Raw genomic sequence first — 57,126 nt, 5'->3', positions numbered from 1 at the left:
CACCTTTAAGACCAACAAAATTTTATTCAGGGTGCGAGCTTTCACACATCCTCAGACAAAACGGAATGGAAACAGAAAAAAAACCCCATATGGTAGCTATCCACGTTTTTCCTGTTATCTTTCATGAAACTTCATAACAAAGCAGGTTTGGGGAAGACTGAAGAAAAGTCAGGAAACCCAGGGGTGTACATGCATGCACCATAATGTGTGAGGAAGTGGGGGAACTGCTGCCCAACAGCACTGAACCCAGAGTAAGCAACCTGTATGGAAATGTCCAGCAACTCAGAACATGTTCTCACAAGTAAATCTAATGATGTAGAAGTATCAGCCTTCCATTTGTCTGCCCTAGTATCTCTGGTCTTTTTTTTTTTTTTGCTCTGTATATACTACAAACACAAAAACAGCAACACAGGAATGAACCTGGACAGCTAAGAGGCAAACAAGGAGCAAAATTTTAAAAAGTAATCTGACAAAATGCATTTCAGACTTGTTCTTCAGCATCAGTCAAAATAAACACGTCCCAATGCACTGTCCTAGTACCTCAGACAACAGTGAAACATAAATTGGCACCATGCAAAAGAATCACCAGTTCTTCCAATTCTGCTGGTGTTTAGATCTGTCTCACACAGACCAGATCGGTGTAGTGGTTAAGTGCATGGACTCTGGGAGATCTGGGTTTAAATCCCCGCTCCACCTGCTGAAGTGACCTTGAGTCAGTCATAACTCTCTCAAAGCTGTTCTGCTCAAGAGCAGTTCTTGGAGAACTCTCTCAGCCCCACCCACCTCACAGGGTGTCTGTTGTGAGGAGGGAAAGGGAAAGGAGATTGTAAGGTGCTCTGAGACTCCTTTGGGTGGTGAAGGGTGGGGTATAAATCCAATCTCCTTGCTGTCTTCTTATTCCCACTGATTAGAAATTAGGTGTACATAATTTTTCATAGCTTACTTTTACTATGGTACAGCCTCTCAGAGCCAGTGCAGACATTACTACAGCCAGCTAACCCCATCAGTAACAACTCACAAGCAGTAGAACATCTTGGACCCATGGAAGGAAGATCACGTTCCTACTTCCATGGCTGAAAATACCCCAAAATGTTTTTGCCATCAAGTCATACTCAATTTATGGTGAACCCGCAGGGTTTTCAAGGCAAGAGGCTGACGAGGTGGTTTGCCATTGCCTGTCTCTGCATAGTGACCTTGAACTTCCTTGCTGGTCTCCCATCCAAATGCTAAAACCTGGGCTGACCCTGCTTAACTTCCAATATCTGTGACACCTGGGTTCAAAAGTCCTGACTTATACATAAAATGTGTGGGCCAGTCATAATCTGTCCTCTTGGCCTACCTCACTGGACTGTTGTGAGGAGAAAAGAAAGGAAAACTCACATACACCAAATTGAGCTCCTTGAAGAAATGATACAAATGCAATTCTGCCTTCCTAGGCTTGTCTTGAGAAAACTTTCCATCTCTTTGTCGCTGTTGTAAGAATTATTTATTTGAACTTTTAGGAGCTCTGGGAAGAACCTGTTTTCATTAAGGCAAGATAACAAAGTAAGATAATAGACAAAAATTCCAATGGTTTACCATTGCTTGCTAGTTCCCAGTGCTGTTAGCTGTGTCCTGGATTGCTAGTCCATTCACTCATGTAAAGGTGCTTGCAACCTTATCTCTAGATAATCACAATGATGTTTGGAAGCATTTGCTCCCCTTCTCTGACCTCACGCAAGGGAGATACAGAGGCTGGTGTCTGCAGTTAAAAGGATCAGGCAATAGGGATATGAAAGATCTCTGCTTGAGACCCTGGAGAATCGCAGTCTGTCAGAATAGACAATACTGACCTTGATAGATCTATGGTCTAACTTAGGAGAAGGCAGCTGCTAGTCAAGTCATGCATACATGTTCAGGATGACAAACATACCATGTACCATTTCCCACTTTTCCACACAATTGTTAAGATATATTGTGGATTATATATAGAGCCCCATGGTGCAAAGTGGTAAAGCAGCAGTACTGCAGTCTCCTTTCCCTTTCCCTCCTCACAACAGACACCCTGTGAGGTGGGTGGGGCTCTGCTCACGACCTGAGTTCGATCCCGGTGGAAGCTGGGTTTTCAGGTAGCCAGCTCGAGGTTGACTCAGCCTTCCATCCTTCCGAGGTTGGTAAAACGAGTACCCAGCTTGCTGGAGGGGGGAGGGGAGTGTAGATGACTGGGGAAGGCAATGGCAAACCACCCCATATAAAGTCTGCCGTGAAAATGTTGTGAAAGCAACATCACCCCAGAGTCGGAAACGACTGGTGCTTGCACAGGGGACTACCTTTACATTTTTATTGTGGATTATAATTCTAAAAGCATGGAACCCACAAAGACTTGCAGGGAGGGAGGGGGTCACTTCATTTCCCCATAGACACCTATCCCACATTATTTCCTTTTTCTCTCCTCCTAGCAGCCCCTGTTTCCTTTCCCATTTCCTTGCTTCCTTTTGTCTTTCCCACTCAGCAACCAACCTTTTCTTTAAAGTCTTCAGCTTTATTTCTTGTTTACTTAAGTATACCCACTTTTCTCCCTCATGGGGACCTGAAGAGTTTACATCATTCTCCTTTCCTCCATTTCCTCCTCACAACAACCTTGTGAAGGAGATTAGGCTGAAGGTATGCAAGTGGCCAAAGGTTAGCTGACAAGCTTCCATGGCAGAGTGGGGATTTGAACTTGGGTGTCCCAGATCCAAGCCTGAAATTCTAACCAATGGCTTTTGTGAGGTGCAGGGCCTTTTTTGAGCAGGAACACACAAGAACGCAGTTCTGGCTGGCTTGGTGTCAGGTTGTGTGGCCTAATATGCTAATGAATTCCTGCTGGGCTTTTTCTACAAAAGGTCCTATGTGAAATAATGGTGACATCAGGGGGTGTGGCCTAATATGCAAATGAGTTCCTGCTGGGCTTTTTCTACCAAAAAAGCCCTGAGGTGGCTGCTGTTGAAGAGCAGAGAGCAACCAGGTCTGGGTGAGTCATGCAAGTCATGAGGTAGCAAGTTGCCCAGTGGTTGCTGCTGAGCCTGATGAGTCCTCCCTCAACAAAGACCAAAAGGTCCTGGAAGGAAAGAGCCCTCTCCTCCTGCCTTTTCCTGCCAAAAAACAAGGTCTGACGACTGCCAGTACAATAAGTGATCACAGTCATTGCAATGTGCCTATGTTTTATCTTGTTGATGGACCTTTATTATGTTTTGGAACTTGTTGTGACTCCATCCGCTCTCATGACTCTATGGAGAAAAGATGGAATAGATATATATTAAATAAATAAAAATAAAAATTAGCCTAAATCAAAATCCGACGGAAAGAAGATGGTCTGCACCTACCTTTTGAAGTCTTTTGAAGCTCATAAGGAATAGGGCCCACCTACATCCTGTGGAAGGGAGTTCCAAAGTCCCATTGCTGCCTAGGAGGCCCTATCCCATGCAGCCACCTGCTGAACCTCTGCTTGTAGTAGAACAAGCAACAGGGCCTCTGCATCTGACCTCAGTGTACAAATCATTACATGTGACAGTGAATGACTGGAGGGTTTGGACAGTGATGTTTAATTAGGGTTGCCAGCTTGAGGTTGGAAAATTCCTGTAGATTTAGGGGGTGAAGCCTGGGGGTGGCAGGGTTTGGGGAGGGGAGAGACTTCAGCAGGGTATAATGCCACACAGTCTCCTGTTCAAAACAGCCATTTTCTCCAAGGGAATTGGTGTCTGTAGCCTGGGAGATCTCCAGATACCACCTGGAGGCTGCAACCCTATATTTAATATGGGGCATACATATCCATGACATTGCTTTTATCGTTGCATTGGTGGAGGGTATGGGCACATATTTAATAAGGAAGCAAAAAGTGCCGATGATCAAGTCTGGATATGACAAAGGTTTGCTGTCCCACAGGCCACACTAAATAAAAAAAGTCAATTTGCAGTGCATGATTGATGGTGGGAATCCCCAAGACGTGGCTTGATAGTAACTGGCACTCCATAAACATGGCTGTAGGGGTAAAGGCGCTGATTGAAAAAGCAGCATGAATTAGCATTCACAGTTCCCTGGCTGTCATTGCCGCTGGCATTTAAAAGGCCACATGTCTTAATTACCTCTGTTCAGCCCCAGCATGTGACTTGCTTCCAGAAAATAGAGCTATTGAAATAGTTTTTGCTTTCCCCTCCCTGGCATGGAGCTACCCTCTAATCTCTCTGAGGGGAAAGCAGTCCTCCTCCTCCTCCTCCACTGAGCCAACAGCAGAGTAATAATTTACTTCCTGGAATAAGCCACTCCTTGAAAATATTCTTGTGACCTTCAGACTAATTCATAAAAAAAGGAAAACAACAGGAGCAAGGCAAAGAGGTTGCAACTAAGATGACAACGTGGAGGATGGCATTCGTCAGCTTTCAGAGAGACCTTGAGAACATGGCCTCCTAGAAGCTCTTCCATTAGCAGGTACATTCTGTATTTGCACACTTCATATGATGATAATATTTGAAGAAGCACATAAGAAGTGATGTATTGTGGAAAAAACTTGCCCCAAACCATCTAGCACCCAAGGCAATATCTTGGGATTGATCCACTGGGGTTATACTCTATATGTCTCTCCTGCAATCAGTGACTGTATTGTGACCACACTGGGTTGCAATTCAAGTAAAGTCTGTGGATCACTCACATTGCAATCCTATGCAGTTACTACAGTTTAATGCTGCATAAAGTTTCCGTACTTCAATAGCATAATATCCTTAAACAAAGATAAGGAGGCTGAAGTTGGTTCCTGATAAATCAGATGGATAAGTTCAGCTAAAATATAAAGAATCATAGTTTATTTTGCCTTGAGATTTTGTGGGTGACCATCTATATGGTCATATGAAAAACACTTATGAAATCTCATATGTGGATGCTGCAAGTTAACAGAACAACTCCTTCTAGAATCATTTTGCAGGGATCAAACTCTTATCTTGTTGGTAGGTGGGGAATAGGCATGAAACATATAGGAAAATCTGTTGCAGACAGATCCCTAGGGATTATTGTTCTATTATTCCTGGCAAGTAGTATTAGGGACAACGAAGCAGTAAGGCTGGGTTGCCAGATCTGTTTGTAATAGGATTGCACATATAATTTTTTATGAACAATGTTGAAGAATTGGACTGTGTAAAGCAGTTTTGGAGCTAGTAGCATTAAGGGACTTACAGCAAAGTAGAAGATCCCTAAAATGGCTCTGAAGTTGTAATTTAGAACTGAGAGGCAACTCCCAAGGCAATACTGAAATGTAATGGCTGAAAGAGCCCCTGATAACATATAGTTAACATAGGAATCATTTCTCTTCTTTAACGGAATAAATTTCTCTTTGCTTTGGAAAAAGAATATTTCTCTAGGATGCCTGGAAGGAAGGGACTCCACTTTGGAGTGAATAACATGTAAAACTGCAAATTAATAAATTAAGGAGACAGCTATTTATTTAATAACCCACAGCAGAATTAGATACTTTTTTAAAACTCTGAAAATAAAAGCACTGCATTTTTAGTTCCTGTGCAGGTCTTCCTTGCCCTGATTTCGATAGCCTAGGCTAACCCAATCTCATTATAGATCTTGAAAGCGAAGCAGTGTTGGCCTGCCAGTATTTGGATGGGAGACTACCAAGGAATGCTAGGGTTGTGGCACAAGCCCACCTCTAAATGTTTCTTACCTTGAAAACCCTATGGGGTTGAGAGCCAGTTTGGTGTAGTGGTTAAGTGTGTGGACTCTTATCTGGGAGAACCAGGTTTGATTCCCCACTCCTCCGCTTGCGGCTGCTGAAATGGCCTTGGGTCAGCCATAGCTCTCGTAGGAGTTGTCCTTGAAAGGACAGCTGCTGTAAGAGCCCTCTCAACTCCACCTACCTCAGGGCGTCTGTTGTGTCTGTGTGGTGGGGAGGTTAAGGAGATTGTGACAGCTCAGAGACTTTGAGATTCAGAGTATAGGGCGGGATATAAATCTAATATCATCATCATCAGTCAGCTGAGACTTGATGGCACTTTCCACCTCATAGTCTTCCCTGGCTCTTCTTGTCCTCATTCTGTTTCACAGCTTTAATCTTAGTATTTGTTTGTTTATTTAATACCTACATCTGAATAAGTGGATGGTGGTAACCCACCAAAGATTATGCTGGAATAATAAAATGTTGATAGTCCAATAAGATCCCATGAGACTCATGTCCCATTCAGTTTTGCAGCAACAGGCTAAACAGGCTACTACTTAGCCTTTCAAACAATTCCAGCATTTACCCCTCCAGAGCACACACTGGTATATGGATGTCATAAGTCATCTGGGGGCAGCAACACAAAGGGCAATGGCAGGTGACAGAGTGAGATCACATCTGAAGAAAACCCCAGAGGAAATGTGATACCTTCCTAGGAATCACCAGAAACTCGATGGCAAAACAACAGTAAAAACCATTGTCATTTCCAGTAAGAAATTCCAGTAAGTACATGAGGCTATATTTTTTAAAAAATTATCCTACAATACAGTGCCCCCCAACCCTCCCATCAGTTGACAGACACTGCCTGCCAAGCCCAGAGGTGGGGCAGATGCGATGGTGGTTGCTCTAGGAATTGCCAGAAACAAGATGGTTGAGCTACTGAGGTTGCTTCTGAGTTTTCCCTTGAAGTGATATCACGTTCGCAATGCCACCCCCCACCATCTCCCTGCCCCCAATCATCCCACCAGTTGCCAGGCTTGGCCAGCCTCGGCCTGGTAACCCTAGGGCCCCAAAGCCACCCAGACCATGACAGAGTGGTGATACAAGCTGGGGTTTCCTAGATCCTGGTCTGACACTCTAACCACCACACAACATTGCTAGCAATGTCTCTAAACCCAAACAGGCCCATAGCTGAGGTGTGGCAAAAAGGGGCAGTGCCCCATCAAACATTTGGTGTGCCCCTCCAACCAGCAATAGGGATCAGTGCGAAATCTGTCATGTGCCTTCAAGTGTACATTCTCTATGTAAAGGAAAAAGGAAGGAGCTGATGTAAAAAAAGTTGTGAATCCTGCCATAAATCTTCCAAATGTGAATTCTCTACATAGTTGGCTGGAACAAAATTAGCTTTAGTTTAATTACTTGACTTCAGTTTAATTAATTGGGTTCAGTTGAATTACTTAATCTTGTAAGAAAATAGAAAGTTCTGACCTGGGGACAGAAAACCACAACTTCACCTTGTTTACCCAAAAATAAAATAAGAAGGCCAAGCAGTTTTAGCTACAGATGGTATGATAGGCATTCTTGGTTTGAAAGCTCTCTTTTAGGTGACAGAGCTTTGTGTTTCCCTTGCAGAAAAGTTACTGAGAAAAGAAGGTTGTGTTTACAGTTTTATGTTTCAATAATTGGAAGAAAAGCTCCCACACATCAGCAGTTCTGTTTGTAGAGGACATTTTTATAAAGGTAATAGAGAACAGTAAAGAGCCCCATGGTGCAGAGTGGTAAAGCTGCAGTATTGCAGTCAGAACCCTCTGCTCACGACCTGAGTTCGATTCCAGAGGAAGCTGGTTTAGGTAGCCAGCTTGAGGCTGATTCAGCCTTTCATCCTTCCAAGGTTGGTAAAATGAGTACCCAGCTTGCTGGGGGGAAAGTGTAGATGACTGGGGAAGACAATGGCAAACCACCCCGTAAAAAGTCTGTCGTGAAAACATTGTGAAAGCAATGTCACCCCAGAGTCGAAAATGACTGATGCTTGCACAAGAGACTACCTTTACCTTTTTGATAGAGAAGAAGACTGTAGTCTATAGTATACCATGGTATATGCTATGTATTACCTATTTGTTTCCTAGTTTTTACTCATCTGCCCATCTCTTGTAACATTGGTTACCATCTGCTATGTGTTCATGCAGAGCAGACTCAGGAGTAGTTGTATTAGTTGGCACCATAAATGATTTTATAATTGGATTTCAACAGATGTTGATACCTGTTGATTATTTTATTGTCATTTATTATATTGTTGCAACCCGCCCTGAGCCTTGCTATGCAGGGGAGGGAAGGCTAGAGATTTAATAAATATATAAATATTTGTTATATCATGCTCTTACAGCTCCCCCCCCCCATTTTTTAAAATTCAGTTTTCTGCATCATATGACATAGCATTTCTGATTTTTTTGCACTTTTCTAAATTTTGTAATCTTAGTCATATTGCATTGTTTATTAGATCTGTAATGTTATTTGGCCACATTGCTTTATACCAGATAACCTACCTTGAGTCTCAAGTATAATATTGGTCTATAAATAAACGAAATAAATGATGGGGTGTCCACCACTGTACTCATTTGCCACCTCCCTAAAAATTTTCTGGCTACAGGCCTGAACCCAAACATTTCCATCCATGCATGATGACACTGACTGTTGAGAACAGTGTTGAGAACAGTGGCAAGCAAGGCAATGCATACGAAAGTGGTTGCTAACGAACAATGTCTTTGAGAACAGTGTGCAGCATTGCAAATGTTTTAACACATTTTCAGCATAAGAGCATTCCATATTTTACAAGGTTTGAGAATGTGCAGGCAGTCCCTTCATCTAATAGAGTGAGCAAAAGGTCAGCCTTTCAGCAAACTGTAATTCAGTCTCCTCCTTGGCTATTCCGACATTAAGGCTGCAGTTAAGGATACCATTTTCCCATTTCAAGTGGACACTCTCCCACCCTTGCTTTCTGACCAGCAGGATAAACAGTGGAGGTATAAATTATACGGTGTGATGTGTTCATGCAATGTCAATGCATCAGCTCATGCTATACAAACTCTACGGCAGGGGTGTCAAACATGTGGCCTGGGGGCTGAATCAGACATGAAAACTGCAACGGGTCTGGAATGTGGAAGCCCAACTACTGCCAGGGGCTAGCCACTGGGAACACCTGTTGCCCATTCTGAAACAGCTTAATTGGCTGCCAGTCTGTTTCTGGGTTCAATTCAAGATGCTGGTTATGGCCTTTACCTTCACAATCTGGCACCTACATATCCGAAGGACCTGCTCCTTCCATATGTCCCTGTGCACCAACTACAATCATGAGGCAGCCATGTGTTGGCACTCCCACCACCTAGGATGGACTGTCTGGCATTGACCAGAGCCTGGGCTTATTCCATCAGATATCTAGCTCTATGGAATGAGCTTCCTAAAGAGGTGAGGGGACCCCCCTCCTTGGAGATCTTCAGGTGTAAGGCCTGTTTGTAAGCCAGGGCTTTTGAGGAGGTTTGAATGGCAGGCATCTTTTAGTGGGGAGGGATTTGGGTCTCTTATCTTTGTGGCTTTAACTGGGGATGTTTTAACTATAATTGTAAGCTGCCTTGAATCAAGAGGAAAGGCAGGATATAACTGATTGACTGATTGATTGATTGATACCTGGCATGTCTAAATGCAGGCCTGAGGGCACTTTCTGAGGAGTAAGCCCCATTGAACAAAAGGAGACATGCCTCCGAGTAGAACTGCTTAGGGCTGGTCCCAGGCAGTTTTAAGAACAAGTGCAGTCACCAGGTAACCATCAGCAATCATGAATCAATTTCCAGACACTGTATGCCATGAGAACCCCCCTCCCCCAGTTCCCCTGAGTTTCTTGCAAAGTGCTAAGAAGGAGGAGGAGTCCCACTTTGTGCAGGGCAAGAAAGACAGCCCCGAATTTTCCCTCCCAAGGCTGCTGGCACATGCAGGTGAGCCATGGGAGTGGAGGGGACGGATTAACCTCTCACCATGTCAGGCTTTGCAGACACTCAGAAGTAGTAAGAAAGATTTTTTTGCAAATTGCAGGTTTCTGTCTGTCTCTCTGTCCTGGTATGCAGTGAGAGGGTGACCTGTCTCCACCCTTGTGTGCTTTGTCTGTGCTAGAGGCCTCAGGAGGTGGATCTGGGGTCATCAGAAGTAATAGCTCACTACCAAAGACAGCCCACATCTGTGGGTACCCATCTAAAAAATCTAATGTTTTTGCATGAGGAACCCATGGTTGCAAAAGCACGTGGTATGACTGACAAGGAGCCATGACCGATTATAGCTTTCAGGCTTCCCGAAGAATTTGAGTTTGTACCAACTCTGAAATGAATTACATATCTGACTGGAGAGATGTTCATCTATGGTTCCAACTCTGGGTTGGGAAATTCATGGAGCCTGGGGAGGGGGCATTTGAAGGGGGAGGCTCGGCAGGGTATTATGCCACAGACTCTACCCTCCAAAGCTGCTGTTTTCTCCAGGGGAACTCATACCTGTTGCCTGGAGATGCTGTAATTCCCAGAGATCTTTAGATCCTACCTGGAGATTGGGAACCCTATTAAAAGCCCTTTTCAGACATTACTTCCACATGTACCAGAAGTCTGGCAGCCTTGCATATTGGGAGCATGTGCTTTCCTTGATATTCCCATTACGAGTGGTCGCTGTGCTGCTTGAACATATATTTTGAATGCGCATAGAGTTTTGGTACATACAAGTCAGAAACTTGGGAAACCCAGTGATCTGTTCACACATACTAAAACTATATGTAAAGCAGTGGGTTCAGATGCTAGAGTGATATCAGCATAGCTCTTTTATTAGCAAAAACCCAACTAACAATCCATGCAGCCAGTTGCAATTATATACACAGAAACTGCACCCAAAACACACCTCCAGCAATAAACAGCCCAATAGAAAAACAGATGCTTGGATCCTTCATTTGCATGGGCTTCATTCAAATGGATATTTCCTGATTGGCTGGGTCTGCAAGAGTGGCCAATCTGAGTGCAGCTGCCAGGATCCTCTCAAACCAAGGGTCTTTGCTTGAAGCTCCTGGAACACTACAGTACACATGAATGCAAAATATGCACATTGCCCCCATTCATACAACATGGCAACCTCAGCATAGTGTAGTGGTTAAGAGCAATACACTGTAATCTGGAGAACCGGGTTTGATTTTTCATTCCGCCACATGAAGCCAGTCACAGTTCTTTTGGAACTCTCTCAGCCCCACCTATCTTACAAGGTACCTGTTGTGGGGAGAGGAAGGGAAAGTGATTGTAAGCCACTTTGAGACTCCTTCAGGTAGAGAAAAGAAAGATATAAAAACCAGCTCTTCTTCTTCTCATGTATTGGGTGGATCTATATGTGGTTGTTGGCTTCTCAGTATGTAAAGGACTCATATGAAGAAGCAGTAACAATAGCACTATTTTTTTTAGGTACCTTAGCATCAAAAGAAGGCTGGCTGCTTAATATTTAATTGCTGTGCTTACTAATTAAACAGCCCGGTTTTTCTTTGGCTGTTGTGGGAAGTAAGTATGGCAAGCTCAGATGTGGCTGCCGTGTCCCAAACAGAGTAGTTTATCATCATGGGAGACAGAATGTGAAAGGAGGAAAATTTACAGTGCAAACATGCTGCTGACTGAGTATTTTATTACCATGAGAATATATTGATCCTGGAATGAGATATGGGAGCTGCCAGAACAAGAATGGGGCATAATCAGTGTTTTTCACCTCATCCATTAACTCTTTGGCTACACTCATGTAGCAGGAATTCCTGTCATCATGCTCCAGATGCAGAGGCATTTGAACTGGCAGCAGAACATCCACACAGGAGTTGTGTTCACTTTTCCTTCATCAGTCATCATACTACCTGAGGGTTTGTTTTTTTTTAAATTGCAATTGCTGTTGAGGGCTAGTGGCTTACCTTTTTTAAAGGAGAAACTGGGAATTCAGAGGAACTAGTAAATCATGGCATTCTATTGTCATAATGTTATTATGAATCACTCTGTAGCAGGAGTGGCAAACTGTGGCTCAGGAGCCACATGTGGCTCTTTCATACATATTGCGTGTATATATGAAGCCCCCACTGCCCCGTCCATCAGCTTGGAGATGGCATTTCTGTCGTTAACTCACTTCTCCAAGCCAATCCAGCCTGTGGCTTGGATAATGTATTTAAAGTTAAAGTTGCTTTCTTTCCACCTCTCCCTCTCCCATATATTTGCTTTCTTTCCTTCCTTCCTTCCTTCTTTCCTGCCTGCCTGCCTGGATTGCGGCTCTCAAACACCTGACATTCATGTCTTGTGGCTCTCAAACATCTGACATTTATTCTATATGGCTCTTACCTTGAGCAAGTTTAGTCACCCCTGCTCTGTAGCAATTACTGATTTTCTAAAGCACCCAAAAAGACTGCCAGTGGGGCAGTGGAGAGAAAAGAGACTATGCAGAGCCAATGGGCAGAAAATAGTTTTGATATGGGCAGGATCTTTGAAAATACCATCATCTTGTCCACATGGCCCGCAAGCACACTTGGACTGTGTTCTTTCAGAAAAGCCAAATTGCAGTTTGAAAGCCAAGGTGAAGGAAAAAAATCTGTGTGGATTCAGCCTTTATTAAAAAATGTTCTTTTGGAAATATTATTTAAGTAAGGGTGTCATAACTGGAAGTTATCCCATTTTTAAAACTTAGGAAGTTGCTGGGTGGGTAGGGAGAAGGACTGGGAAAATGAAGTGATGCCATCTGCTCAAGAGGAGAAGGACGACTGGATTTATGCCTCACCTTCCACTTAGAGCAGTTTACAATCTCCTTTCCCTTCCTTTTCCCACAACAGACACCCTGTGAGGTAGGTAGGGCTGAGAGAGCTCTTTTGAGGACTGCTCTTGAGAGAGCAGCTCATTCAAAAACTGTGACTGACCCAAGTTCACTCAGCAGGTGCATGTGAAGGAGTGGGGAATCAAACCTGGTTCTCCCAGATTAGAGTCAGCACACTTAACCACTATGCCAGAGGAAGTACCAATGTGTGTTCCATTTAAGGATGAAACCAGGGACTAGTACCTGGATATATGTAGGGGTTCAATCACATTCATCTGTACATGCATGGAACATGAGAATAACTTAACATGCATATAAAGAAAAATCAAGTATACATTGTGCACATATTGTACGTATGTTTACTGTAATGTGAACAGTGCTTCTATGTACAGTGTACACTTGATTGTTCATTGTATGTACATTGAATAATTCTCATGTTACAGTCAACACATGTACAGCTGAATGTGTGATAAAAGCCCCATGTTTATCCTAGTACAGGTCCTCAGTTTCATTAGTAGCATGAATACTTGTAGGTTCTTTCTTACGAACAGATGTATGCACATGTGAACAGGGTTCCTGTCATCTCCCTATACCAGTTTTTATTTTTTAAAAATGGAAGCCCTGGCAGCTACATTTCATAAAAACAAACACCACCCCCCTTTAAAGTATTATGTACTTACCTGTAACATGTAACTTTAATCCTAGACTACATATTACTAGCTTTTAAAGCATCAGGTGCGCTTTTTGCTGGGCTGCCAAGAGAGAGCGGAGGGAACTTGGCAGCCCTAGCCCAGGTTGTGTATAATTTGCCATATATGTCCTCTGGTTTTGAAATCAGTCCGCTGCATAAGTATCATTGTGAATAGGCTTATCATCTTACTTCATCATTCTTCTCTTTGACCTTTTGTAGACTCTGTAAGCAACTCTTGTAGTAAAAGTTCAGCCATGGAATTTTACTGGATTCTTGTTGCTTCTGATAAGGCCGTTACCAAGAAACATGATATCCAGCCCTGATGAAATGAAGAGAAACTGTAATAGAAAATGATTATAACATATAGCATTTGGGAGCATTTTAAGGTTGCCAGCTGGCTAGAAAGAAGGCCTGGCTTGCTGTTGTGCTTTTAAATGTAGTTTTAGGGTTGCCAACACTGGGAGATTCTTGGAGATTTGAGGGTGGAACCTGGAGAGAGCAGGATTGGGGGAGAGGGAGGGAGTTCAGCAGGGTATAGTGCCATATAGCCCACCCTCCAAAGCAGCTATTTTGTCTGGGGGAATTGATTTCTCTAGCCTGGAGAGCAATTGTAATTCTGGGAAATCTCCAGGCCCCACTTGAAGGTTGGCAATCTAACCTGGTATGCCAGGTGAAAGGTTTTTTCTTTTATTTTCAGTTGGCATGGGGAAAAATACAATCACCTGACAATACTGCATTATCAAACTGTAGTTAAAAGCACAGCTACAGTGAATGGAATAATGGCAGCCCTAGGAAGGATTTTGTAGTGCAGCATTTTTACTGATACACTAAAGCCACTAATCCTAAGAATGCTTTACTGAGAGAAAACTCCACTGAGTAAAAGGGGACTTTTGTCTGAGTGTTTACTCCCTAACAGGGCTTTTTTAAAAAGCAGGAACGCAATTACGGCTAGCTTGAAATCAGGGGTGTGGCCTAATATACAAATGAGTTCCTGCTGGGCTTTTTCTACAAAAAAATCCCTGCTCCCTAAAGTTTATACCAGCTATTGGCTTATACCAGTTTATAAAGGGCTTTGCTGTTTTTGGCAAAGTGCAGTCACCCTCTTTCAGCCCCAATTATCTCACAAGTAGGGTTGCTAACTTCCTTGTTGTGTAACAGGAAAATAACGGAGCCGCACACATTACTGGTATGAAGCGAGGTATTTTACTTCTGGTACCATAAGCAGGGTCCAGTTGAGCTTCATAGCTCCAAAAAAACGGAACCTCCCCTGCACCCCAATCCTCAGACCGTCTTTTTAAGCACAAAGCAAGCTTAGCAGGCAGGCTTCACAAGTTATCTGATTCAACATTTCCCACCTCCCTTGCTCTCCTTTTAGTACTTTTCCATACCTCCTGTCTCCATGCGTTATCAGCTCCAGCAAGAAGCTTCTCAGTGAGGCCCCTTTGTGTTATCCTAATACACATCTGTGAACCCACACCCACTGAAGGCTGTCTGTGCTTCTAACGAACATTGCATCAGACACCCTCTTTTTGAAGGCAGAAACATGCTTTCATTCATTATTATATGGGTATTCATTAATTATTCAGGGGTCCCCCTTTAGTGGTAGCTGGAGATTTACAATTGATCTCCAGGTGACAGAGATCATTTTGCCTGGAAAAAATGGCAGCTTTGGAAGGTGGACTCTGTGGCATTGAAGTCCCTTCCATCTCCTCCCCAATCCCAAAATCTCCAGGCATTTCCCAACACAGAGCTGGCAACCCTATGTTTGTTTGTTTATTTATTTATTTACTTATTTATTTATTTGTATGTAATAGGAGCTGTTATTAATAAGACTAAGATGGAGGAGAGAATGATGTTGCAAGCAGTGTTCCCTCTAAGCTGAGTTAGCATGAGCTAGCTCACTGATTTTTAGCCTCCAGCTCACACCTTTTTGTCTTAGCTCAAGAAAAAATGGTCCCGGAGCACAATAATTTATGCAGTAGCTCACAACTTTAGTGCCAATAGCAAAGTAGAATTTTTGCTCACAAGACCCTGCAGCTTAGAGGGAACATTGATTGCAAGCTGTTTTGGGTTCTCATTGGGGAAAATGCTGTCCTCAGGAAGTGGCAAAGGGAGGAAGTGTTCTTTGTGCATCTGCATGCTAAATTCATTGTGGCATAGTGGTCACTCAGAATATTGGACTAGACCCAGAGATAGCCAGGTTTAAATCCCCACTCAGTCATAAAGCTCACTCATTGACTTTTGGCCAGTTACTCAGCCACCCTGAGCCCTGCTTGGTGGGGAAAGGAGTGGCATATAGATTGAATAAATAAATGAATACTTCCTCTTAGCCTAACCTACCTCACAGGGTTATTGGGATAAAATGGAGGAAGGAGAATCCATAGGCCATCCGGAGCTCCTTGGAAGAAAGGTAGGATAAAAGAGTTTTATAATTAAATAGGTATGTACGGTATTTAGTGTTCGAGACTTATATCTGGAAGCAAAATGAGATTTAGAATGATTCAAAGCCATTTAATTATTTCTTCTCAACACATCAGCTTGGGGGCAGGGAATCCATCCCACAGTCATGTGAATTGCCCCTGGAGCTACTGTTCTGAGAGTGCCAAACCAGTTTGTGTAAAGTTTTATGCCTGGCTTCTAGCCAATGTGTAATCACAATGTCTTGTTTTTAATTCCTACCTTTAGGAGAGCTGACATTATTGTTTGCAGGAGAAGGACACTTAAAAGCTTAGATCTCCAAGACTGTCTCTCAGTACACGTTCTGCAGTCTGTGTGAACAGCATCAGTCAAACAACAGAGTCCTTTCAAAATTTCCTAACCTGTGTGTAAATCCCTAAGCTGACTCAATGCACTCCTCTGGGCAACAGACTGTCTTTGCATCACTGGGGAAGACAAAAGGTAAATTTCAAGTTGTTTGGGGGCCTTCATGCAGTTTAAGAATTCTGTGGGACTAATGTCTAATGGTAAGGAAACTCCCAGAGTATATATACTAATGATCACTTGACATGGCTCAGTAACCAAAGGTTCTGGTACTGTGTGGTAATTAACATTTTATTGGAGTTTTCCAATTAAAAAAAAAAAAAAGAGTGCAAAGGAACAAGGATGTAAATAACATTGCAGTGCACTAAATAATATTGATTATAGCTAAGTAGGAAGCATGTGTAAACAAGATGTAAGCTCTGTTGGATTATATATGAAAAAGCTGCATTATATATTATATATATATATATATAAGCTGCATTATATATGAAAAAGAAAAGAATAAATAGGAAACATATAGCAAGTAGAACAGCAAGTTATGTAAAATGTTATAATCAATCAATTAAAGAATTTAAAGAATATCAGCATAAAGAGTAATGTATGCTATTATTATTGTAAAGTGTACTTTCTGCAACAGTAGTATGCACCTTGTGCAAGATGTAGACCATGACTAGCACAAACAGAAGAGGAAAGAAGATATTTCAAAGGGAAAAAAAGACTAGAGATAGAGTAAGTTGAGATATTCTGTGCTGAATGGTTGGAGATCATGAGTTGCTACATAATCAACAAATGAAAACCATTTTCCCATGAAATGTGAGTTTCTAGGACAAACTTCAGAGTGTTGTATGTGAGCAGTGATTTTTTTCTATGATAAGGATGTCCCAGATTTTGGCAAACCAGCTTGAGAGAGGAGTCTGAGGAGATTTCCATGATGAGGCAATTGTAGTTCTGGCCACTACTAGGAGACTTTAAATTAGATCATGTTTATGACAAGGAGCTTGTATTCCAGTTCAGAGTTTAAGAAAAGTAACGGAGGTGAAAAAGGAATTGCAAAGGCCATAATTAGTTGAATATGAGAAAGGACTACTTGCCAAAAAGTTTTAATGATGGACACTGCCACCACCAGCAAAATGGAGAATGGTTAAATGACATTGCAGATAATTTCTTGGGTGTAAGGTACCATTGTGTCAGAAGCTTATAGGATTGTAGTTTTGTGTGTATTAGAGGACTCCTCAATAGCTTAGAAGCAACCCCGTGGCGCAGAGTGGTAAAGCAGCAGTACTGCAGTACTGTGGTCTGAACTCTCTGCTCACGACCTGAGTTCAATTCCAGCGGAAGCTGGATTCAGGTAGCCAGCCCAAGGTTGACTCAGCCTTCCATCCTTCTGAGGTTGGTAAAATGAGTACCCAGCTTGCTGGGGGAAAAGTGTAAAAGACTGGGGAAGGCAATGGAAAACCACCCTGTAAAAAGTCTGCCATGAAAACGTTGTGAAAGCAACGTCACCCCAGAGTCGGAAACGACTGGTGCTTGCACAGGGGACCTTTCCTTTCCAATAGCTTAGAAGACCATATTTCTGACCAGTGTTCCTCAGTAACTCCATTTGCATTGGTAGGAAGAAGGCTGTAACGAATTAATACGAACCAGAATGTTATACATTTTGGAGATTAAACCCGTATGGGTAGCTTTTGAGTCTTTAAGGACACATTCAAAATCAGAAAGTTGGGCTGTCATAATTTTATGTAGATTGAAAGTTGAGACCACATGCTGAAGTTGCAAGTACAAAAAACAGGAAACGGGATAATGAAGAGCTTGCTCAAGTTTCTGTTTTGGCAAAAGGCCCTCAGCAGATGTGATGTCCTTCAGTTGTGTTAGCAGCCCTCCAGGTCTCTGCTATTTTAAGGTCATTACCAGGTGGAAACCAGTGTTGGAAAAGGAATGTGGAGTATCTAGAGATTTTGGGAAGCAGTTTGTCCCTGAGTGAGTCCCAAATATGAAGAGCGGATTTTAAAAACATATTGCACTGAAGTGATTTAGTTTGTATCTGAGGCTCAGCCCAGATTGTCTCTGTGAGAGATCTAGGAAAGACAAGCAGAGGTTTAGTTACTGTGTGGATTAAAGGGTAGTTAAAAGGTGTATTTTCCCTATCAGTTCAGCTCTGATTGATGTTTAATTATCACTGCTTGAAAATGGTCTTCTATGTGTAGTGCCTGGATTGCCAGATGAGCAGAAAAAGCCAACCTGACCTGCTTCTGGGATTGCCAGGTCCCCCCTGGCCAGGGGCGGGGGGTAGAGTTGACAGATCCAGGTCGGAAAACTAGAGATTTGGAGATGGAGACTAGGAAGGACAGAGACCTCAGTGAGGTGCAGTGCCATAGAGTCTGGGGGAACTGATCTCTGTAGTTTGGACATGAGGATCCCCTTTCATTCCAGGGGATCCCCATGTCTCACCAGACTCCTGGAAGCTGGTATCCTTTTTGAACTTGAACTGCAGAAATTAGCAGGTGACTATTAACAATATAGAAACCAACTTTCTTCTGTAGATTCAGCTGAAGTTAAAAGCATTATGAACAAAGGCCAACACAAGGCTGACAGCTCTAAATGTCTGCCTGGAAAGAGCTTGTTATCTCTGAGATGGTCAGAAACTGTTGTTCACATATACAAAGGAAGGCCTAAATGGAGTCTTAAAGGGTGAATATTCTGCCATTGGTTACTGATCTTCATGCACTGATATTAACCAGGATTTTTAACAAGAATGACTCATGTCTCACCTGTTTGTCAAATAAACTCACTATAATTTAACTAGGAAGATGATGGTTTGGCTCCAACTATAGTTGCTTGGAGAAAAAAAAAGTCCTGTGCCTTTAATGGAGGCAGAGAGATGCCATTTGAGTGTAAAGTGTCATCAAGTCACAGCCAAGTTTCTCCAGGTGTGCCCAGCTTGGCCACTGAGTGGTAGATTTGATTATTTTCAAACCTTGCTGGCTTAAATGGAGAACAAGCTGCTGGGAGAGTTGCCACTTTATCAAGCTTCAGCCTCTCCCAGCCTTGTGCCTGTTTTCCTGGTACGAATTGATTGGCTACATGTCTGGATAGCTGATTGTGGATCCCTGGTATCACATGTGGCTTGACCCTTGATTTCCCAGATCACTAATTACACATATATAACCCACATGCCTAGCCTGCTTCATAGTCATCCCTGGATTTGCACAATTAAAAATATACTGCAGTTTCTGTGCTGCAGACTTAATCCCAGACATGTGCAGCACAGATTCAGGGGTATAATGGAGATCAGTTATAAAAGCAGGATATCACCAGGTGTCCCCTGGAAGTTGGTAACCCTAACAGATAATACATATACTAAATAGTGGCATAGACTGCAATTCTGTTATCTTTATAAAAGACCCTTTCTGAATCATTCCATTATGCTATAGCCCTATTCAATTCATACAAATATCCCCCTGAACATTTCTGTTTTATTGGTTATGGCATAGCAAAAAAAGGTTGGAGCCTTTCCAGCTTCCTGACCTGAGGCAGGCCATTCCACAAAGAGAGGATCACAATAGAGAATATACATGTTACCAATCTTATCCATGGCTGGAGTGGAACCTTTGGTAGGTTTTGCTCTGTTGCATGGAGCTGTCATGACAGAATGTAGCAGTGAGTCCTTGTGGGTCTCCATTTACTTTAATTAATTAGGCAATAAAGCAAGGCAGAAAGAGAGAAACAATTCCCAAAGAACTGTGGCCCAGAGTTACCCCTCAGAATACCCCAAATCCATATAAATCTGCTATATGAAATAACAAGAGATCAATGGCCTTGGCAATGTAGGATGGTGAAAGAAGAAAGAACTCTCTTCAGTTACGGCTGCAGGACTCTTTCATTTGATATAAAGTTAATGCCTGTGACAAGAATTGGTTTGAACTGCCCAGGCTTCTGTTCTTTAAAGAGCTGAGCATGTTAGAAATAGAAAAGGTGGCCCTTTCCTGGCAAGGCAACTGTGTTTTGAAATTGCTTACCTGTAGAATCCCTGCTTGTGCACTCAGATTGCAGTAAATACATCTATTTTATGGAGGGGGCTGCAGATAGTTGACTGCAGTAAATCATGAACAAAGAAGGTACTGTATTTAGTTTCCATAGTGTTCATTCACAGTATGAATTCTTTCTTTGTATGTATGTTTTGGAGATTTCTGTGTCTTGAAAAAGATGGGAGACTGTAATCCTATTTAATTTGTATTTAATTACCAGGTAGAATCCTGTACTTTTAAAAAGCCCTCCACTGTCCCTGGTTTCTCACTGACCTTTGCTAAAACTTTTGAGTGTGAGTTGTTCTTGTTGTCATTCTTATTAGTAGAGCCCATCCCAGGGACTCTTAGGGTTGCCAATAACTGGGCATCTGAAGTTTAAGTCCATAAGAAGGGCCCTGCTGGATCATCAGACCAATTTTCCATTGAGTCCAGCATCTTGTTTTGCACAGTGGCCAACAAGTTCCCTTGGAGGACCAACAAACTAGGCACAGAGACAGCCAAAACAGGCTCTGATGCGGCCTCCTAGCACTGGGTTTCAGAGGTTTTGTTTACTCAGTGTGGTTGACTACTAGTAGCCATTGATGGAACTATCCTCTGTAAGTCTTTCAATCTCTATTCTAAAGCCATCTATACTCATGGCCATCACTACCTCCATTGGCAGTGAATTCCACAATTTAATTGCTCATTGAGTAAAGAAATATTTCCCCCCTGTCCTGTCAACTTCATGTTATTTTCCAGCATGAACGTAAGTAACATCAACTGGTTAATAGCATCCCATGAAGCCTCTCTTAAAAGGATGGGACATTCTTTTCTCCAGGTTGTTGGCAGTCCTAGGGAAGTTACATTTCTGAGTAGGGCTCATGACTGCCTTGTGTCTCCAGTACCCATGTACATACAAAGGGATGCACACAAATGCAAAGGCACTTGCAGTACACAGCCTACTAATTTACACAGTGCACATCAAGTATATATTTGTGAAATCACATTATCAGATAGTTATGTTTTCCTACTATATCTTGAACCCAAAGAATAAATACTGTCCTGGTTTTTAAATTATCTGAGGAAAATTTGTTGTGGAGGAAATGCATACAAATGACAGGGTAGAATCTTCAGGAATGCTGAACTTGGTGGAGACTCGATCAAGGGTCTCTGGATTGAGAAATGGAAGGAGGAGACTGCAGATTTTTACCCCGCCCTTCTCTCTGAATCAGAGACTCAGAGCAGTTTACAATCTCCTATATCTTCTCCCTCCACAACTGACAGCCTGTGAGGTAGGTGGGGCTGAGAGGGCTCTCACAGCAGCTGCCCTTTCAAGGACAACCTCTGCCAGAGCTATGGCTGACCCAAGGCCATTCCAGCAGGTGCAAGTGGAGGAGTGGGGAATCAAACCCAGTTCTCCCAGATAAGAGTCCGCACACTTAACCACTACACCAAACTGGAGTGTACAAGCATGTCTCTCTTTGCATCACTGAAATTTCACAGCATATGTTATCTAGGATTTTGTAGGGCCTGCAAGACGGAGCTGTTCCACCAGGCTTATGGTTGAGGCAGTGGGCATCCTATTATTCCATCATTTGGCCTTTCTTGTGGGTACATCGTGCCCTTGTGGTGACATTGTATCTTCTCGCAGCGCTATCACCGTCACTTAAAGGTGGGCTTATAACTGGCTACTTGACATGCTGTGCCTTTTTTGCCGATGGTGCATTTTAGTTATTGGTTATTGTTTTTACTGTTTAATTTTAATGTGGTATTTTAATTCTGTTTTATAGCCTTATACTGTTACTATTATATGTTGTGATCCGCCTTGAGCCCAGTTATGGGAGAAGGCGAAATGGAAGCCCACAAAATAAAATAAAATAGGATCTGATGATTATGATACTAAAATTCACACAAACAGCTCTAAAAACTAGGTGCGTCTTATGCTCAGGTGCGTCTTATGGAGCGAAAAATACGGTAATTTTTCAGTCTTAAAAGCAATCATATTAAATATTGGGAAACTTCTCTCAGATAAGAGTCTGCACACTTAACCCAGGCCCAGCGATGGCCTTTCCAGCGCCCCAGGCCGAAAGCGGGCTCCCGGCCCCTTTTTCCCTTTTTTTTGTGTGCTGTGTGCACACGCGGCCCAGTGACATCACCAAAAGTGACGTCATCAGGGTGCATGCTCCCCGCCAGCACTCCACGTGGTCCTCCTGCCCCCTGCTTCAAAAGGAGCCAGCTGGCCCCCTTTGAAGCAAAGGACAGCAGGGCTGCGGAGCGCTGGCGGGGAGCGTCTTGGGTTGTGCAGCAGAGGATTGTGCGTGCTCCCCACCAGCGCTTCCTGTGCCCCTCCTGCCCACTGCTTCAAAGGGAGCCAGCTGGCTCCCTTTGAAGCAGGGGACGGGAGGGCCACAGGGAGCGCTGGTGGAGAGCACACACAGCCCATCGCTGCTGCTGCCCAGCTGAAGATGCTCCGCATGGCCCTTCGGCAGAGGGGAGGAGGGCAGCGGGAAGGCGGAGGGAAGGAGGGCGGCGGTGGTGGTGGGAGGGCGAAGCGGAGAAGGGAAGGAGGGAGGAGGGCAGCTGTGGAGCGGAGAAAGGGAGGAGGGCAGCAGGGGGGAAGGCGATTGTGCTGGGGGGAGGGAGGTGCCCCTGTTGGAGTCGATGCCCTAGGCTGTCGCCTAGTTTGCCAACTCCTATGCGCCGGCCCTGACTTAACCACTACACCAAACTGGCTCTCAATCCCATGTGGATGCTCTGTTGTCACTGAGATGCTTCTGCATTTGCACTGGCAATGATACCACAACAGGAAACCATCCTAAGTAGAAGCTGCCATAGCCTGGGTCCTGATTATCTGGTGTCTTAAGTCCATTGGGAGACTTTAAGCTTTAGGTGATCCCAGCTCTCTCTGCCTCAGATCCTCATCTGCAATATAGGTCTAACTATTCTGCCCTTCCTTACAGGGCTGTTGAAAGGACTGCAATAAGATCAGGCAAATGAATTGTGTAAAGACTAAGTCCTGTATAAATCCTTATGGTTATTGGCTTGGAAACTTATTTTTAGCTAAAGTGCATAAGATTATTTTTATGCTAGTTTAATTTTGTGTTATCCAGAGGGGATCAGCAACAAAGAGTGAATAAGTCAGAAACCAATGTAGGCCAGTGCAGCTGTGGAGACTAGGGGACTAGACTGCTCCATTCCACCTTGTCCAACGAAAGCTAAGAGGATGCCAGTCTGCAATGTATTCTCCACTGCTGACATTAGTGTGGAGATCTCCCATATATGTTTGATGACAATGGAGTTCAGGGTAGGAACATTGTTGAATTTTTTTAGGTTCTAATTAACAATTACCATTTTTTAAAATGTATGTCCTGGAACATGGACTTTTGACATATTCTAGTGTTTAAATATATTCACTCACATACTTGCATTTCAGTGAAAGTATCCTGGTGCTTGTCACTGTGCAGCATAAGTGTTTCTTCGTAGGCTGCAGGCAAAATCTTTGAAGTTTGCTATCTAGGTTAGATGATGCGATGAAACTGATATCAGGCAAGAGGGGTGGGTGCACAAGGAAACCGAGGAAGGAAGCTCGGAGGGTATTTTTTTGCACGGTAGGAATTGCACTGTGATTTATCAATTTGTTGTAAATCTGTCATTAGTGGACTTTCACTTATTTAAAATATTTATACATCACCTGTCTCCTGATCATGTTTTAGTCAGATGTGAGAGCATAGAGAATGCTGGTATGTGCATTAATATCAATATACTGCGGTTTCTTCTCATTGCCAGCAGCATGTTGGGGGTGGAATCTGGCTCTATGTTGCCCCCTGCATCTGCTTCTGCCTTTGCTGTGTTGGCTCAAAAGTGCCTGCCCCTGTCCATTGCTTCCCCTCCACCAGATGCACCGGTAGGGTGGGAAGATGAGCAGAGTGGGGGGAGGAAAATGAAAGCAGCTTGGCAATGGGGAGAAGCAAGTGTGAGAGAGGGAGCCTAAGCAGATGGGTGGATGCGGCAACCCAGAGTTGGTATGATGAGGAGGCAAGTGAGGTAAAATAAGCCAGAGACAGCACTTTTTTGAGTGTGTGTGTGTGTGTGGAAATGTGGGTGAAATGGAAGAAGGGGGTGCAGCTTCCCAACTGCACCATTACCCCCATATCCCCCATTGGAATTTTTAGCAATGTGTGGAGTCCATGACCTCCTAGGATCTAAGGCCACTCAATGAAATGGATTGACAGTAACTTCAGGGCAGGCATAAGAAAATGTTTCTTCATGTACCACATAATTGATATATGGAATTTGCTGCCAAAAGATAAAAGATATCCCTGGGTTTAGATGCCATGAAAAGAGAATTGGACAGATCCAAGGAGGACAGGTCTGTGAAGGGCCATTGGTACATAAACTGAACCCCCAAATTCAGAGGCAATTATTCTCTGAATTATTAGAGACTGGGGGAAGTCTGACTCCATGTTCTTTCTTTGTGAGTTTCAGTTAATAATCTGTTTGGCCTGTTTGGAATGGACAACTTTGACGGACCCTTGGTCTGATCCACTAAGCTTCTCTTTTCTTCCACCCACAGCTATGATAATGTAAAAACACTGGTGTAAAATTAATGTAAAAACACTGGTGCATAGCTGCCCCATTCCCCACAACAGTATGATCTTTAAGAGTGACTACAAACAGTTTTAAAAAATTATCTGTAACAATAGTACTCACCTTATTTGTCTGCATTGGCTCTTTGTTCTTTTTGCTAATCAATACCAGCAGCCATTTGCATAAGAAAATAAGAGAAGCCATGTTGGATCATGCCAATAGCCCATTCAGTGCAACATAGGGTTGCCAAGTCCAATTTAAGAAATATCTGGGGACTTTGGGGGTGGAGCCAGGAGACATTAGGGGTGGAGCCAAGATCAAGGCTGTGACAAGCATAATTGAACTCCAAAGAGAGTTCTGGCCATCACATTTAAAGGACGGCACACCTTTTCAATGCCTTCCTTCCATAGGAAATAATGAAGGATAGGGGCACCTTCTTTTGGGGCTCATATAATTGGACCTCCTGGTCTAATAGTTTGGAAACTTGGAGGATATTTTGGGGAGAGGCTCCAGATGCTATGCTGAAAATTTGGTGCCTCTACCTCAAAAAACAGCCCCCCCAGAGCCCCAGATACCCGTGGATCAATTCTCCATTATTTTCTATGGGAATAAATCTCCATAGGGAATAATAAAGTTCCCAGCAGACATTTCCATCCCCTCCCCTCGCTTTCTGATGACCCTGAAGCGGGGGGAGGGCCTCCAAACCGGGGGATCCCCTGCCCCCACCTGGGGATCGGCAAGCCTAGTGCAACACTCTATCATCAAGTGGCCAAAAAACCCCAGGTGGCATCAGGAAGTCCACCAGTGGGGCCAAGACACCAGAAGCCCTCCCACCGTTGCCTCTCCTTAGGCCTCTTCCCCAGACAGAATGTTCCGTCTATTCCCTGTGGCTTAACCACTGATGGGCCTCTGTTCCATATCTTTATCCAATCCCCTCTTGAAGCCATCTATGCATGTAGCTGCCACCACCTCCTGTGGCACTGAATTCCATGTGTTAATCACTTTTTGGGTGAAGAAATACTTCCTTTTATCCGTTCTAACCTGACTGCTCAGCAATTTGATTGAGTGTCATGAGTTATTGCATTGTGAGAAAGGGAGAAAAGTACTTCTTTCTCTACCTTCTCTATCCCATGTACAATCTTGTAAACCTCTATCATGTCACCCCGCAGTCGACGTTTCTCCAAGCTAAAGAGTCCCAAGTGCTTTAACCTTTCTTCATAGGGAAAGTGTTCCAACCCTTTAATCATTCTAGTTGACCTTTTCTCCACTTTTTCCAATGCTATAATATATGTTTTTTTGAGGAGTGGTGACCAGAATTGTAACTGTATTCCAAATGAGGCCACACCATTGATTTATACAGGGGCATTATGATACTGGCTGATTTGTTTTCAGTTCCCTTCCTAATAATCCCCAGCATAGTGTTGGCCTTTTTTATTGCAGTCGCACACTGGCTCAATATTTTTTGTGAGTTATCAACTATGACTCCAAGATTTCTCTCTTGGTCAGTCTCCACCAATTCACACCCCATCAACTTGTATTTATAGTTAGGGTTTTTGACCCCAGTGTGCATTACTTTGCACTTGGACATATTGAATCTTATTTGCCACATTGACGCCCACTCGCCCAGGCTTGACGATCCCCTTGGAGTGCCTCACAATCCTCTCTGGTTCTCACCACCCTGAACTATTTTGTGTTATCCACAAACTTAGCCACTTCGCTACTTACACCCAACTCTAAATCATTAATGAACAAGTTAAAAAGCATCGGACCCAGTACTGAGCCCTGAGGTACCTGTAATGTACTGGGTTCTGAGACGCTCAGCAATCAACATACTTTATTAGTGACTACATCACAAAGACAACATGGTGGGGCTGGGTCCCCAATTACATAGATTTCCCGGAACAACCCACTTCCCAGTCCAGTCCAATTGAGACCCTTTAAAGTTCCCACCATAGATCTTCATAGGTGGTGAGGGAAGTCCATCCCTAGTCAGGTGACCCACTGTTTCCCGCAGCTCACCTGAGAGTGCTAGGTATGCTGTGTTGGAAATTCAGTCCCCAAAATGCAAGACACAAAAGTACCCCTCTCCTTACCACCCTCCACTGTGAAAATTGCCCATTTATACTCACTCTCTGTTTCCTATTAATTAGCCAGTTTTTGATCCACAAGAGGACTTGTTCTTTTTCTCCCTGACTCTTGAGCTTACTTAGGAGCCTTTGATGAGGAACTTTATCAAAAGCTTTCTGGAAGTCAAGGTAAACCACATCTATTGGGTCCCCCTTGTCCACATGTTTGTTCACCCCCTCAAAGAACACTAACAGGTTAGTGAGACAAGATCTTCCCTTATAGAACCCATGCTGAATCTTCCTCAATGGCTTTTGTTCTCAGTGTGCCTACTAATTCTCTCCTTAATAACAGTTTCCACCAGCTTTCCCAGTATTGACGTCAGACTGACTGGCCTGTAATTTCTTGAATCTCCTTTGTAAGCCTTTTTAAAGATGGGGGTGACATTAGCTGCCTTCGAGTCCTCATGAATGGAGGCAGATTTCAATGAAAGAGTACATATTTTGTCAGAAGATCTACAAATTCACCTTTGAACTTTTTCAGAACTCTTGGACGTATGTCTTCCAGGCCTGGTGATTTATCAGTTTTAAAATAGTCTCAGTTGTTGGTCTTCCTCTCTCATCACTGCTGAAGTCTTATACAGGAGCGCCAGTGCTTTCCTGAACCGCAGCTAATTTGGTGAAAGAGAAACAATGTGGGCAGTTTGCGCAGTTCTGTGGCTGCATGGACTAATGTACGGAGCAGGTTAATGTGGATAATGTCCAAACTACACATTACAGTGTAATGTTACAATTTGTAACAAGTAGAGTCTGGAGTTCCCCTGACTGACTTTTATTCTGACAGTCAGATGTTAGGAACAGGGAACCTGTTTTTAAATGCATGGGAACCCAGTTTAGACTGGGACAGTGGCATGAGGTATAAGGCGCTTCTTCTTCCCCCATAATTTTTTAATCCCAGGAAGCCCTTGTGCTGCTATTTGTACTACTGGGAAATTGTGTGTGTAATGGTGGTGATGGAGGTGATGGTGACAAAAAGCAGTATTTTCCCACCACCACTGCATCCCCACAATGTAGACCTGCAGAACTCTTCTGGGTGGGAAGGGGGCTATTGGGTCCTGGTTGACAGGAGGAATCATAGAGTTGGAAGGTACTTCCAGTATTATCTAGTCCAGCCCCCTGCACAATGCAGGAAATTCACAAATACCTCACCTGCCCCATACCCCTAGTGACCCCCTGCTCCATGCCCAGAAGATAGCAAAAAGCCTCTATGATCCCAGGCCAATCTGACCTGGAAAAAATTGCTTCCTGACCTCAAAGTGACAATCAGCATTTCCCTGGGGATGTAAGAAAGGTCCACAAGAATTAAGCATTGATCCAAACCTTCCTGCCCTCCCTGTCATGGTCTGGTTGAGTTCACAGAATCAGCATTGATGTCAGATGGCCATCTAGCCTCTGTTTAAAAGCCTCCAAAAGAGAGCTCACCACCTCCCAAGGAAGCCTGTTCCACTGAGGAACCGCTCTAACAGTCAAGAATTTCTTCTTAATGTTTAGTTGAAAACTCTTCTGATTTAATTTTAACCCGTTGGTTCTGGTCCAACCTTCTGGGGCAACCATCCTCTATTCAACAGCCCTTCAAGTGCCTGAAGATGGTTATCATATCACCTTTCAGTTGTCTCCTCTCCAGGTTAAACATACCAAGCTCCTTCTTCCTCATAGGACAGTAGCAGGAAGTGGATTGCTCTGCAACCTGCTGCAGTCATTTTGGCAAGCACTTTGTAGATAACATCTTTCACATCCTTTCTAACTTGGACTAACTTGAACTTCTAACTTAACAGCAACGAGATTACATTCTTGGGAGTTTGAGACTTACCACCTTCCTACACAACCCTCATACCTCTGGGCTGCTTAAGTCTGCCAGGTCTAACTCAGAAAATACCTGGGGGCTTTGGGGGTGGAGCCTAGAGACTTCAGAGATGGAGCCAGGAGACTTTCCCATTCCCTAAAATAAATAAGACTACAGCAGTCCAGTTCCCCTGAATATAGTCTTCATCCCCAAGTAGCTGCACTTCCATTAAATGGACACACACACACACAGAGCAGCCAAAATAAACAATGTTTGCAAGCATACACTTTTGTGATCTCACTGGGCAATTTACTCATGGGAATTGCTAATGAAACCATCTGCTGTATTTCCACCAGCTTCTTCAGACTAACATAGGAAATGAAAGGTTCTAGTTTACTCCTTACTATCTATTTTAGTATGCAAACAACTTCTGTAAGAAATATAAAACACAAAGAGGGACTCTGCTGGCCTCTCTTCCTTTCTCACAGCTTCACATGCTCACCTGGAACAGCCACATGGCTCTGCTGGCTCACCCCTCCCTCATTCAGCTTTGCTCCTACTGAGATTTAAAGGCACACCTTCCAAGTTTCCAAGCTTCTTCTAAGCTTCCAAACTTCTTCTAATCCTTCTAAGGTGGAAAAGCACATTGTAGCTGTTGGGGTGGAGTTTCCCCCCACTGGCCAGCTGGCTGGCAGCGGTGAGAAGTCTGTAAAACCAAGGGATCCCCCACTGGGACCTGCGGACTGGCAAGCCTGCCTAGCTGATAGACTGGGTTCGGGAGACTATAAATGCCTCCCTGAGAGACTGGGTAGTCACTCCTGCCTTGAAGCATACAGTGGTACTGTCAAAGGTTGCTCCATTGACACTTCTAAATAAACCTACTCTAGGGCAAGGAGAATGGAATAACTACAGTCCAGTCTGACATGTGCCATTCTTGAGCAAGGTGATTGAATGAGTGATGTCTGGCCAGCTTCAGGGATTCCTGAATGAAGTGGATTGTTTGGATCCATTCCAATCTGGTTTCAGGCCTGATTATGGGACTGAAACAGCCTTGGTTTCCCTAGTGGATGACATGCATTGAGAGATGGGCACGGGTACTGCAGCTAGATTAAAGTCCAGTAGACCTCAGAGAGTATGCTTTCAAGAGTCAAAGCTTCCTTTGTCAGATACAAAACAGGACGGTGTAACTCTGTTGATTCATCTGGACCTTTCAGCAGCTTTTGATACCATCAATCATAGCATCCTTCAGGATTGCCTTTCAAAACTGGGAGACACTGTTCTGTGGTCGTTCCAGTCCTACCTTGAGGAAGTGTGGTGCTGAGAGACTGCTGTTTTGCCCCTTGGCCTATGAGATTCCCCAAAGTTCCATCTTGTCCCCCATGCTTTTCAGCATCTGTGTAAAGCTACTGGAAGAGGTCATCCAGAGATTTGGGCTGAGCTGCCACCAATATGCAGATGACACTCAGCTCTGTCTCACGCTACCAGCAGATCCCAGGGAGGCTGTGAAAACTATGAAAAGGTGCCTGGAGGCAGTTTTGAGATGGATGAGGGCTAACAAGCTGAAACTTAATCCTGACAAAACAGAGGTGCTGCTGGTAGGGGGAAATGTGCTATCTACTGCTCTGGTTGGGGCTACACATCTCCTATACCCAGGCCACGCATTGGATAAGCAAGTGGCAGTGATGGCAGGGATGCTTTTCACCAGTTTTGGTTGGCAAACCAGCTGTAGTCATTCCAGGGCAGAAAAGGTCTTGCCACTGTGGTTGCATGCCCTGATAACGTTTAGATTAGATTACTGCAATGCACACTATAAGGGGCTGCTCTCAAAGACTATCGGGAAGCTACAGTTGATACAGAATGCTAGGGCCAGTGTGTTGACTGGAGTAGGTCGTAGGGAGCATATCACCCCAGTCTTGTTCCATCTATGCTGGTATCCAATTTGCTTCTGAGTTCAGCTTAAGGTGCTGGTATTGACCTTTAAAGCCCTGTACTGCCTGGGACCGATATAGTTTAAGGACTGCCTTCTCCCATAGAAACCTACCTGCCCACTGCAGTCATTTTCAGAGACTCTGATTCTGTTGCCACTGCCAGCTGAGGCTAGATGGGTGGAGACCTGAGAAATGGCTTTCTAGATCATGGCACCAAAACTTTGGGACTCCCTCCCCAGGGAGATTTGATTGTCTCCCTCAATCGGTGTCTTCTGCCAGCAGGTGAAGACCTTTTTTGGTTTCATTTGGCATATCCCCAATAATGGTTCTTGGCCTTCTTCTTGTGTTGCACTCCAAATGTTATGTGTTTTTATTGAATTATTGTTCAAATGTTTTAATATTTTTGTATGCATCATATTTTGGACTCTGATTTGATGGATATGTGGCATAAAAATGTTTAAATAAATAAGAAATAAACATATGTCCAGCCCCAAATATTGCCCCTTGGCCATTTGAGGTCAGAATAATGATGTGGGAAGGAAAGTTGAAGTCCATTTGCTCCTTTGCTATGTTCTTAGTCCAGATTGGGGTCCTAAACTCTTAGAAAACAAGTTCCCCTGCTCTTGACATCTGACTATTGGAGTTAGACAGATAAAGGGAACCCAGACGTTATGCAGTGCAAGTCATAACCTAGGTTGGCTGTAAGGGCCCCCTGACACTGTTCACTTCTTCTAAAGCAGCTTCTGTGGGAGCAGGGATGCTGACCCACCCACCTTCGGTCTGCCATTTTCCTGCAACTATAGATCTTTGTCATATTTGGAGCATGTCCAAGAAAAAGAAGAAAGAAAGCTGTTTGGGGGAAAGGGTGGACTGCAGGCAATTTGTTGAGATTTTATTGAATTCCACAAATAGATAACTCTAATCCGTGACTAGTTTCACTAGTTTTCAGGCCTATAGCAGCCTCAAGGAATACCATCTTGTCTCTCAGTTGCTCTGCTGGGGATAAAAAGGGTACTACTGGTATAGCAACAGGATTTTCTGGCCATCTGTTTTGCAGGACTGGGGAGTTGTTATGGAGCCACATGTTATGGAGTAACACAAGTTGGGTCTAGGTGAACAGTCCATATCAGATGCACAGCACAATCACACATGAGTTTCTGCATTCTTCTCTGTTCCTGCATGTGTGTGCAGTGTCTGATTAGGATCAGGACTGAAGTGCATGTGGAGAACGGGCTTTAGCCCCCCCCCCCCCCGCCAATGCCATTTTCCCCAATCTAAAACAGTTCCAGGGAGCATTATATGGGGAGATCCATGTATTTCTTGGAATACACATGGCTTTCCCCAAGAGACTCAGTAGCCCACCTATGGTTGGTTCTCCATAATGGCCTCTGTTGTACATCTAAAGGACTTCTATTGTGCTTTTAGCTGCAAGTGGAACTGAAAGTGAGGGAGGTCTACATAGGGCTCAAATCATACTCTGTTTCCCTTTAAAAAACTGGCAATGCCTGATTCCAAGAGCAAGATTCTATTATGTTGGTATTGTTATTTACTACTTGAAAGTAAATATGTGCAGTGAATTCCTACTTATCTCCATAACTGTCACTTTAAGATCCATTCTTAACCCCTTCTGCTGCTTTGAATTAGTTAATTCTTTTCTGTTTGTGTGTGGCACTCCAACAACATTTTTTTTTAAAAAAAATGAAAGAGATACTAAGCATGCCATGTTTCCCCCTTGCGATATATGGGATGTTTTCAAAAATGTTTCTAATTGTGCAATCATAAAATTTACAGTTACGGGGGAGAAAATGCCTAAGCCAAAAGAAAAGCAGCAACTGATGCTTCTCCATTCCTCCCATAGTTAAAAGCAAACTGATTTCAAATGAACTTGAGATGTAATTAAGTAAGCATCAATCAGAACTGGAGCTTGTGCTAAAACAGTTTTGCTCTTGGCTCAATCAGTATCAGCCCTAACAAGTCAAATGGAGCCTCTGTGATGAGGCTTTTGCTTCATACTGGGGGCAGATATGGTATGGGGTATTACTCTTAGCCTCTCTCTGCTTCTCAGGTCATGTGACCAGTTATGGCTGAACAAAACGTTCTGGACTTGATGGATCTTTAATGTTCTGGAGTCAAAGTGCAAGAGGGTTTCCTTCTGCGTTTCTCTTTTGCCATGGAAATACTGGCTTCTGTGCAAGTTTGCGTACCTGCTTCCTACCAGCTAAGGTGTTGCTCAGCGCATCTGACTTTCAGCTATTGCTTTACCACCATTGTATGGAATAGAGGCAAAACACATCCCACAAGAGATTTCTGCAGTAATAAAGACAGCAATCATTCCTTCCTCTTATCAGAAGAAAGTAAATGAATGTCTGGGCAAATATCGCAGCAGAGTTTTGTTTTTAATGTGTGTACCAAATATGTGATCTGTAGGCTCTTGATGAAGTGCCAAGGAAACTTGTCATTAAGAATGGACATATCGGGATCTTATCTATTATTTGAAAGTTGATGGAGTTTGGGCAGATCAAAACCAGTTCCCTCCCTTTTCCTTGTAACCTCTCTTCTCCTGTGTCTCAAAACTTTCTGTGTTGGATGCAAATAAGACATTTTTTGATGGAACACCTTACTCATTGAGACATCCTCCTGTTGACCTTGCTGATGTAAAAGAGGAGAAATATTACCTGATTAGGCATTCTGGAAAACATCTGCTTAAAGATTCTTTAGGGATTCTTCAAGGGCCCAACTAACATTTGAGTTTTTAAGGAGCTGGGTCTGGGTTCCCTACGGCCACAAAGCAACTATGGGGTAGCTTTTGAAAAATAAAGAACACTCCCAAATGGGCTCCAAGCACCAGCCCAGGGATAGAAAGAGTTCCTACCTCCCTCCCCCCCAAGCCATTTTTCCATACTGATACAGTGCTGGGGGAAGAGTTTCCCTCACCATTTTGGCACTCAGTGTGCAGAGAATACTCCACATGGAGCAGAAAAATTGGGGGAAACAACTCTCCCCCAGCAGTGTTTCCATATGGGAAAATGATTGGGGGGGGGGGGGTAGGAGACTGTCCCTCTCCCTCCCATGGCAGCATTTTGAGCCCACTTGAGCTCTCCTTTATTTTTAAAAGCCGCTCCCTGCAGCCACTGTGTGGCCAATTCTGGTCATCGCACCTCGAAAAGGATATTATAGCATTGGAAAAAGTCCAGAAAAGGGCAACTAGAATGATTAAAGGTTTGGAACACTTTCCCTATGAAGAAAGGTTAAAACGCTTGGGGCTCTTTTGCTTGGAGAAACGTCGACTGCGGGGTGACATGATAGAGGTTTACAAGATTATGCATGGGATGGAGAAAGTAGAGAAAGAAGTACTTTTCTCCCTTTCTCACAATACAAGAACTTGTAGGCATTCGATGAAATTGCTGAGTAGTCAGATTAGAATGGATAAAAAGAAGTACTTCTTCACCCAAAGTGTGATTAACATGTGGAATTCACTGCCACAGGAGGTGGTGGCGACTACAAGCATAGTCAGCTTCAAGAGGGGATTGGTTAAAAATATGGAGCAGAGGTCCATCAGTGGCTATTAGCCACAGCATATTGTTGGAATTGTCTGGGACAGTGATGCTCTGTATTCTTGGTGCTTGGGGAGGGAAAGTGGAAGGGCTTCTAGCCCTACTTGTGAACCTCCAGATGGCACTTGGTGGTTGTTGGTTTTTTTGGCCACTGTGTGACAGAGTGTTGGACTGGATGGGCCATTGGCCTGATCCAACATGGCTTCTCTTATGTTCTTATGTTCATATGGGACCTGAGGTGGTTCCCGGGAACCCAGATCCAACATGTAGTTTGGCCTAAAGTCTTCTATTTCTCCAGGAACCAAAGTTAAACAACTTGGGGTTTGGGAGGTCACATCATCGAATGATGGGAAATCCTTTTTAAAAACCACACCTGCAATCCTTGATGGAGCTGTCAGGTTTTTCTTAAATTGTTCCAACACATTGACATATGTGGGGAAAGATTTTTGTTTCCCTGAAGCAGCAAGGTGACTTCCCTCTCATATCAGTTGACACTAAACTTGATACAGCATAACAGAGTGAAGTGTAATGAGGAAGAAAGTTTATTATGTGCAAACGAGACTGTTTCCTTCAGGTTTCCTAGCTGAACCCACTAATGATTTCTTTTCCTAGATTGGATTGCCAAACAACTTCTGATTTGGTCCATTTCCCTCCTAAGGGAAACTTGAAAGGTTGGAGATTCCTGGCCCAGAGAGAGAGCCTTGCATCTTTAGGTTAAGAACTGCAGAAGCACTTATGTGGATTAGTGTGTTAAAGTACTAACATTTCAAAGTGGCTCCTTGCATTGAGGTGTCTGTCACTAGCCATCGAATACTAACAGACAAGCATAACAGTTGCACCCCAAATGTACATGTGTTTACTGCAGCTGTGTCGGATTGTCAAGTGTAGTTCAGGAAACTGCTGGAGATTTGGGGCGATAGCTGAGGAAGACAGAGTTTGAGGAGGGGAGAGAGCTCAGAGGTGGCCTGCGGTGCCACAAAGTCCACCTTCAAAGCTGCCACTTCTTCCAGGGCAGATAATCTCTGAATTCTGTAGGTCAGTGAGAATTCCAGGAGAACTCCAGACCCCACCTGGAGGGTGGTAACCCCACAGCCATACTGAATCCTAAAGTCTCACTTCTGACTTTAGCAAACTACAAAGCAGTGCTTACACTGAGATGCTGGATTCATGGTCATAAATTACTTGGAAAGCTCTGAATGAGAAGGACTGAATTTGTGCCAGATATGATGTATCACAGGGGGGTTGTTCTTCTGTCTTGTGATCTGTGTCTCACAGAAAAGCAGGGCACATTCCTGATAGCCTTGGGAGGCACAACGTGAGGCTGCCGTTCACTGGGTCTCATTCTTGTTGGGTTCAGTACTCTGTTTCTGCACTGTTATCTGAATGAGCTTAGACGCTCCTTTTTATAGGAGCAACAAGACTCTGTCCTGACTCCAAGAAAACTTGGTTGTTTTGACTTGTGGGTTGATGTGGGAGAAGGGCAAGGTCACTTTGGAACAAATGCATCTCTGTATACTTTTCTTGTGTCACTCTGCCAACTGAAAAGCTTACTCAGTTTGCTGACTTTCTCCTCCACCCCTCCTCCCCTTTCCATAGATCTCATAAAACACGGGCGAGAGCGAATAGAACAGAGTATCAAAGCCTCCAATTCCAGACTGTGCTCCTAGTGAGTATTTTATGTCTTTTTCTGTCGGGTTGCTGTCTCTTTAATGCTCAGGCTGGTGGTAACCCCCTCCAAGCAATAGGGCAGTGGATTGAGCTGACTGGCACGGGTGACGGGCCTGGCGCTGCTCTGAAAGCACCCTCTTGCACAAACTGGGATTTGTTACTCAACATGGCTTTGACTGTCCTGCTGGGGAGGGATTACTCTGCTGACTGTGTAAGTAAAATTGCTAAATTAGATCCTTGAAAAGGATGAGCCCCTTTGGGGCTTCATTGTCTCTTCCGAGGGGTGCTCTGGAATAAGGAATTTTTATGGAGATGAAGGACCTGAGAAATAGTCAGCTGAATGGTACCTAATTATTTTGTTATCTTCTTGTTAAGAGAGGTGGAGAAGATTAAACTTCTCAGGTTTGGCTTGCAGCTTACCTGCTGGGTGCCAATGGGCACAGGGGACCAGGGGTTTCTCTGGGGCCTACATGATGAGGGTGCTAATATAAATTAGATACAGGCAAAACTTTTATCTCTGCAAGGGGGATAATCATGTAGTTAAGCTTCCTTGTTGCAAAATGCCATAATTTGTTCATTAATTTTTAGTTTTTTGGGAAGGGATCTCAAACAGGGCGTTGGCCCTGAAAACAACATTTTGTTCACATAACTTCTACAGTATGGGACATTGTATACCAGACATGAGAGATGATGATGTGCCTGACCTTTCTGATTAGTATTTCAGTTCCTACTTCCTTGCATTGGAACAGTCAAGAAATGTGTTTATTATTCATAGTAAGCAGCACCCTTTAATAATCAAGTGTTGACTATTTATCTTTTACAGTGTTGAAAGAGCAGCTTTCTTAATGGACCGTTCCAGAAGCTCAGATCATCATGGCCAGGTAAAACCCGGGCCCTTTGTTAGTTCTCTGTACTAACTCTGTTTGGGATCAAATTTAAAGGAAGGAAATGTTAAGAAACTTAATGCTTTTGTCCTCAAGGTAGCAGGGGGAAGAAAGATTCTACAGGATGGGACCAGCTTTATCTATTGCAGTGGGCAATGTTGGTGTACTCTGTCCCCTTGTGGTCTTTTGTCTGTATGGCTGCTGTTCTAGCCTGTGGAAGTAACCCTTTGTTAACATCAGCTATCTGCTTTTACCAATTTCAGTCAACATTGCCAACTGACAACATCAACCTTGGACCATCTGCAAATCCCAAGTAAGTACATGTAAAAATGTATCCAGTTTTCCATGGCGAAATAGTAATGTGCAACATAGTTAAGGCTAAGAAAGAGCTTTCTCTATTATTTAGGGGAAACATTTGAGAATGAAGGAAAGCATAGCATAAATTTGTGTGTCCAGATGTTCTTTGTTCACTTTGAAGAAAACACATAACTTTTTTTCTTTAGTTGTTACGTTTACATCATTATCTTTTCCCAACAGTGCCAAGCCAACAGATTTTGACTTCCTAAAGATAATTGGCAAAGGTAGCTTTGGAAAAGTAAGTGGTATTGCTTGGCGGATTTTTGTAAATTCTCCTGTTAATTCCTCATTTCATGGAAGCCATGATCCTATCCCTCACCACCCCTTTGAACTCTTGATCCTGCCTCTAGGTCCTTCTAGCAAAACACAAGTCCGATGGGCAATTCTATGCCGTGAAAGTTCTACAGAAGAAATCTATTATCAAGAAAGAAGAGGTACCTCCTTAAAAGAATATCTTTATACTTCCCTTTATAGATATTTTCAACAAAATGAGCTTTCTTCCATATTCTGTACCAATCAAATCAAGCAAGGGATGCTCGTTATGTTCCTGTATATGTGATTTATTATTGTACATGTGTTAAGTACCGTCAAGTCATTTCCAATTTATGATGGCCCTATGAATTAATTACCTTCAAAATGTCCTATCATTAACTGTGTTGCTCTGGTTTTACAAACTGAAGGCTGTAGCTTACTTGATTGGGTCAATCCATCTCATGTTGGGTCTTCCTTTTTTCCTGCTGCCTTCAACTTTTCCTAGCATCACTGTCTTTTCCAGTGAGTCCTGTCTTCTCTTAATGTGAACAAAGTACAATAGTTTCAATTTTGGTCATATTAGTTTCTAGGGAGAATTCAGGTTTGATTTGATCTAGAACCCATTTATTTGTCTTTTTGGTGGTCCACAGTATCCATAATACTCTCCTCTAACACCATGCTTCAGTGGAATCTACTTTCTTCCTACCAGCTTTCTGCCTTTTCCAGCTTTCACATCCATACATAGTAATTGAGAATACTATGGCATGAATTATCTCAGTTTTGGTCAACAGAGACATATTCTTATACTTAAGAATCTTTTATAGCTCCTTCATGGCTGCCCTCCCTAGTCTCAGTCTCCTGATTTTTTTGCTGCAGTCTCCCTTTTGGTTGATGATTGAGCCAAGGAATAAAAAATCTTAAACAATTTCACTGTCAGCCTAACGTTGTGTAATTCCCCAGCAGTCATTACTTTTGTCTTTTTGACAAATCTGTAATCCTGCTTTGGCACTTTCTGCTTTAACCGTCATCAGGAGTCATTTCAAGTCTTCGCTATTTTCTGCCAGTAATGTGGTGCCATCAGCATATTTCAGATTCTTAATGTTCCTTCCACCAGTTTTCACTCCACCTTCATCTAAATCTAACCTAGCTTCTCTTGTGATATGTTCTTGTATCAATTGCACCACACAGGTGTTCTTGGCATTTCTGGACATAAGGGGCAGTGAAGGATGGAGTCTGAAGGAGAAGAAGCCCTTCAGACAGTTAGATATGTTGAAGCTGTAATAGTGAAACCAAAGAACTCTGAAATACTCAATAAGAAAGACTCTTGTTTTAATGAGACCTGTGAATATCTTCTAGGCTATTTTACAAGCCATTTTACACAAACAGCCTCTTTGTCCCAGTCAGGACTGTGTGACACTTGTCCGCAAAGATGTACATAGAACAAAATTCAAGTTCAGTCACACCTTAAGACCAACAACATTTTCCAGGGTATAAGCTTTCATGAGTCCGCACTCAATTTGGCAGGCTCATGGAAGGTTATAATCCTGCAAATTCTTATTAGTCTTTAATTTGCTACTGGACTTGAATTTTGTTCAGCTATTCCAGACTAATAAGCCTATCTTCCTGAAAAAGTTTTGATGTGTGTGTTTGTGAATATAAAATCTGGATACCTGCTCAGGCCCCTCTCTCTCTTCTTTCTCAGCAAAATCACATCATGGCTGAACGCAATGTGCTGTTGAAGAATGTGAAACACCCTTTCCTTGTGGGGCTCCATTATTCCTTCCAGACAAAAGAGAAGCTCTACTTTGTTCTGGACTATGTAAATGGAGGAGAGGTGAGAGCCCTTCAGTTTTCCATCACACAAGGTCTAGGACAACCAATACAGCCACTTTATGTTTTTATTTTCAATCCAAGTTAGATGCTGTGTCCCCAGTAGAAATCTGCCCCAGATCCCATATTATATAGACATTTTTTCTTATCTTCCAGTGTGACTAATAGCAGCAGGAGGAAACAGGGCTATTTACATGCTATTTTCGCATACCAAATGGCCCCGTTCTATTTTATTATTTGCTCTGTTATTTGTGTGTGTGGGGGGGCTGCATGTACACCTATACAGAAAGCCTCCTAGTGGAACAAATAGCACCTGCCTGGGCCATTTCAAGTGCAAAATCAGCGTAGGACCTTCTCATCCCACACTAATCTTAATCAAGACCCTGGGAGTTTAGAAGTCAAATCCCCTGCTCCTGGTGTCAAAGTCAGGTTGTAAAGAACCCCAGCCTTAGAAGGGCAGGCAGAGAATAGGATAGAATAGCAAGGCAAAAAGCTCATACCTTGAATAAAACTGTGTTAAAGGTCTTAGAGGTGATTTTTTTTTTTGCATTTCTTCAGTGGGATTGAGGCAGCTGAGCAAAACAGCCTCTACTCTTTCCCTCTTCCCCAGCCTGTTCCCCAAGGGAAGAGGAGGGAAGAGAAGCCTCAGCCAATGTTTGATTAAGAAAGCCAGGTTCTATCAATCTTACAGCACAGCTGCAGAGCCAAGCCCATCCATTGGCTGCTTCTCCTCCTCCCTTGGGGAAAAGAGAGGTGGGAAGAGGGAAAAAGCAAGAGGCTACTTGGCTTGGCAGCTTGGCTTGGTTGCATTGCACAGAGAAACAGAAAAACGGCAACCAAAGGAAGCAGGAGAGGGAGAAGGAAACAGATGAGGGCCATTGCTGGCCAGCCTGATTGGAGACCTGTGAGGGCAGGATTAGGCTGCAAACCACACATTTGACACCCCTGCTTTAGCAGGAATGCAGTTCTGGCTAGCATGGCATCCGGGGTGTGACCTAATAGGCAAATGAGTTCCTGCTGAGCTTTTTCTACCAAAAAAAAAAGCCCTGCTGTAGATTAATATGCACATATATAGGCAGTATATGAAAGGCATTGGTTAATGCTGTATGAGTTGAAATCTATAGGATGACCTGACTGATCTTTAGGAACCCTTCTATTATTACACTGCAAGATGTGCTTCTGGGGGAAATCTCCCCACAGAAATAATGCTGCTTAATAACTCTGTCTACACAAATGTTTCAAACGCATATGGGACAATATCACGAGAGCAGTATTTCATCTTTGTTTATAGTTGTTCTTCCACTTGCAAAGAGAACGTTGCTTCCGTGAACCTCGAGCTTGTTTCTATGCAGCTGAAATGGCCAGTGCAGTAGGGTACCTCCATTCATTGAACATTATCTACAGGTAAAGCATGTGTTACAAAATTAGATTGCCTTGGTAACAGCAATTGTCATGACATCCATCCCAGAATCTTGTGTTACTGGTGATCAAGAGGCAAGGCTTTTTGTTATGAGCTACTCCCTGTTCATCTGTATGCCTCTATTCTTTGCATCAAATTTCTCACTGGCCTTTCCAGTTCTGACTCATCCCTGGTGGAAAGGGCCATCAAGTCACAGCCACAGTGATTGCATAGGGTTTACAAGGCAAGAGATGTTCGGAGGTGGTTTGCCATTGCTTGCCTCTGCATAGCGATTCCAGACTTCCTGGGTCTCTCATTCAAATACTAACCAGGGGAAACCCTGTTTAGCTTCTCAAATCTGATGTGATCAGGCTAGCTTGGGCCATCCAGTTCAGGACATACCTGACAATACACACTCTGAAATCTGGAATTTCAGCACAGCTACTGGCTTCTCAAATCATACTCCCAGGAATTCTGGGGCTCTTTAGAGCTTCTTCAAAAATGAGTACCTGCAGAGATACTTCCTTGGATGACAGCTAGCTTATCAAAAGCCATTTTTCTTTGCAATGTGCAGGTACAGGGGAATACTGAGTGTACTGAAGAAGCTCAAAAAACATGGCCAGTGCCCCTTAGGTACTGCATTTGTACTCCAGAACAAGCTGCAAAATCTTCTGCATCTCACAGGCATTCCATAGCAGATGTTTAGGAGGGTGGTTGGCAGACAATTCAATGTACAAACGGAAGTTTGAAAAATGCTCCCTGAAGGTTGGAAGTTTGAAAAACGCTCCCTGAAGGTTGGAAGTTTGAAAAATGCTGCTGTAGGCAGTTATAGAAAAGAGTAAGAGTCCAGTATCAAAACCAATAAAAATTATGGTAGAGTATGAGTTTTTGTGAGTCACTCCTCACTTCTTCAGTGCTACAGATAATTCACAGCAGCAGACAGACTAACACAACTACCCAGTTTGCTATATAGGCAATTATGTAAGTTTATACAAATGTAGAATGTTTGGGTGCTGTCTGACAAAAAACAAGAGTCTTCTGATAAAAATTTCTAACCTCCTCTTCCTCACCAAGCACCTTATCTTTGAGCTTCACTGTTTTATTGAAACCAATGGTAATGTATTACTTTATCACCTGACCTGTTAGTTTTAATCTCTGCCTAAGGATTTGCAGAAATGTACTTTGAAAAGTGGACTTCCCTTGTATCCATCCATCCATGCACAGAAAGCTCATGGAGAGATTCCCCACAAATGACAGGCGGTCATTTCCCCAAAGAACACTTTCCTGGAGGCATCTTCTTTGGGGCCTGTGATTTAGACCTCATAAATCCAATCCTCACCAAACTGGGAGAGCAGGTAGAGGAGAATCAGCCAGAGATCTCCTGTGAGTTTGGTATCTCTAGCATGTGTGTGTGTGGGTGTTCTGTTGCCTCACAAACTGGTTCACTTATGAGGTGACTAAAATTTTGTGAGGCAGCCAACAAAGATAAATCCCCCTGGAGAAAATGGCTGCTTTGGAGGGTAGACTGTATGGCAGTAAACCCTGATGATGTACCTCTCCTTCACAAGTCAGGGCCCTCCCAGGATGTATCACCAAATCTCCAGGAATTTTCCAACCCCAAGTTGGTAAAACAAAGTTGGAGGACATGTAGCTAGAGCCAGTCTGGTGTAGTGGTTAAGTGCATGGACTCTTATCTGGGAGAACCAGGTTTGATTCCCCATGCCTCCTCTTGCAGCTGCTGGAATGGCCTTGGGTCAGTCATAGCTATCTCAGAGCTGTCCTTGAAAGGGCAGCTGCTGTAAGAGCTCTTCCAGCTCCACCTACCTCACAGGGTGTTTGTTGTAGGGATGGAAGGTAAAGGAGATTGTGAACCGCTCTGAAATTCAGAATAAAGAGTGGGATACAAATCTAATATCTTCTTCTAAATGAGAAAGGAGGGTGAGAGAGGTGGGCCTGAACAGAGGAAGGGAGGGGGCCCTGGGGGCTCTTTCCCATATAAAATCTGGAACCAGCCCTGAAGCTACTGTGCATATTTTTTTTGCTTCTGAGTAGCAAGTACAGCCACTGCCCCCACCACTTGCAATGCATTCCTATGTGTTTATCAGTGAACTGTATGCAGCTTGAATCATCTGTCTTGCAGTCTCTCTCTCTCCCCACCCACCCCCCACCTTTCAGGCAGGGTGCCTGTCTCTTTTAAATCACTGCTTGCTGTTTTATCTGATTTATTGTTGGTTCAGTATCTTAACACCACCACCACCACCACCACAAGAGTTGTAAAATTGCTCCTAAAGCACTGAAGTGATGAGGCTGCAAGCCCTCAGCCACTGGCTTTTTGTACAGGCGCTTTCTGGTTGAACCAGTTGAACCAGTTTTTCTTGAGCTCAATCTGGGGGAGAAGATTGTACCTATCAACACAATGAAGTATCCTCTATAGTTCAAACTAGGCATATATGCCTAAATGCACCTGAAATCTTGACTGTAGAATAATTATATTTTTAGATTGTGGCAAAGGCTGAACAGAAGTGAGGAAGAAATATCAAAGTTAAGGCTCAGTGATTCTGTCACTATACAAGAGAAAAGCAATATCTGGGCAAATTGGTTTAGGAAAGATAACATTAAACTATCTACCGCATTTCAGAGTCTGCATAATATAGTTATTTTAATAGATATCTCCAAATATGTAAATGTGCTGAATGGTGTCTGTAGATGTTGCTCAGAGATCCCGGCAGAGCTTAACCCATCTAATATTTTTTATAGAGACCTAAAACCTGAAAATATCCTCTTGGACTGCCAGGTATGTGATTTACTTCTGTGTATGTATAAATATCCCACTGCTATCATAAAGATTCCAAGTCTACAAGAAAAACAGTAAACTTTCACTCCCTGTAGGTGAAGGGGGGAAATATAAAATACATGCATGCTCTGTAGTGTGATGGCACACCTGTTGAACTAGGGCTCTTTGAAAATACTCCACAAGTAGCAGTCCAATCCTCTCCCAGCCTCTGCTTTGGGGGCGAATGAATGTGAGCCTTTTAATTTGCATTTCTCACTTCGTAGTTGTTTTTATCTTGAGTGCAAGAGGCTTACTAAAGAAAGACGATAAGGACTGGTGACGGTGGTGAATGGATGTACAAACAACAAGGCCTTTCCAAGGAATGCAAATAATGCTGAATGAGCATAGAAGTATGCAGAATAACTGCAGCTGAACATTTTAGACTCCAGTATCAGAACTGTTGAATGTGGTTGTGAAATTTTGGTTTTATTAACACAAATCCAGATTTCTAATAATGGTTCTGTGTTTTGCTCTTGTTCAAGGTTTGTGTGTCAGTAGGAAACTTCGTAATTGGACTAGCGCATCCAAATCAAATAGCAACATGCAAGTGGCAAATTTAGTATCCTACCCTCAAAGACTGACAGTTTCATTTTTCATTTTTCTTTCAGGGTCATATTGTGCTAACAGATTTTGGACTCTGTAAAGAAGGAATGGAGCCAGAAGAAACAACATCTACATTCTGTGGCACCCCAGAGGTACATAAGGGAGTTAGAACAGATTTGCATTTTTAATTGGTGATTTTGATGACTCAGCTTTTCCAAGATACTGCACACCATTGTTCAGTTGGGGGTATAAGAACTGACTGTCCCATGCACTCTTAAAAAAAAAAACGCAAACAAACCTCAAAGTACTGAATCTGAAAAGCCACAAATTGGATGTTCCAAAAGAGTTTTAGTGGCAGGTTATTAACCAGTTTCTGTGTTTAGGTGGTATCACCCAAGACTTCTAACAGAATTCGTACATGAATATTGATTCTGATTGACCATTGTTGGAAGAAACCAGTGAAAAATCTGGCTAATACAATGTAGTATCAGTTGTATCCCAAAGAATTACAAGAGTGATCTACAAACTACAGAAAAGTAACAGAAGTTGGAGTTACAATCTGTAAAACATATAAGGGTGCTTGATTTGAACATAAGCTCATTTGCCTAAGAGCCTGAACCCTGAAGCAACAGTAGCAAAGAAATTCTAAGTAGCCAGGTTGATCCAAATAAAACTCCCACAATAGAATTCATATAATACTCTTTATTAAGACTGACTCAATTAACACAAAGGTGTGTGTGATCTTCCAAATTCTCCAGAACACTTTATCAGATGGATCCTCTGTCTGTTCTGTGAACTGGAGAGGAGGGTAATCATTATGAACTCAAGCTCTCTCCAACAAATTTTGATGACAGATCATTGGTGTGAAAAGCACTTTGCCCTGAACTGAACTGGAAGTGTTGAAAGAAGCTCTCAGACAAAACTTGCATAGCCATCTTTCAACAAGCTATAGGCAAGATACAAGTATCAATTTAATTTTAAATTGTATGAGTTCATTTCCTTTTTTTTAACACTTTCTGTCTACTTAACACAACCCTACTATATCTTTGCAAGCAGGCCTTAGATTCAGCAGGAGCTCACAGGAGCACAGCTCCTGAACCTTTCTGAGGGTTCCACCTCTTCCTCCCCATCTACCTTGTCCATTGAATAGTAGGTGCAACTTCAAAACAATCCCTGGATTAGGAGAGTGGGCAGCCATCCAGCTACCAGGAGCTTTGCCACATCCACAGCAGTCCTCATTAACAATCCCTGGATTAAGAGAGTGGGCAGCCATCCAGCTACCAGGAGCTTTGCCACACCCACAGCAGTCCTCATTAACCCCTGGAGAAGCCCCCACCACCCTTTCTCTATTTCTTATGTGATTTTGGGAGGTGGGTGGCTTGCTGGCCTTTTGACTAGGGGAGGGGCTGTCCAGGAGAACCCCAGGCAAGCAAGGCCTGCTTGGGCTGACTGGATCTCTAGCCAACCCAAGCATGCCTCGCTCACCTAGGGGTCTCCTTTCTTACATCGGGTTGCTTTTCGCTGGTGTGTGTGTGGGGGGTGGCATATGCTAATGAGCTCTGCCACCTATTTTTCTACAAAATGACCCCTGTTTACAAGGACTATATTTGATGGAATTACTGCTGTTGAGAGAGCAGTTTTTAAACTCCTTATTCTTCCACAGTATTTGGCTCCAGAAGTGCTGAAGAAAGAGCCCTATGATAGAACAGTAGACTGGTGGTGCCTTGGAGCAGTTCTCTATGAAATGCTGTTTGGCTTGGTAGGTGGTATTGCCTCTGGATTTAAAACAGAAGCAGAAGATAGACAATAGTCCTAAAACTGATGAAAGTAACTGGATTACTTCTGTCTCACTGGTCACATATGTTGTATAGCATTTACTGGTGTTTTTAAAGCCCTCTGGTGGTATGATAGGGAAATAATATAAGGGAAATGGTGACTGACAAGAGGAAAGTGCAAGAAAAATGCATGTGTGGATGCTGCGTTGCCAGTGAGAACATTCTGGTCTCAGGCACTGCAACTATTGGAGAGCCAGTTTGGTGTAGTAGTTAAGTGTGCGGACTCTTATCTGGGAGAACCGGGTTTGATTCCCCACTCCTCCACTTGCACCTGCTGGCATGGCCTTGGGTCAGCCATAGCTCTGGCAGAGGTTGTCCTTGAAAGGGCAGCTGCTGTGAGAGCCCTCTCCAGCCCCACCCACCTCACAGGGTGTCTGTTGTGGGGGAGGAAGGTAAAGGAGATTGTGAGCCGCTCTGAGACTCTTCGGAGTGGAGGGTGGGATATAAATCCAATATCTTCTTCTTCTTATTTATTTATTTATTTGGTAAATTTATATTTTGGTAAATGTTCCCATATTTGCGACATCAGTGAATGCTGATGGAGAATTCTTGTGTGTGGTAACAACCTCACATTGTTGATGTGATTCTGCCTTTTGCCCTTTATCTGTGTGCACCAGTGCAACTGGTCAGATTCCAACAAACCTCAAGCATACCTGGGATATGGATAGCATTAATGTTCCTCAACCTCTGACAGGAGGTGGTGGCGGCCACAAGTATAGCCACCTTCAAGAAGGGTTTAGATAAAAATATGGAACACAGGTCCATCAGTGGCTATTAGCCACTGTATGTGTGTATATAAAATTTTTTGCCACTGTGTGACACAGAGTGTTGGACTTGACGGGCCATTGGCCTGATCCAACATGGCTTCTCTTATGTTCTAGTCAGTTTCTGGCAAAAAGCTGCTGAGAGTATGCCAACGTGTTGAACAGTAATAGCAGCTGTGTCTGTAGTCTGTTGGCTACTACATTTGTTTATGGGGTAGGATGCATTTGCATATCTATGCAGCAGAATGATTTCTGGACTGTACACATAGTTAATGCAACCAAGCAATTCACAGTATCTCAAATAATAAACTGTTCTCCATGAAGATATTTACTGGAAACATTTAATAATAGAGCCTGGAATATTTTTCAGTGCATCATCTTTCCTGCTCCTTGCCTGTTGTACTACAGGTACGATCAGAACCTACAGGAATGGGTAGGTGTGTAATTACTAGCAGTTCATGGCTTCTGCAACTGATGGCTTTTCCTTTTTTCCTGTCTCTATCAGCCTCCCTTTTACAGTCGAGATGTGTCTCAGATGTATGACAACATTCTGTATAAGCCACTGCAGGTTCAAGGAACCAAGACCATGGCAGCTTGTGACATCCTGCAAGGACTTCTCCATAAAGACCAGAAGAAGAGGCTTGGAGCTAAGACTGACTTTGTATGTTCTGTTTGTTCTGGAATGCCATTTATGATGACACATTCCTCAGTTTGATGATGTTCATCACTTCTCAAACAGCATCCTGTCCTACTTCACCACCTCCCATTTTCTTTTCTGTGGATCCTTTCTCCATGGTGGCAGCGGTTTTTATCAAGCTATTTCCCCACTTCTGTCTTGTCATCTTACACATGAAACCTTGGAGGAGAGATAAGATCTCAGCTGTTTTCTGGAGGGCTTAGAACACTGTTCCTGCTAATAAATGCTACTTCCTAGTAGCAGCAATAACAACATCAAATACTTGAGGTTAACCATATGGAGAATAGATCAGGGCAATGTAGAAGGCCATCATTAATTTACATGCTTGGTGATCTGTAAAGTCTGTTTTCATGGGTATGGATCCCACAGCAGATTATTGCATGTGCAATGGTCTTTTCAAAAGCACTAAAATTATTCCTCGCTGTCTGCTTGTGCTAAGTGAAACTGATTGTATTCTATCTTTTCTGCATGTAGAAGGCATGGTAAAAAGGTATTTCTTCTGACACAGTATAGCGAACAAATTAATTTAAGCCACATGAATTATTTGTTGTGTATTCCATTGATCCAAGGCACAATATTATTTTGTTGAAAACCAAAATGCTGCAGTCTTTGTGCAATTGTCAGAGCAAGCAGAAATGCTCCTTCCTCTCTGCTCACATATTGCTAGACCCAAGCCAATGTCAAATGATGCTTGTATTCATTTGTATGTTTAAAATATGCCTTCACTTCCTGTTGCAGTTCTTATCATAGCTCCTTTAGTGCCAAGCTGTATGATACTTCATAGATGTTCTGCCACTTTTTCCTGTGTGCTGTTCCATGAATTTATGCACACGGTCCTTGATTTTCTGCAGTCCTTCTCAAACCCGCTTTGCTGCAAAGCTTTGGGGAAGGATTGCAGAAAAACCTAGATGGCTGCTGTTTTTGTGGGTGGGAAAAAAGATGGATTTTCCCAATCATACTGCAGCCACTTTTCCTGACCCTCTCCCTGTGGTGGCCATTTCCCCCTCCCAACAAGGGGCTTTCTGCTGTTATTTTAAAATTCCCAACTGCATACTGGTGGTGAAAAGTGCCATCAAGTTGCAGCTGACTTTTGGAGCTCCTGTAGGGTTTTCAAAACAAGAGACATTCAGAGGTGGTTTGCTGTTGCACAGCAACCCTGGACTTCCTTGGTGGCCTCCCATCCAAATACTAACCAACTTCTGAGATTTAATGAGATCGGGCTAGGCTGGGCCATCCAGGTCAGATCACTTGAATGTTACATTGATATAATGTATAATAAACTAAATAGAAAGAGAGAGGGGGGGGGGGGGGAGAGAGAGAAAGTCTCCTAGCCCCTTCTGTTGTGGAGTTGTAAGGGGAAAGTTGTATCTGTGCCATGAAAGGGGCTATAGACTTTGTAAATGAAAGCTAGGAATTCAAAGAACCTGATTGTTAAAATGTTATGTTAGGGTGGTGGTGGCTGTGGTCAGGGGACTGGGGCACAGAAACTACAGAAAAACCTGCCATTTTGAAGTCCTACTGCCGCTGTGCTGCACTGGCAATGTCAGCAGCCATGGTGAAGCCCAGGGCCTTTTTTGGTAGGGAAAAAAATCTAGCAGGAACTCATCTGCATATTAGGCCACACCCCTGACATCACCATTGTTTCACACAGGGCTTTCTTGTAGAAAAAGCCCAGCAGGAGCTCATTTGCATATTAGGCCACACCTCCTGATGCCAAGCCAACCAGAACTGCATTCCTGTGTGTTCCTGCTAAAAAAAAAAGCCCTAGTGAAGCCACATGAGCTTTCCCCTTGTGGATACCACCCGGGTCTTCAGAACTGCATGGCTGGATACATTGCTAACAGTTGACTCACATCTATTTATTTTCCTATTCACAGCTTGAGATAAAGAACCATGTGTTCTTCAGCCCCATAAACTGGGATGATCTGTATCATAAGAGAATCACTCCTCCATTTGATCCCAATGTGGTAAGTGGTTTGTGCTTTGCTGTATGCAGTTTGCTCTACAGCTGTGATTACGTGCTCTGGTTCCTTTGGAGGTTTAAAGGACAGAAATTCCTATTTGCATTTCCCTTGGCCTTTTTTACTGCAACACATTGTATCTTTTTGCATGAGAAACAAGAGCCTTTACTTTCAACTGTGTTGTTCGTAGAGTTACCAGCCTGGAGACAGGACATGGAGTTCTCCAGGTAATACAGTTAACTCCAGATTACACAATCAAGTCCTCTGGAGAAAATGGCACATTCACAGAGTGGACTCTGGCATCTCATCTCTGCTGAACACCATCCTCAAATATCCAGGAGTTTCTGAAGCCGGAGTTGTCAACCCAGGCTAAAAAGAGCCACAAGGCCTCTAGTCCAGTGCACTGTACTGTAACAGAACATTTCAAATTCCAGCAATCTAGCAGATCACTCTGTACACTGCTTTGAAATCAGAAAATGCTATTGCGGAAACAAGTGGGACCAAGTGATATTGAGGGGCTCCTTGGGCTCTTTTCCACATGCCCTCTGTCAATGGTAGCTCAGCAAAGCCTACTTTCCATCCATCCCTTCAACCTCACCACCTCTCCATCCCTGCCCATGAGCTAGAGCAGCTATGATACATGTGAGTTTCCCAAGCAGGCTCAATAGCACCTCCTTGAGACTGTTTCAGATTGGTAAAATGTTGAGAGAGCTGGTATAGTTAGTACAGTTTCCAAAACTAGTTTAACAGAGTGCCTTAAGCTACACACGCAGGAGCTGTTTTGCACCAGGTATCCAAGCTTAATCAGAAAGCTACACAGTCTTTATTATGGTCACTTTATTATAGAACTACATTCTAAATAGGAAAGAGTAGAGATAGGACAGTATATTAATCTAACTTACTAAGGATGGATGCAGATGGTGAGAGGGCCATCTGCATCAGGATGTCAAGATGGAGGCAGCATGTCCTCCCTCTTGGCATGTGCAAGGAGAAGCGTGTTGTGGGAGAGAATGAATGGAAGGAAGGAGAGGCCATTTCCCTGAGAGTTTCATTCTACTTTTCAAAGGGGCCATGGAAGAAGAGTAAAACAGGAAGGAAGCTTAATCTGACTACCTACCTATCTGACTCTCTTGCTACGTAGTCTTGAGGCTGAGGCAAGGGACAGCGACCATTCCTTCACTTCCAAGCAGAAAATGGCACAGGTACCCTTTCCCGGTCCTGATCCTAATTGGGCACCACTGTGCAGATGATTGTGTTACATCGGACACATGCTGGGGACCCCAGACCCAGCCTGAATCCTCTGTAATATACACAGCAAACCATGCATGCCCTATGGGGATTCTCAAACCCTTGGGAAGCCCTACTGGATATGCCTGATTCACCTCACTGTCTTTAAGGATGCCTGGGGAACAAAGAGGGAATGAGCATTGACTTCTGTAGTTCCAGGTAGTGTAATGATGCTGTCAGGCTTGGAGGTGGGGTGGCAGAGGCTGCTGTCCCACCGCAAATCTACTGCCCCACTGAATGCCCTCTTTTATAACAGTCAATAGTATTGTGAACTGAAGCATTATCTTCTGTTTCTCCTCTTAAAGGCTGGTCCTGCTGATCTACGGCATTTCGACCCAGTGTTCACTCAAGAAGCTGTCTCCAGCTCCATCATCCGCTCCCCTGACTTTGCAGCCAGCAGTTCCAGTGCCACGGATGCTTTCCTGGGTTTTTCTTATGCACCAAATGATGAAAGTTAATGTTGGCAAGGCTCGGCCTCCCCACCCTTTATAGCTTGATTTCATTTCACTGGAAAGAGAGCTGCAACTGTCCAACTAACCCTCTTAATGGAACAGAACCAGACTCTCTCCAGTTTTGAACTGTAGGCAACCTCACAATGTGAATGTTCCTCTAGCAGAGGAAATGATTATTCTAGTTAGACCTTTAGTTACACAGTCATGCCAAAATTAAGTCACCTTGTAATTCAGGATAACCTTGGCTTGTTCTGGTCCTATTAAAAGGGGGACCCAAGGTATGCTAGCCATTCTGGTCTTAGGCACTGCAACTTTTTTTATCCACATGTCCAGATTCTTGCTTCATCTGCTCTATTTGTGATTCTTCCCAGTTGATTGCATTCTCTTAGGCCTTCCTCTCCTCAACTCCTTTGATCCCACTTACCCTGATTTAGGGAAGCTCCTAGGATTTCCAGGGAAACCCTTTGGGGCTAGACAGTAGTGTGCTGGTAAAAGCATAACAACCGGCCCTGGAGTTGTAGAATAATATATTGATTTAGTGTACCTTTCACACCTCTGCTCTTGAATAAAATGGATTCTGGATGTGGCTGGGACCTTTTTGAACAGCACATTGGTATGTACTGATCTCTCAGCTGCCCTGCGAGTGAACCGGTCAACTCAAAACTTATCCAGGTAGCGTCTCCCTTGGTCAGGCAACCTGCCTTTTCACAGAAGATGCTTCAGGGCTGGAAGACCACTGCAGGGGCAGCTTTGCAAACAGTATAGTGCAGCTGGGCCATCTGCTGGTGAAGGAAATTCCTTCATAAAACATCCACTACAGGGAGATTCATGGCTGGAACTTTGTATATGCTCTAGGGCTAGGGTTGCCAACCTCCAGGTGGGAGCAAGAATGTAAACACACGGTGAAACACAATTCAGCACTTCCCTTTTAAACACTTGTTTCAAGAATGATAGTAATTATATAGATACCATTCTATATTATATAAATATAATATATAAATGCTACCATTCTTGAAGCAAGTACTTAAAAGGGAAGAGCTGAATTGTATGGCATGGTGTGTTTATATTCTTGCTGCTGCTTATTTCCACTGTGAGTCTTTGTTTGTTTTTTGTTAACCACCAGGTGAGGCCTGGAGATCTCCTGGAACTAAAACTGATCTTCAGACTACAGAGATCAGTTCTTCTGGAGAAGAATACTTTGGAAGGTAGATTCTATCTTGTTAAAGTCCTTCCATTTCCAAATCTTAAAGAATTTTGCAACTCAGAGCTGGCAACCTATTTGGTGCCTGTTGTCACTGTTTGGAAAGACTGTATCCCCTTGAGAAAAGGAACTTCAGAGGGCCTCAAGTAGCAGGATTTCTGTAAACAGGACGTTGGCACACACTCAGGGCTGGCGCTAGGGATTCTGCCGCTAAAGGCAGACCCCTGCGCAGTGCCCCCTCCAATTGCTCCCTTTAGAAACAAAATTGCTTGCATGTGGCATGATGACATCACCAAAAGTGATGACATCAGGCAGGTCAGGGACAAGAAGGGCGGTAAGTAAGCCCTGGTCCTGCTTAGGCTTCTTTCTTTGCGGCAAGCCTGATCAGGGGTGGGGAGAGCCGACACTTGTGTACTGCCCTCCTCACAAGGAGTGCGGTATGCAAGCCCTGGGCTGGCTCATCAAGGGAGAGAGGGGGTGCACGGTGGTGCCCCCAGGCAGGGTGGTGCCCTAGGCAGCCGCCTACTCCCAAGCACCAGCTCTGCACACACTACCCAGAGACTATGTGCAAGACTCAGTATCAGGTGAAGGCAACAGTTTGCAATGGTGGACTCCGCTTGTGTTGGGGTGGGCAGGAGGAATGGAAGAAGGAATGAAAGCAGCAATTGTGATAGCTAGCAGACACACATACTAGTCAAATACCTGTAAAAGGGTGTGCAGGCAGGGGCATCATTTGGCTGAGGTTTAAGAGGCCAGCTGCTATTTACATACTTATTTCATTATTTATAGTCTACCTTTTTCACTTGGACTCAGGGTGGATTACACAGAGTAAATCATTACAGTTGAGATATTCAGTGAAAAATACAATAGGATTAGGGTTGTAGAACCAATCAGAAATCTAAAAACAAAACTGAAGTAAAGCTTAAGTTGTAACAAGGCCAGATTATCTGTTGATGAGTGGCCGGCCAGTCGCCGCCCCTGACCAGTTGTCCAAGGCATTGGGAGCCGTGGCTGGGTGGTTAAAACAGAGCTGGCTGAAATTGAATCCAGCTAAGATGGAGGTCCTGAACCTGAGTCGGGGTGGGGTGGGTATGGGCATCAAGCTCCCAGATTTGGAAGGTGCCACATTGGTGCCAGCCCAACAGGTGAAGAGCTTAGGAGTGACTTTGGATGCCTCCCTTTCCACGGAGGCCCAGATCACAATGGGTGCCAGGTCTGCCTTTTGTTACCTTCGGCAGATCAGGCAGCTAGCACCATATTTATCTCCCCAGGACCTGGCTACAGTGATCCATGCAATGGTCACTTCCAGACTAGACTACTGTAACTAGCTCTACGCTGGCTTACCCTTGAGACTGATCCGGAAACTGCAGCAGGTGCAGAATGCGGCGGCTCACCTGCTGACTGCACCACCTTTACAGGTGGGCATTCGGCCGGCGCTCTGCAGTCTACACTGGCTGCCCATTGAGTACCGGATCCGCTTTAAGGTTTTAGTTCTAACGTTTAAAGCCTTACACGGCCTGGGACCAACATTCCTGCGGGAAAGTTTCCTCCCATATATGCCCAGGAGGTCGTTACGTTCAGCCTCCCAACATCTGTTGGCCACCCCCAGCCCAAGAGATGCTCACCTCGCCTCAACTAGGGCCAGGGCTTTTTCAGTCCTGGCCCCGACCTGGTGGAATCAGCTCCCTATTGAGATCCGGGCCCTACCTGGCTTCTTAGCCTTCCGTAGGGCCTGTAAAATGGAGCTGTTCCACCAGGCTTTTAGCTGAGGCTGCGGGTGTCTATTCTTGATCTGGTTGGCCTCCCCGGCCAGCACTGTTATCTGTGCTAGGAAATGGAATAAAAACTGCCATAATGTGAGACAGCTAGGCTGGGCAATATGTGATGACATGGTAATCTGAGGTCTGTTAAATTGTCTTATAGAATGTTTTTATTGTGTTTTATCATATGTTGTACTCCGCCCTGAGCCCTACAGGGAATGGGTGGAATAGAAATATATTAATTAATTAATTAAACCCTGTGGAGGGCCCTAAGCAATCAAAATCTTGGGGGGGGGGGCTTGCAAATTATCTCAGAGTTTGAGCACCTGCCCAGCCGCCTTTGGCCTTCTGTTGCAGCCTGCAGGCACCTTCTCAAAAGCCCCTTTGACAAAACTGCAGGGGAGAGGCAGATAGAAGCAAACTTGGCGACGATGGCAGCAGCAGCCGCACCAGGCAAGTTGGGCAAAGAGCAGCTCAGTTGCTGGCTGTACTTGCAGGCTGGGAGGGCTGCAAGCAGGGGGGAAACTGGGGTGGGGGAGAGCCAGTCCAGGGCCCCTGAAGGCATAGGGGCCCATAGGCCAGTGCCTTCTTGGCCTAATTGTTAATCCAGCCCTGAGTAGTAACCTGATACATTAAATGATGCAAAAATCATTACATAGTCTGTAGAAAGGGTGTAATCTGCGTGTTCCGTGTAGCTCCTGATAATAGCCAAGCCACAGCATTCTGCACCCACTGGAGTTTACAAATTGTTTTTGAGAGGAGACTAATGTATAGGACTGCCAAGTCTAATTCAAGAAATATCTGGGGACTTTGGGGGTGGAGCCAGGAGCAAGAGTGTGACAAGCAAAATTGAACTTCAAAGGGAGTTCTGAGCATCACACATAAAAGGGACCGCACACCTTTTAAATGCCTTCCTTCCATAGGAAATAATGAAGGATAGGGGCACCTTTTGGGGCTCATAGAACTGACCCCCCCTGTTCCAATGTTTTTGAAACTTGGGGGGTTCTTTGAGGAGAGGCACTGAATGCTATGCTGAAAATTTGGTGCTTTTACCTCAAAAAACAGCCTCTCCAGAGTCACAGATATCCGCAGATCAATTCTCCATTATTTCCTATGGGAATAAGTCTCCATAGGGAATAATAGAGTTCCCAGCAGCCATTTCCTCCTCCCCCCCCCGCTTTCTAATGACCCTGAAGCAGGGGGAGGACCTCCAATCTGGGGGATCCCCTGCCCCCACCTGGAGATTGGCAACTCTATTAATGTACAGGGCATTACACTAGTCTGGTGTTGATATTACTGTGGTGTGGATCCAGTGCTCTGGTCTCTTCATCTGCACAGCACTAATGTGGACTTTTTATTATGATTTTGAGCATGACAGAATATTAAGAATGGCTAATATATGTAACTAAGCACTTCCAACCATGCACTCCTCCTATGTGAATGCAAGGAGCGCATTGCAGGTTTATATTCCCTAAAGAGGGTGGGGATCAATGTTCCCTCTAAACTGCAGGATCTTGTGAGCAAAAATTCTACTGTGAGATACTGGGATTAAAGTTGTGAGCTACTGCATAAATTCTTGTGCTCTGGGGTCATCCTTCCTGAGCCAAGAGAAAAATGTGTGAGCTGAAGGCTAAATATCTGTGAGCTAGCTCATGCTAACTCAATTTAGAGGGAACGTTGGTGAGGATGCCACTCACTTCATAGCACTTTCAGTGGTCCATTTAAAAAAAAAGTATAAACGAAGGGTCTTTTCCCACATTCTCAAAGAAGGAGGGGACGGGGAAGCCCAAATACTTTTCGCCTTTTTCCATTTTGCTTCCCAATACCATTAAGAACTTCACAGTCAGCATAGGTACGACACAAAACGTTTTTATCTTGTCGAGCCTGATCCTATGACTGTTTACTTGAGAGGAAGTCTCCCTATTTTCTGTAGGGCATTAGCTCCCTCAAAAGCATGTGCAGGGATTGCAGTTGAGCAAGTAGGGTAAGCTAGCCAGGTCTGTGTTGGAAAATGCCTGTCGCTTTTTTTGCCTCATATACTGGCATTTTACTAACTTTTGGTACACGAATATACCCGGGAAGGAATGAAGCCGATTCCATCCCTACAAATCCACAGCTGTGCACCACAAGCTAGTAAAAACAAGGGGGGGGGGAGAGGGGAAAGGCTAGGAAAAAACAAGAACTACGATTCCCAGAAGGCAGTAGACAGGAAAAGGGTGGAGTTATAGCATGGTGCCCGCGATTGGTTGGGTTTGAACGTGCTGTGGGGCTGGTTCTCTCCCCCCCCCCTTTCCTTCTTGGTAGTTTTTGCTGGCTGTGTGGCTGCGTAGTGGGTATAGAAAAGATCCGCTGGTACCGGGTAGGTAAGGCTTTGCAGGGTCAACAGAGGTGTATCCCAAAAATGTGGGAGGCATGTATTCCGCTTCTGAGAACCTGAGCTTGGGAAGAAAGAAGTTCCTGACAAATTTTCAAACAGCTTGCGAAATTTCTGAATCCTTTTCCTTCAGCCTTAGAGAGCCCCACTATTATTTGTCACCTCTCTTTTGCTTACTTTTAACTCAGTATTCTGTTCCCAGATTTGTGCCTCCTTTGAACCTTTTCCCCCCTTTAGCCTCCCATTTGTGTGTCCCCCCCCCCAGATTTGTGAGTGCCACTTCACATCTGTGTAGATAGATCCAGGTGGGCAGCGGTGTTGGTCTGAAGCAGTAGAACAAAGTAGGATCAAGTAGCATCTTTAAGACCAACAAACCCACCAGCTATATGAAAGTTCTGCTCACTGTACCCTATTCTCTCATCTGAAGAAGTATGCATGCATATGAAAGCTTACATTCTGAATAAAATTTGGTCTTAAAGGTAAACTTGACTCCTACATGGTCCTACCACACATCTGATCAGCCCAAGGCAAGAAAGTTGCACTGCATCTGCCCCCCCCCCCCCCCAACAATCATACCTGTACCAGTAATGGGTGATTTATTTTACTTTGGAATGATGCTGCTAGTTATTTGCTTTCATTCTTAGGAATCTTGTTTATTTCTTCTCTTTCATTTAAAAACTACACTGTGATGTTTGATTATACTACCTCTTTATAGCATAGATGGAGAACAGGCAATTGATTTACCCCCACCCCGAGAGAGAGAAAAGATCCTTTTAAAAGGTTTGCATTGAGTACTGGTGGTACCAAGGCAGAAACGGTTATTTCCAAAACAAGGCTCCTGCCTCTAGCGAGTGCAACTGTAGAAGGCTCAATATTTTGACTAGCCATACACGATGGTTTATATCACCATATCATCTGTCCCATGGTCTTGTAGTCTGTTGTTGGCCAGTTTGCTGGAACTCTTCAACTGTTGCTTTTAAATATTTATTTTGAAGCTTAAATCTCTTGACTGGATGCGATCTTTTTATACAGTTTTGGACTGAATAACCACATTATCTGATGCTACTGATATTAACAGATCC

General features: G+C 43.7%; 1 protein-coding gene across 2 annotated transcripts; it reads left to right on the top strand.

Annotated features, from left to right (window-relative positions):
- Window positions 1–15,901: 15,901 nt before the first annotated feature.
- SGK2 (serum/glucocorticoid regulated kinase 2) lies at window positions 15,902–51,314 on the top strand. Of its 2 annotated transcripts, XM_060230944.1 has the most exons (14): window positions 15,902–16,106; window positions 35,544–35,613; window positions 36,439–36,496; window positions 36,763–36,812; window positions 37,037–37,094; window positions 37,207–37,290; window positions 38,811–38,942; window positions 40,230–40,342; window positions 43,095–43,131; window positions 43,779–43,865; window positions 45,377–45,472; window positions 46,818–46,973; window positions 48,887–48,976; window positions 50,563–51,314. In XM_060230944.1, exons 1-14 carry the CDS (start codon window positions 16,055–16,057, stop codon window positions 50,713–50,715), a joined length of 1,236 nt encoding a protein of 411 aa, XP_060086927.1. In that variant the 5' UTR covers window positions 15,902–16,054; the 3' UTR covers window positions 50,716–51,314. The 2 variants fall into 2 exon arrangements, with proteins under 2 accessions (XP_060086927.1, XP_060086928.1); XM_060230945.1 differs by lacking the exons at window positions 15,902–16,106; window positions 35,544–35,613 and adding an exon at window positions 35,679–35,826 and having other exon boundaries at window positions 50,563–51,017.
- The last annotated feature ends 5,812 nt before the right edge of the window (window positions 51,315–57,126 follow it).

Source organism: Heteronotia binoei, chromosome 2 (assembly GCF_032191835.1).
Source record: "Heteronotia binoei isolate CCM8104 ecotype False Entrance Well chromosome 2, APGP_CSIRO_Hbin_v1, whole genome shotgun sequence".
Taxonomy (NCBI): domain Eukaryota; kingdom Metazoa; phylum Chordata; class Lepidosauria; order Squamata; family Gekkonidae; genus Heteronotia; species Heteronotia binoei.
Note: the sequence above shows the minus strand (reverse complement) of the source record. Positions and strands in the feature narration are given on the sequence as shown.

Coding starts and splice junctions, on each gene's coding strand:
- SGK2 (XM_060230944.1), top strand. CDS start 16,055: ATGCACTCCTCTGGGCAACAGACTGTCTTTGCATCACTGGGGAAGACA. Junction 38,943..40,229: donor ACTATGTAAATGGAGGAGAG/GTGAGAGCCCTT, acceptor CTTTGTTTATAG/TTGTTCTTCCACTTGCAAAG. Junction 40,343..43,094: donor TCATTGAACATTATCTACAG/GTAAAGCATGTG, acceptor TATTTTTTATAG/AGACCTAAAACCTGAAAATA.